The 50,759-nt window shown below is 44.5% G+C and overlaps 1 protein-coding gene across 2 annotated transcripts; it reads left to right on the forward strand.

Annotated features, from left to right (window-relative positions):
- The first annotated feature begins 26,764 nt into the window (after positions 1–26,764).
- VSTM5 (V-set and transmembrane domain containing 5) lies at positions 26,765–46,984 on the forward strand. Of its 2 annotated transcripts, none has more exons than XM_090265852.1 (5): positions 26,765–27,079; positions 43,690–44,016; positions 44,118–44,258; positions 44,398–44,816; positions 46,266–46,984. In XM_090265852.1, the coding sequence occupies exons 1-4, from the start codon at positions 26,989–26,991 to the stop codon at positions 44,439–44,441; spliced, it is 603 nt and encodes a 200-aa protein (XP_090121978.1). In that variant the 5' UTR covers positions 26,765–26,988; the 3' UTR covers positions 44,442–44,816; positions 46,266–46,984. The 2 variants fall into 2 exon arrangements, with proteins under 2 accessions (XP_090121978.1, XP_090121980.1); XM_090265854.1 differs by having other exon boundaries at positions 46,930–46,983.
- Positions 46,985–50,759: the final 3,775 nt, after the last annotated feature.

A 50,759-nucleotide genomic window follows, 5' to 3' on the forward strand; every position in this document is an offset into this window, starting at 1 on the left:
GGATCCCCGGGATTCATACAAAGCCTTGGGATGGGGTGCTGTAAGTGTAGGATTTGGAGAAAATGAGACCTGAGTTCAAATCCTAGCACTTCCATTTCTCAACTGAGATACTTGAATAAATATCTGAACCTTCCTAGGTCTTCATTTCTCCTCTGTGAAGTACAGATGGTAATTCCATCAGCCACATGGAGTTAGTAGGAGACCTGAATAAGGTGTGTATGCGGAGTATTGTTTATAGCACTTGCCACATGATACCTATGAAGACATCGTAGCTCTTCTTATTAATGAAAATACTTTTGATCCTCCAATTATGAATCTCTTTAGAAGGAAGCAGGGCATGTAGAAAACACAGAACTGGGTGCCAGAGAGTCCCAAGTTAGGTCTCTATTCACATTTTCAGATGTGTCACAATCTTACTACCTCAGTCTTAACAGACATAAAATGGAAAAAACACCCACTGCCTCCTGGGGCTGTTGTAAGAATATATTAATTACTTTCTGCAGGGACCTTTGAAGCTGAAAGCGCTGAGTCTTCCAAAACAGAAAATAAAAAGGTGCGTCATTTGTTAGAAGAAAAACACCTGGCCTTTTGTCACCAGGGATGTGAGCCCCACACAGGACAACTTTCTTTGACTCCTGCTGAGTGAGATCAGTTCAAATAACACTGCAACTGGTGACACACTGCTGCCACCAGCCCTAGCCCAGGGCAGGAATGAACATTTCAAACAACTATTCTGACAAAATGTGCTTTCCAATTTTTTAAAATCCTCACCAGATGATACGTTTATTGATTTAAGAGAGAGAGAGAAATATCGATGTGAGAGAGAAACATCGATTCACTGATTGGTTGCCTCCCATATGCGCTCCAACTGGGGATCAAACCCACAACCTTTTGGTGTATGGGACAGTGCTCCAACCAACTGAGCCACCCAGTCAGGGCTCAAATTATTGACAATAATAAGAGATTATATGTGTATTCCTAACATGCCAGTGGGCACAACCCCATAAATACTATATTAAGTCAGGGTTCTCAGGGAAACAGAACCAACCAGATAAATATATATGGAGAGAGAATTGGCTCATGTGATTGTGGAGGCATAGTTAAATCCAAAGTCTGCAAGGGTGCTGGCAGGCTGGAGACCCAGAGAGAGTTACAGTTCAAGCCCAAAGACCATTGCTGACAGAATCCCCCCTTCTCTCAAAGGATCAGTGTTTTTCTATTAAAGCCTTCACCTGATTGGATGAGGCCCACCCACATTATACTTAAAGACTACTATTTTAAATGTCATCTCATCTTTAAAAGACCTTCACACAGATGGAGGTGTAGGTAAACACAGCTCGCCTCCTTGCACAGCCACAGCAAAAAATTACAACTATATTACAAAGCAACTATCAGAATTGTCATCCAGAATTGTCAGAAAACAGAATTGTATGGAAGTCCAACAACCAAGAAATTAAAGAAGTCACATTCATTCAGATGGGTAGGAGGGGTGGAGATGCAGAGATATGGAATGGGCAGTTCTGCACCCACGTATGGTGGATAAAAATCAGGAGGGGTATTCTGGGAGTAAGGGATCCAAGCCCCACACTAGACCATCCAGCCCAGGGTTCCAGTGCTAGAAAGATAAGTCCCCATAAATTCTGGCTGTAAAACAAGTGGGAATTAGGGCAGCAGAAGAAACTGTGGGTTTCTCAGGAGCGTCCTCTTAAAGGGTCCACAAATGGACTTAGGACTTACGCAGACTTACTCACTCTAGGCTCCAGCACAGGGTAAGGGCACCAGTGGCATATGGGGAGAAATTAAAGTGTCTTGCATCAGGGTGAGTGCTGGGGGACAGCTTCCTCCAAGACAAAACTCCAGAGGCCAGGCAGTAGCCATTTCCCTTTTTTGAGCCCTCCCCCACACAGAGCCACAGAGCAACTGCACCATATTTGAGACTCCATCAACCTAGTTCACACAGGTTGCCCCACTCCGGTGCTTACCTAATGCTCTGCCCATTCCAACTTACAGGTGTGCTTTTCTAGAATAGGCCACACTAGTAAGATAGGGAATCAAAGCAGCTCTACCTAATACATAGAAACAACCACAGGGAGGCTGCCCAAATGAGGAGACAAAGAAATATGACCCAAATGAAAGAATAGAATGAAAGTCCAGAAAAAGAACTAAACAAAATGAAGATAAGCAATGTATCAGATGCAGAGTTCAAAATACTAGTTATTAGGATGCTCATCCTTGAACTAATTGGGTACTTCAACAGCATAAAAAGAGCCAGGCAGAAATAAACATTACACTAAGTGAAATAAAAAAAAAAATGTACAGACTTCCAGTTAAGATGGCAGCATAGGCAGACATGGCTCACCTCTTTGCAAAACCACATCAAAATTACAACTAAAATATAAAACAACCATCACTCAGAACCATCAAACATTGAGTTGAATGGAAGTCTGACAACTATGGAATTAAAGAAACCACATCGATCCAGACTCGTAGGAGGGGCACAGATATAGAATAGGCTGGTCCCACACTCATATGTGGTGGGTAAAAATTTGGGAGGGATATCTCAGGAGCGAGGAATCTCAGCCCCACACTATGCCCCCCAGCCAAAAGTTCCAGAGCCAGAAAGATAAGTTCCCACAACTGGCTGCAAACACCAGTGGAGATTGAGTCAGTGGAAGAATCTTCTGGAGCACCAAGCAGTTCATCTTTAAGAATCCAGAGGGACTCACCTACTCAGACTCACTCCCTCTGAGCTCCAGCACTCGGGTAGCAGTTTGAAAGGCACCAGTGGTATACAGGGAGAAACTGAAGTGTCTGGCTTCAAGGTGAGCAGGGGCCATGGTCCCTGTGTTAAACCTCCCCCAACACAACCAGCAAGCTGGTGGCATATCTGAAACTCCATCAACCTGGCTAACACTGTTTGACCTGTGCTTGGCGATCCCCAGAGACTCAGCCCCACCCAACATACAGGCCCACTCAAGCTACTTTTCCATATGAATGGCTGGTCTGGGCTCATGCTTCATAACTTCCTAAATCCTATCAAACAAGCAACAGCTGGCCTCAGTGAGCCCCAGGCCTGGCACTAGTAGCACCCACCATAGATTCACAACTTGGCTTTGCCTGTGAACCACGAGTACCAGCCATCTCAGGTTGCTTTATAGCTCAGGCAGGGTGCCCAGAGCAAAGCACAGTTGGGGGCTGACCTTGGTCTGCACCACCCAGGAAATCCCAGGGCCAGCACACCCAGCGGACAGCTACAGACCACATTCGGGCACCACCACCCTGCACCTGCACAGCTGATCCTCCACAGAGGGTGGAGGGCAGTAGTTCAGGTGTCACAGTCAGTGCTTGCCAGTGCTGACCTGGGTAAATCCCTCCTATTGACCTGCCAACAGCAATCAAGGCTCAACCACAAGAGGAGGGTGTACTCAGCCCACACATAGGATGCACATCGAGTACCCAGCTTGGGTGATAGAGGAGGCTGTTCCACTGGACCCTAGAGGACACCTACTACATTAGGCCACACTACCAAGAAACAGAGTCAAAGCAGCTCTACCTAATACATAGAAACAAAAACAGGGAGGCTGCCAAAATGAGGAGACAAATAAACATGGCCCAAATGAAAAAAACAGATCAAAACTCCAGAAATGGAGATAAGCACTCTATTAGGTGCAGAGTTCAAAACACTGGTTATAAGGATGCTCAAGGAACTTAATGAGGACCTCAACAGCATAAAAAAAGATCCAGTCAAAAATGAGGTATGCGCTAATTGAAAAAGAACACATCACAGAGATACAACAGTAGAATGGATGAAGCCAAGAATTAAATCAATGATTTAGAACTTAAGGAAGCAAAAACAACCAATCAGAACAACAAAAAGAAAAAAGAATAAAAAAAAATGAGGATAGTATAAATAGCCTCTGGGCTTCAAGATGTCCAACATTCACATCATAGGGGTGCCAGAAGAAGAGAAAGAGAAAAATTAGAAATTATTTGAAAAAATAGTGAAAGAAAACTTACATAATTTGGTGAAGAAACTGTACATGCAGAGGGTCCCAAACAAGATGAATGCAAAGAGGCCCACATCAAAGGTTAAAGATAAAGAGGGAATCTTAAAAGCAGCAAGAAAAATGCAGTTAGTTAACTACAGGGGAGTTCCCATAAGACTGTCAGTTGATTTATCAAAAGAAGAGATTGGCAAGAAATATTCAAAGCCATGAAAGCAGGGACCTACAGCCAAGATTTCTCTACCCAACAAAGCTGTCATTTAGAATTGAAGGACAGATAAAGCGCTTCCCAGACAAGGTAAAGCTAAAGGAGTTCATCATCTTCAAACCATTATTACACAAAATGTTAAGGGAACTTGTTTAAGAAAAAGAAGATTAAAACTATGAACAATAAAATGCCAATAAATTCACAATTATAAAGAATTGAATCTAAAAAACAAACTAAGCAAACAAGCAGAACAGAAACAGAACCATAGATATGGAGATCATTTGAATGGTTAACAGTTGGGAGAGAGAAGGGGGAGAATGAAGGAAAAGGTGCAGGAATTAAGAAGCACAAATTGGTAGGTACAAAATAAGCAGGGAGATGTTAAGAACAGTATAGGAAATGGAGTAGCCAAAGAACTTATATGCATGATCCATGAATATGAACTATGGTGGGGGGATTGGCAGATGGAATGGGGGATACTGGGTGGAGGGGGGCAAAGAGGGAAAAATTGGGGCAACTGTAATAGCATAATCAATATAATATATTTAAATAAATAAATAAATAAATAACCTTCGCAGAAACATCTAGAATAATGTTTGACCAAATATCTGGGTACCGGGCCTTGCCAACTTGATACATAATAGTAACCTTCACAAGTGTGTTTCTCAGATTTGTTACCAGGACTTGCCCTAGATGGGCACAATTTTTCCTGTTATCTTCCACCTCTGGGTCTCTGGGGTTCTTGCTCCAACCTCAGCCACCATTTATGTTTCATGACTTTGGAAGTGTCTCCCTTCCCTCATATCCCACCCACTCACAGATGGAGCCTGCCCTGACCTGGCCTCCTGAACTTCTCCCTCCTCAGGGAAGATGATGTGAACTTAAGACCAGATCAGCTTCTTCCTCCCATTCCCTGAAACAGTTGTTCTCAAAGTGTGATCCATAGACCAGCAGTACCACATCACAAATTCGGGGAACCCACCCCAGCCCTACTGAATCAGACACTCTGGGGTGGGGTCCAGCAAGTTGGTTTCAATAAGCCCTTCAGTTCGGGGACCACAGGCTCCTGGATCCCCAGCTTTCTTCTTCATACACACTGAAAACATTTAGTGAACGCCTTCCATATGTGAGATCTCAGGGTTGGTTTCTCAACAAACTAGAATTTTCCAAAGTGTGAATTCCATTTATTATATATCAGGCACTCTTCTAAAGTGCTGTAATGACATTCATTTGAATTCATTTAAAATGATTTTTCTCTAAGTTTGTGTCATTTATCCTTCTGAAGACAGTAAGACAAGACAAAACTAAAATACTTGGAACATCCTTTCTTTCTACAACAATCTCATAAACCAAGTGCTATTATTATCGTCTCCTTTTCCCAGATGAGGAAACAGACACAAAGTGAAGTCATGCCCTGGCCAGGTAGGTCAGTTGGTCGCAGTGTCATCCCATGCATCAAAAGGTTGTGGGGACTTCCGGCCAAGATGGAAGCGTAGGCAGACACGCTGTGTCTCCCTCAACAACTAAGAAGGAATGCAACTACCTCAAAACTAGAAACAACCAGAAGTTCCAGAAAACCAAACTACATGGACGTTCAGCAAACAAAGATATAAAGAAGAAATACTCATCCAGACAGGTAGGAGGGGCAGAGCCAGGAAAGAGAGGATGTGGTGTGGTGGTGGCAGCAGCGGCAATGGCAGCAGCCAGCAGAAAGCGCAGTCACACACTTTAAAAAGTCGGGAGGCACACCTGGGGAGCGCTCCCAGCTCCTCACCGGCCATCACAGCTCATGGCCCCAGCACCGGGGAAGATCAAGCCTCATTGCTTCTGACTGTGCAGACCAGTGGGAGTTGGGGTGGAGGTAGAAACTGCCTGTCTCTCAGCAGAGTCCACTTATTGGGAGGGCACCCATGGTCCTGGAATGTCCGCGGACCCACTCACTCTGGGAATGACGGCCAGGGCAGCAGCTGGAGAGGCACCAAACCGGTGCAGAAGTGGGAGAGGTGCCTTGAAAAGGGGCGAGTGCTGGGCAGGCAGCACTGTTCCCTCTCAGACCCCTCCCCCACATACAGCACCACAACGTGGTGAAACAGGTCGCCCTGCACTGATGAATCCCTAAGGCTCTGCCCCTTACAACAGAACAGGAGCAACATCTCTACCTGGGATGTGGAGCCTGTCAGAATGAGGAGACAGAAAAGTATGGCCCAAAAGGGAAAATGGATCAAAGTTCCAGTGGGAGAACTAAGCAACAAAGAGATAGCCAACCTAACAGATGAGGAGACAGACAAGTTAACAGATGCAGAATTCAGAATATGGTGATAAAGATGCTCACAGGCTTGACAGATATGCTTGAGTATGGCAAATGCATAAGAGAAGATGTGAAGTCTATGCTAAATGAAACAAAGGAAAATCCACACAAAACCAGTGGTGAAGGGAAGGAAACCGGAGTTCAGATCAATGATTTGGAAAATAAGGAAGAAAAAAACAGTCAACCAGTGCAGAATGAGGAAGCAAGGATTGAAAAAAAATGAGGAAAACTTCCCAAATTTTGTGAAGGAGATGGACATACAGGTCCGGGAAGCATGGAGGGTCGCGGGAGAGCTGATCCCAGAGGGGACCACACAAAGATACATCATGATTAAGATGCCAAAAGTGAAAGATAAAGACAGAGTCCTGAGGGCAGCTAGAGAGAGGCAGAGAGTTGACTACAGTGAGGTGCCTATAGGACTATCAGCTGATTTCTCAGTGGACACTTTGCAGGCAGGAAGGGACTGGCAAGCAGTATTCAATGTGATGAAAGGCAACCTGCAACCAGGATTACTCCATCCAGCAAAGTTATGATTTGGAATGGAAGGGCAGATAAAGTGCTTCCCAGACAAGGTGAAGCTAAAGGAGTTCACCATCACCAAGCCATTATTATATGAAATGTCAAAGGGACTTAATTAAGGAAAAGAAGATCAAAACTATGAACACTAGACTTCCGGCCAAGATGGAGGCTTAGACGGACACGCTAGGTCTCCCTCTACAACTAGAGAGGAATATAACTACTTCAAAACAAAGGATAACTAGAAATTCCAGAAAATAAAACTACACGGAAGTCCAACATATGAAGTTATAAACCAGCGGTACCATTTGGGCAGGTAAGAGTTAAAGAGGGCAGTGCTGTTTGCGGTCGCACCCGGAGCGGCCGGCGGCGAGGAATCCCGGCTGAGCAAGCCCCTGGCGGTGCGCGACCCCGGCGAGGAGTCCCGGCGACTCCGGCGAGGAATCCCGGCGGCCAAGCCCCTGGCGGTGCGCGACTCCGGAGCTGGGGAGAGCGGCCGCCGCATCGCCTTGAACAGTGAGGCCCAGGGGGGCGGGAGGACGGATCCCGATCTCCTAGCTGAATAACTGTGTGAATCCATCTTGGACCCCCGCCCCCAAAGAAAGCACCACAGGGCTGCGAAATAGGTCGCGGACAGGCAGGCGCCGGTCGCTAATTTGTGACGCGTACACAGGCACTGCCCCCGACAGCCGGCCCAAGAAAACAAAACGCATCTGTCAAAATGAGGCAGACAACTATAGAAATACCGGTAACACAACTCACCAGGCAGCAGATAGAGAACCTGACAGATGAACAGATAAGAAACCTGTCAGAGGCTCAGTTCTGGGCCATTGTTATCAGGTGGCTTACAGAATTCACAAAAGAGCAGGAAAAAGATATGAAAGAAGCAAAAAACTTTCATAACGAAAGGAACAAAACCACATATGAGACAGAAGGAAAGGAAATAAAATCCAGAGTTCATTTCAACAAACTGGAATATGGAGAAGGAACAAGCAGTCAACCAATGCAGCGAGAGGAAATGGGAAGCAACAATGAAAGGATCAGAAACCTCTGGGACAGCTATAAAAGGCCCAACATAAGAATCATTGGTTTGCCAGAGAATGAGGAAGATGAACTAGAACTTGAAAAATTGAGTGAAAATATAATAAAGGAGAACTTCCCAGACTTGGGGAAGGGAATAGACCTGCAGGTCCAGGAAGCAAGGAGAGTTCCCAAGAGACTGGACCCAGGGAGAACCACTCCAAGACACATTATAATCAAAATGTCAAAAATTAAAGATAAAGAGAGAATCTTAAAAGCAGCAAGAGAGAAGAAAAGAATTATGTACAAAGGAGTCCCAATTAGACTATCAGCTGACTTCTCAAGGGAAACCCTACAGACAAGAAGGGACTGGCAAGAAATATTCAAAGTAATGAAAATCCAAAACCTACAACCACGAATACTCTATCCAGCGAAACTGTCATTCAGAATAGAAGGACAGAGAAAGTGTTTCCAGGACAAAATAAAACTGAAAGAGTTCATTAGATCCAAACCACTGTTATATGAGAAGTTAAAGGGACTGGTTTAAAAAACAGAAGCTAGGGAGATGAAACAAAGGCAAACGAAACAGGCAACGAGAATGGAAAAGGAACTGTGGGTACGGGAAACATAGTGGGGGGAGGCCAACAGGGAGGGGGAGTGGGGAGAGGGAGGGAGATGATATAGGAATTGGGGATCATGGTAGGAGGGAATGGAATAGACGGAGAGAGGTTGGAAGGAACTGTAAGCACAACTAATGGACATAATCTAAAAGGGGGGGACAACTGGAGGGAGGGGGCCACCGGGTGGAGGGGAGCAGAGGGAAGGGAAAGGGGCACAAATGTAATATTTTAATCAATAAAACACATTAAATCTGAAAAAAAAAAAAAAAAGAGAGAGAAGAAAAGAATTATGTACAAAGGGGTCCCAATTAGACTATCAGCTGACTTCTCAAGGGAAACCCTACAGGCAAGAAGAGACTGGCAAGAAATATTCAAAGTAATGAAAATCCAAAACCTACAACCACGAATACTCTATCCAGCGAAATTGTCATTCAGAATAGAAGGACAGAGAAAGTGTTTCCAGGACAAAATAAAACTGAAAGAGTTCATTAGATCCAAACCACTGTTATATGAGATATTAAAGGGACTGGTTTAAAAAAAAAAACAGAAGCTAGGGAGATGAAACAAAGGCAAACTAAATAGGCAACGAGAGTGGAAGAGGAACTGTGGGTACGGGAAGCATATTGGGGGGAGGTCAACAGGGAGGGGGAATGGGGAGAGGGAGGGAGATGATATAGGAATTGGGGATCAAGGTAGGAGGGAATGGAATAGATGGAGAGAGGTTGGGAGGAACTGTATGCACAACTAATGGACATAATCTAAAAGGGGGGGACAACTGGAGGGAGGGGGGCCACCGGGTGGAGGGGAGCAGAGGGAAGGGAAATTGGCACAAATGTAATAATTTAATCAATAAAACACATTAAATCTGAAAAAAAAAAAAAAAAAAGAAGGCAGAGAAAAGGAAAAGCAAACTCACAAATCTAAAAAAAAAAAAAAAAAAAAAAAAAAAAACTATGAACACTAAAATGACAACAAACTCACAACTATCAACAACTGAATCTAAAAAATAAAAACAAAATCCAACTAAGCAAACCAGAATAGAAATAGGTATGGGGATCATTTGGAGGGTTATCAGCTGGTAGGGGGGAGGGGGAGAAATGGGGAAATGGTGCAGGAATTAAGAAGCATAATCGGTTGGTACAAAATAGACAGGGCATGTTAAGAATAATGTAGGAAAGGGTGAAACCAAAGAACTTATATGCATGATCCATGGACATGAACTAAGTGGGGTGGGATTGCTGGAGGAAGGGATGTACTGGGCAGAGGGGAGCGAAGTGGAAAAATTGGAACTACTGTAACAACATAATCAATAAAATATACTTAAAAAAAGATTATGGGTTCAATCCCCTGTTCAGGCATGTGTGGGAGGAAACTAATAGATGTTTCTCCCTCTCTTTCTCACCTTCTCTCTCTTTAAAATAAATAAACATATCCTCAGGTGAGGATTTAAAAAAAGAAGTGAAGTCATTTGTCAGAGAAACTGGCTCCAGAGTCACATCTCCAATTAGCCTACTTCCTGTGCTGGACCCCTCTCTTAACTTACAAACTGTTTGTACCTTAGCCTTTTCTTTTTCTTTATTGAGTTTAGAGGAAAGGAGAGAGGGGAAGAGGCAGAGAGAGAAAGAAACATTGATTTGTTGTTCCACTTATTGATGTATTCATTGGTTGCTTCTTGGATGTAATGTGACCAGCAATGAAACCCACAACTTTGGTGTATGGGGATGATGCTCTCACCAACTGAGCTCTTCAGCCATGGCTGCACCTTAGTCTGGAAATGTGATTAGAGCCTACAGTGGACCAATGTGTCCTCCAGTGTCCACATCTAAGTCTGGGCCTCCACTGACTCGTGTCTTGCTGAGTGCACCTGTTCCAGAGCATTCCCCCCACCCTCACCTCCGCCAAGGGCCTGTGAGCCCTCAGAGGGTGTTGCCAGCATCACTAAGACAAGTAATTGGTCAAACTACTTCAGCATCTTCCACATACACTGGCCAAAATGGTCAAGGGGACTGTGGGTTGCTAAAAAAAGTTTGTATTGTGGCTCCACTTCCCAACCTTGTAGGTCCTAGCAAAACAGCTTAATACTAAAGCTTATGCTCATGGATTTAGCAGTTTTTAGTATAAAGCAAAAGCTATGTTCACAGAACTTAAAAAATTACAAAAAAAACTTATATTACAAAGCATTGCCAAGGACTAGCACTCCTACTATGTGAATATCCTGGTTAAGAGAAAGCTGCCATATGTTCTATATGTGGATTGCTAATTCAGACAAATTCTAGAATTGTAAAGCATACATTTTGGACATTTGAAAGAGATCTGATTTAAGTCAGCATGCCTCCCCAGTGCCTGGATCCTCTGATTGTGGTCTGTCAATTATTTGTTGAGACATTAATTGATGGGAACCCATCCCCAAGACTGTCCATTCCATGTTGGACAGCCAGACAGTTCAAAAGATCTTACTTCTAATGAGCAAGAGCTATCTCCACAGCCTTGTAGTTTGACCCTGGGTTTCATCTGTCTTTCACTTCACCTTCAGATACTTGAAGGCAGTGGTCTGTCTTCCCTGAGCCTTCCTTCCCTCCAGCTCTCAGCTCTGTGATTCCTTTTACTAGTTGAGTTTCACCTCCAAATGCACTCGAATTTCATCTATGTCCCTCTTAAAGTGTGGTATCCAGAACTGAGCCCCGTTTTCCACGGCATGTTCTGATCATGTGTTGGGATACAACTATAGCTAATGCCACTTTGATATGTCCTCATAAGCACACATATGAGTCTGTGTGTGTCTGAATACACATGTATGAACACTTAGATGTTTGCAAGCCTGTTAAATAATAAAAGGCATTTTTAAATACTAAAAAAAACAAAATAGAACAATTTAAAAGTACATAGCTAATACTCCCCTCTCCTGAGCCCCTCTGTGCCTTCCATTTCTATTAGTGTCATGTTAGTTGTGAGATTAGGAATCGGAGGACCCAAGGGCCACTACAGGAGCTGCACCAGTCCTTACCTGAGTATGGGGCTGTTTCTGTCCCCTAGGTTATGGCTTGGGAGGTAGGACCTGGCCACTTCAGATATATAATCATGACATCACATAGATGAGGCAGCAACAGGACTCAGCCTCTCCTGGGAGTCTGCCCTGTGAACAGACACCCTGGGCATTTGCTCAGCTGCTCCACAGAAGCAGAGTCAGCCCTCCTCAGGTCCACTGAGGAAAAGGAAAGGGACAATGTGTTGAGCATCAATTATGCCAGGCACTAGGGTGTTTCACATAACTCTCTCTATTCATCTCCTCATTACCTTATGAGGGACATATATTGTCTGTCCTCATTGAGCATAGAGTATTTCTATAATCTCCCAAGGCCACCCAGCTAACTAAAAGCAGGTAGGAATGAGAATCCTGGCTGGCTGTCCAGAGGCTGGCATGTCCCTCTGACCGGCCACCAGGGAAGCCATCACTCTCTATAACGGTGGCTCTCAATCTTCTTAATGTTGTGACCCTTTAGTACAATTTCTCATGTTGTGGTGATCCCCAACCATAAAATTATTTTTGTTGCTACTTCATAACTGTAATTTTGCTACTGTTATGAATCATAATGTAAATATCTGATATGCAGGATGTATTTTCATTGTTACAAATTGAATATAATTAAAGCATAGTGATTAATCACAAAAACAATATGTAATTATATATATGTTTTCCGATGGTCTTAGGCGACCCCTGTGAAAGGGTTGTTTGACCCCCAAAAGGGTCATAACCCACAGGTTGAGAACCGCTGCTCTATAACAACCTACACTTAACACTGTGCTCTGCACAATGGGGCTGGAGGGGTCTGGGTGAGAATCACAAGGCAATTCCCTTCTCAGGAGCAGGAGACCCAACTCCCAGGAACCCAAGGCGCCAATAGGGTCTTAGCATTGCCCCCTAATAAGTCACTTGGGTTTATACCTTAGGAAATCGGTCCTTCACTGGCTCACAGATACTTGGGTTTTCTCTGTTTTCTGGGAAGAGCTTGGGCTGGTGCCAAGTTAATCAGCACATATTAATTAACAGTAATGAGTGTTTTTTTTCTCGCTCCACAGTTGGTGAAATGCTTTGGATTAAACAGATTATTCATGATACATAAAACTGTCATTTTTCAAGTCAGATCACTTGGGAAGAATCTCAAAAGATGGTGAATAAAAGAGAGATTTAAACCACTTTTAGGTTGTCTATAGATTTCCTGGAGGCTGTACTGTCTCTTGTCTGAATGGGGAGCTGAGATGCAGCTAAATGACTTCATTTAAGAGGGCTGACTCCCAGTATGTTCTAAGGAGAAAAATACCATTAATCATAATAATGATGTGAATTTGTATAGGGCCTTTCATCTGTGTCTCTCAAAGTATTTTAACCACCATTAATTATACATCCCAACACACCTCTGAGGTAGGTAAAAAAACTATTTAGCCATTTTATAGGTGAATAAAGGACTACCAGGAGAAGAGGAGTAAAGTATCTGGGGCAGAACAAGCAATTCCAGCCCCCTAGTTCAGGGCTAGGGCTGCCCTATGCTTGGTCAGCTCTTCTCTCTGAAGGACCAGGTTCTGGGAGTGGATCAGAGGTCATTATGATGTCCCCTCTAAGGGCCAATGGAATTTGTCACTCTTAGCTCAGTCCCTTGTAAAGAGAACTGTGGCCTATTTGTGGAAGGCATAAAAGCTAAAGTCTCATGCTTTGGGCATCATCCCTTAGGATGGATATGGCCAGTAATCAAAGGGATGTTCGGGACATACCTTAGGCTATGACTCTGCTTCCCTGGGCCCTGAACAAAATGCTCCTTTCAACAGAGTCACAGAGTTGGGCTTTAAAGTATATCTGAACAATAAATATCCTGCACAGCAGCTCTTTTGTATGACCAGGGCCCCATCTTCTCAAAGCATGTCTCCCTTTGCCTCTTGCCTCCTGTTCCCCATTGCCCACACCACAGGAGCTCATGGCAAGAATATCTATCCTAATCTTGGGAAGTCCGGGACAGCCCAAGGGAAGAGCATGGGACACCCAGCAGAGGGAGGGGAGAGGCAGCACTTAGTCAGAGGTAGCAGAGGCACGGGGTCCAGAGGTGAGAGACAGCACAAATGCGAGAAATGCCAGGAGTTCCCCATGGATGATGCCACGTGTGTGTGAAGGAGGAGTGAGTGGTTAGAGCCAAAATAAGAGATTTTACTGAAGGGCATCATTAGAGAGTGTTGAGTTGTGGAAAAGCACAATCAAGTCTGTATTTTTGGAAGCCTGAGAGGTGTCCAGGTGTGGATGGAGAGACACTGAATTCAGTTGGGATATGCACAGTACCCAAGTGCAGGTGCCCAGTGGGCACTGGGTACAGGGGTCTAGAAGAAGAGTCTGGGCTAGAGACAGAGAGAGAAACAGACTCTTATCTCCTCCACCCCAGCTAGTTCAAGCAGAAAAGCATTTGTTACAATATGACTTACAAAAGTTAAGAGAGACATGGGATTAAGTTTGGCTGCTATAAATTTAAGGCAAGGCCACAAGGGATACACAAAACCACAGCACGAGACAATTCTAGTAGAAACCCCACTCCTGCTGTTGTCTGCCACTTGCCATCTCTGGAGCCAGAACAGATGCTCTAGCACAGAATCCAAGAAGATCCAATGTCTCTACATAGCCACCACCTTATAGTCCACCGCCCTACATTCCTCACTTCTGTCATCCAAATCTCAGAAGGTCCAACTAGGTCACATGTAGAAACCTAACTGCAAAGAAGTCTGGGAATTATTAGGAGGACCAGTACTACTAGTGTGTCTGTCTGAAAAGGTAGATGATGATGAGAAGCTTCACCAGGCTCATTCCCAAAGACTCCAGCTATCTGAGATATTACAATATTCCAAATAGAACAACTTAGAGCCCTAAAGTCAAGAGACCTATGAATGAAGCATAGAATATGATGGAAAATGTTGGGAAATAGGAAAAAGGTAATAGTTTAATACAGAAAGAGATCTGAGAACTCCTTTTACTGTTAAATAGTCTTAGGGTAGCCCATTTATAGAAAAAAAGTCTATAAAGCCAGAATTTTCTTAATCCTTCCCAATTTCAAATATTCATTCCCATAGTCAACATAAATACACATACTCTCCCCAGGGATTGTGTCCTTGTCGTTTTCATACCACTCTTACCCTCCCCCACTTTTCCCACATGGGAGCCCTGCCTCAACTGTGTCTGTTGGAGTCTCTCTTCTTTGGTCTCTTCAGAGAAAAATAATCTCTAATTTTGTACCTCATTTTGTGAGTGGAGGAAGGGATATGGAGTCTAACTCATACTTAAACAGAATTTCAGCCAATGCTCTGATGATTAGCTCTACCTTTTCCTGCTTTTTCCAAAAGGACCTGGTGCTACCACATTCTGAGTCTGAGGAGGAAAATAGGTTGTTGGCTTTTCCCCAAAAGTCCTCTTCTAGCCCAGAATTAGCCTGGTTCCTTCCCATCTTCCAAAGTCTTGTTTCTATCATCTCATTTTTTTCTTAAGCGTTTTTGCCTTCTTTTAAGTCTTCCCACCATTGTTAATTTGGAGAACAGATATGAATAGATGTGTTCAATCTGGCTCCTTTAGAGAGAAGCTCAGGTCTTGTATTTCGGTCCCCATTAAATCAGCTTCAGCCACATTGATTTGAGCATACTCTTTCTTAAACCTATCCTGGAATATTTCATATTCTAGACCTGTGTCTGGGAGCAGAATGAATGGTGCTCATCATCTGGAAAGGATGATAAATGATACTTGTCTCCACCACTTTCCATGAAGGTTTAGTTACTTAAAGACGCAACGTGTTACTCAAAAGAAGGACTTGCTTCTAACTGCAGATTTTGCGAAGATTCTTTTTAGTCTAAGTATCTCTCCATATTTGATCATATCGCTTATCAATCAAATGAATGAATAGGATAAGCAGTTAAGAGTATGGCTCAGTGGTCTTTCTATGGAAAATTATCTAATGCAGAGACTCCCAAACACCCATGCACAGGAATCTCCAGCATCCACAACAAAGTGAGAAAAATAAGAACACTGAATTAATGTCCATTCAGATAAATGCATTCAATATATAAGGCTATTTTGTTATTAGTCCTTCCACCTATTGCAGTGCTGGAAAGAGTGAATTTTAGTTAGTTAGGGTTTGTTGTTTCACTGTTGTTTGTCCTTTCTCAACAAAATAAAATACTGTCAACCTCAGGTTACCTAATTTTCTTTTAAATTTTACAGTTCCATGAAATGCATAAGCCCAGGAGCTATGCATACAATAAAAGCTCCCAGCAGAGAGAATTCTGAATCATGGAGAGGGCGTGAATGGAGCCAGCTCTGGATAAAACAGTGGAGTCAGCATGGTGTGGTTTTGATGTCTTCCTACATCCACCCATTTCATGCTCTCTTTCACTCCCACTCGGCCCTTCTGGGGTCACAGCTAGCTCTAATCACATCTCTTGTTGGCCACACCATCCAGACTTGACGAGTGCTTGTCTCCTGTGACTGTTGCTACATGTTGAAAGGTATTCAGGGAAAGAGGCTGGAGGAGCATTCTCTGTGTGTCGGGTTATATTACCGGGTCTCTCTTTGGGGTATTTTTGGTGCATTGGCCCACATTTTGGGACTTCCTTTCTGTAGATGACAACTTGGCACATTCTTGCTAAAAGGCAACATGATGCAGAAGAACACTGGATTGGAAGTCATACACTGGACACCACTCACCAGTCATGTGACTGGGGCAGCCTCGCTGAACTTCTGTTTACTCTCTATCTCCAAAATAAAGATAATGATGCCTACTTCACAGTGTTGTTGTGGGAATTAAATTTTTTAAAAGTATATGTGTTTTAGCCCATTTGGTCTGCTTAACAAAATTGCCATTGATTAGCTTAAACAACAAACATTTAATTTTCACAGTTCTGGAGGCAAGGTTAAGTCCAAGATCCAGGCATCAGCAGATTTGGTACCTGGTGAAAGCCCACTGCCTGATTCATAGACACTGCCTTCTCACCATATCTTCACATGGTGGAAGGGGCGAGGGAACTCTCTGGAGTCTCATTTACAAGGGCACTAATCCCAGCATGAGGGCTCCACCCTCATGACCTGCTCACCTCCCAAAGATCCCACCTCCTAATTCTGTCACATTGGGGGCTAGGCTTTAACACATGAATTTGGAGAGGACACAGATTCAGTCTATAGCAGAATGTGAAAGCAGGCCGAATCTCTGGCATATCAAAAGTGCTCAGCAAATGTTATGTAAATATGTTGGTAAGAATATTAAGAGGTCAGAGCTGTTCTTCCCCCAGACACCATTTCTCTTTTGACATAGAATGAAATGTTGAAGCAAGAAAAGTAATGAATGGTGGAGGTGCAAATATGAGTGACAGGTTACTAGGGAGCTATGAAGGAGATTCTGACTCTTCAATGCAAGCCCTTCAAGCAGACCTTGCCTTCCCAGTCCCTGCTCAAAACCTCTTCACGGTTGAGTCACTTCAATTTTTTTTTCACTGTTTCTCCAAATTTTTATTTGAATTTAAATCACAGGGCCAACCAGATAGTCAGATAAGAAATTTACTTTTCTTCAGTAGAAAAGAATGCTCTCATGGTATTGCTAACTGGATATATCTCCACCTTTTTCTTAAAGGTGGATAAAAATCACAAGAAATAACTGACTTATGTAAAATTAAACTTTTATAACACAAAGAGAAACCACTTCCAGTATAATAGTTTTGGTAATATGAATATATTAAATGATCATAACTTCAAATGCAACTTTTCAACTTCGAATGTTTGGCTTCCATCTTAACTTACATTCTCATGTCATAACACCTGGGATTTATAACCCTGGGCATGGACCTGGCCTGAAAACCCACTGGACCTATATCCCCTTGTCCCAGAATCCTTCTCTCAGAGTCTAGCCATAGTTACCACACATCTATGCTGCCCCACCCAGGTTTTCCTGCTGGTTCCCACCTCACAGCCCATCAGAGAGCTGAGCCACACACACAGGGAAGCATAACAGGAGAAATCAGAGTCACTAGCCTGTTGTGGGGGCTTTCCTGCCACAGTGCCCAGCAAAGACCTTCTCTGGGGGTCAAGAAGAGCCCTTCCCTAGGAGGTGCAGGTGACTCTATTAGAGGGAACGGCCTGCCCAGGTATGTTCATTCTGATTCCTTAGTCTAAACCATAACTGGCTTGTGAGGAAGACATATCAGTTATAGAAACTAAAAAGCCATATTTTCTTAGCATGTCTCAGTGTAGCATGCAGATGTGTACCCCCCCTTCCTCTACAAGGCTGATTATTCAATTAATAACCAGCTATGAGACCTTGTCAGTTTTACTCACCATTGTATGCCCAGAACTGAGCACACAGCAATAATTAATAAATGATTGAAGAGTGGGTAAATAAAAGAATGAAGCTGTGTGGGTAGATAGAAGTCACCTTGATCAAAATAAAAGGTATCTCTTCCAGCATCATGGGAGGAGAGCAGACGAGGATAGACGGGAACAGGAGGAAATTCAAAGGTGTAGCCTTAGGAAGCTGAGGGCATCTCTATGAGATGTCTTTTACTTTATCTGTGAGTTGAGGGAGCAGTGGTGGTAAGGACTAATCTCCTGAAAGGAATGGGTGGCAAGGGAGAGGAGGGAGGACTGAGGGGAGAACTGCAGGTTTGACACAATTACTGGGAAAATGGGCCTGGATGCCCGCCAGAGACTCATGGAGGGGCTGCTGGGCAGCAGGGTGGCCCTGAGGATTCAGCCATGATGCCAGGGCAGCCAATGCCACCAACTAGGAAGTGATCAGAGTGGGAGAAAACCTAATTCAAGAAAATGTTGTAGAGGTCAGTATCCAGACAGAGTTAGCCATCTCAGATCAACAAGAATTGATCAGATTCCCATAATGCACTGGACCTTGTATTGAGTACAAAGGAAAAGAGGAGAGGCCCTGACTTGTAGGAGCTAGAAAATGCATCAAATATAAGGGAATAATACTTTTTTTTAATAAAGGGATTTTTAAGGATTTTATTTATTTATTTCCAAAGAGAGGAGAAGGGAGAGAGAAACAGAGGGAGAGAAACATCAGTGTGAGAAAGAAACATCAGCTGGCTGCCTCTTGAAGGTCCCCAACTAGGGACCTGGCCCACAACCCAGGCATGTGCCTTGACTAGGAATTGAAATGGCAACCTTAGGGTTCACAGGCTGGCACTCAATCCACTGAGCCACATCAGCCAGGGTGGGAACCAGAAGAAGTGGCATGCTATGACTTCACTGTGAATGCAAAGAATGGCAAAACCGAATGTGTTTTCTCTTCTTTTCTTTCTTTTCCTTCTTTCAAACCAAAAATCACATTTCGGCTCCTTGTCCCTGTGCCCAGAATATTTTTTCAGCAAGTGTGACCTAAACTAGGCAGTCTTGGAACGCCCCCTGGTGGGCCTTCAAAGCCTTAAATACTTAACTTCCAGAGGAAAATGTTCTAGGTTGTTAAGAATAAGAGAAAAAGGCATTCATTAAGCAATATTTATTGCCCAAAACATAGTAACAGGCACCAAAAAATACAAATATATGCCACCAAGTTCTCACAATCTAATAAAAAATTTAATGGTTTATGAGAATTACACTAATTTCTGAACTGAAAGCCCATATAAAAGCAAATCAGAACTAAGATCTGTTGACTGAATTATGGTTCCTCGTAGAAGAAAACATGTTAAATAAAAAATAGAAAATCCAATCCATGGAAACTATTTTTCTTCTGGTCTACTCTCATCTTCTCTAGCTTCCCAAATTTTCATCTGACCAGACACTACAAAACCGTACAAAACCCCCATCTCCAAAGTGCCAACAGGGAAGGCAGCTATGGGCAGAGGAAAGAGCACCAGAGTGAAGTCCTGAACCTGAACTAAATAAAGCCAGGTGAACTTAAGCAAGTCTTTTTATGTCTCTGAACCGCGGCTTCCTGATTAGTGAAACAAATTAAAATGTCCATCTTTCAAGATGGTTATAAGGATTAAATAAAATAATAAAATGGGAAACACTTTCAAAGTGCTGATCAATTTTTGGTTAACACAGTTATTAGTGTATAGAAGAGTATTTTCTACACAGGAAAACCGCATCTCTTTCTCACTGGTGAGCCATCACTGACCCCGCTGGGCAGAGAAACCCCTCCATCGCCGTGAGGACTAATAAAAGCAGAGCGGAGAGATGAAGAGGAAAAGACTGGCCGGGGCCATCCTCGCCTATATAGCACATTTGCGTGAGTTAGGAAATAGCACCTTTCCTCAGTGAAAAGAACTCTTTGTCAGGGTACCACTGTACCACCTGAAAAACAGTAAGTCACAGACCCTGGAAGCAAAAACAGAAGTGGCCGTGCCATCAGCCACGCTCGATGATCCTTCTTTTCTTTTTAAGCAAGTTTAACATGAGTTTCTATCACTTGCCACTGGAAGAGCCCTGACTAATAATACAAGCTGACACACAGAATGAAGGATACCAGAGAGGTAAGGACCTATGTTCTAGCTTCTAGAGGCTTCCATACATCTTAAATGGCTGTGGGAAGGGGTCTGTAAGAAAGGTATTTAAAACGTCAAAGGTAGAGATGTTCCTGGCCACAGCAGGGTCGTGAGATGGGCCATGGGAGCGGAGGCTGAAGCTGGTGGAGTGAAAGGGAGAAGGTTGAGGTGAGAGGCTGGGTCATCCCCACAGACATGGAAATTACACAAGCCGGCTGCAGGGAGGAGGTAGAAACCCACCTCAGAGAAGTGTGGGAAAATTGCTTTCTTCCTCCTCAGAACCTCTCTCCTAGTCTGTCCCACTTAAGCTTCATTGGTTGGTTTGTCCCTGACTTCTCCTGGGAGCCCAGCTTCCCCAACTCATGAAGACTTTTCACTCTTTCCCTCTCTAGTGAAAATGCCAGATAAAATCCTGCGTGTTTACCTCACAGGGAAGAAATCCTGAAGCATCTCCTGAGACCTGGAAATGCATGATCTCCACCATTCCTCTCCTGCCCCACCCCTGAGCGGTTATGCCTTGCTGGAAGAATCTAAGAAATTTTGATGTTATCACTTTGCTCTTCTCTCTCCAAAATTACCTCAAGCAACTGTAATGCCAAGGGGAAAATATGTGAGCTTTGAAGCTCAACAGATCTGGTTTGAATCCAAGCTCTGACCATGGACAAGTTATTCTATTTTTCTGAGCCTATATTTTCTTAACTCCAAAATGGGGAGAATAACTCCCACTTCCGAAGGTCATTGTTGACATTAAACAAAGTGATTTATATAAAGCTAAACATTAGTGCCAGCATGTAGTTCCCACCATTAATCCTTCCCCCCCAAACCCCACTCCTCAGAAGCCCCCTCCATTAGCCTTACTGAGCATGAGGGTGGCCACAAGCAGTGGAGGAAGGGGAGTGGGATTAGCAGTCAGGAGCCCTGCATTCCCAATGAGGCTTTTGTGTTTCAACTGGGCACAACACCCAGCCTGCCTGGCCCTCCTTCCTTCATCTGTAAATACAGAGAATGGTGCCAGCTCCACCCACCTCAGAGAATGGATATGTTTTAAGGAAGTTAAGTGGTTTGTAAATATCAGCAAAAATAGACAACACAAATAAGTTCATATTAAAGTACCAGTGGGTGGCCACAGCTTAGACTGCTACTTCCCTAGACAGTGGCCTTTTTCTCTGCAGTGGAATGTAACCAGACCAATTTAATAAAACAGAATCGGGCGAAGATCATGTAGCCAGTCCTGCACAAAGAATTGTTCATAAGTAACCTTTCTGTCTTTGTGTTACTAAATACACAGATTGAACACTTATTTGTTTTGTTCTGTTAGGTAACAGCTAGGAATGAGTGACCAGAGGGGAAATAAAGCAGAGCCCTCGCCATTACAATATGACAAAGAACTTAATACAGAAGTCTTGGAGCCTGTGCTGTAACATTCTCACTAAGATTGCCAGTGTTCTGAACATCACAATCAGGGATAGCGCAGGAGGAGGGAAGTCCTTGAGAATCTGTGCTGAGAAATGGGGCCTTTGTAGCAACTTTCACTAGTTAAGACAAAGAGCCTTTACCATCTGAGAAAAAAGCCTTTGTAGCTGTACATTATTCCCAAGATTTAGAAGGGGGAGAAGGAGGGAGGATCAAAAAGCTGACTAAGGTATATAACACCTGAACCCTAATAGTCAGTGTACGTAGATTAGCTAAGTATCCATTTATAGCCTTGGTTCAAGTATATAGAATAAACTTACTAACAAACTTAATAACAACTTTATTTCCTCTATACAACTAGCTGGGTGCCTGCTTGCAGCTTTGTGCTCATGTGTGTTTCATAAATAAACTTGTCATCTGATTTCCACTATATGTGCTGTCTCTCACTTGAATTCATCTCTTGCAACAAGACAAGAACAGAGTCTGGGGGTGGTGGGGTGCCTCCTGACTCGGATCTCTCTCCATCACAGTTCTTTTATTCAATAAATCTTTACTGAGCTCCTGACATTTGAAAGGAGCTATAGTTTTCATCTCTTGTAGAACCTTTTTCAGTCTCATTAGTAATTTAGTTGACTGTCACCTCTTACTGACTAGACTGAGCTTTTTGAGGACATATGGGATCCAAGCAAGGTTCAGTGTCTGTTGACTGAACACATGAATCCAAACAACAGACCACTTGTCAAATAACATAGCTATCATAAGCCGCTTCTCTCTGACCATCAACCGTACTCATAAGGGCTGCTTGTCTCCCTGGTCAGGCCTAGGAGAGGGAACAGGACTCCTCATGTGTCCATCATCCCAAATAAACTACTCCTTACTCTCCAATGACTCAGCAGTCTCTAGGCCCTGGCCTGGCATCAGACCCCAGCTTGGCCCAGGGAGGTGCCATCTCTGTAAGCACAGCCTGGCACTTGCCCAACCATCATGCTTGCTCTCCAGTCCCTTTGCAGCCTACAAGGCTCAAGGGCTATTGCCTGACATCAGACCCCAGCTTGGCCCAGGGAGGTGCCATCTCTGTAAGCACAGCCTGGCACTTGCCCAACCATCATGCTTGCTCTCCAGTCCCTTTGCAGCCTACAAGGCTCAAGGGCTATTAGTGTAGGCTGGGGCTGGAAATAATGAGGGATGCTCTCAGCACAACTCAGCTTTGCTTTCTGGACATCATCCTACTAAGAACAGAGACAGATCTCATGGCAAATGCATTTCGCTCCAGTCCTGGACCATTCCAAGGATGCCTGCTGGTTGGCTTAAACGGGAAAGACTTGGCTCTCACCCTGGTTTTCCTCCCCTCACTTTCTTCATCTGCCGTCTCCACCCTCCCTTCCTTTTCTTGTCCCCACTTCACTTTCTGTTTTGTTCCCTCTCCCCATGCATACCTCTTCTTCCTCTCTTTCTTGATCACTTTTCCTGCTTTGTCATTGTTCCTCTCCTTTATCTGGTACCTACCTCCTTTTAGTCACTCTGTCTCTCTCATCCTTGTCTAATTCCATCTTTCCGCTTCTCTGCCTCTTTCTATTTGCATCTCTATCTCTGCCCCCCTTTCAGTGTTCTCCTCTTCCTCCCCTCCTTCCTCCTCCTCCATTCCTAACTCCTCACTCTCAATCTGGCAGCCACTACAGAGGCAGGAGAGCACAGGTGGTTCAGGGCAGAGGAAAAGCCCAGTTTTAATGGAACCCAGGACACATAAGGGAGGTAACTAGAGGAGTCTGGGAAAGTATTTGAAATTATCTATTAGACAAGCTTGAAACCAGGCTAAGGGAGGTTTTTTCTCAAAAAATAAAATACAATAAAGGATCACTTCACACTCACAAGACTGGCTAAAAGTTTGACTTGACCAAATGTTGGAAAGGATGTAGAAGCAACTGGACCTTTCACACATTGCTGGTAGGACTGTAAAATGTTACAAATACTTTGAAAACTGTTCTTTTCTTTCTCATAAAGTTCACCATACATCTGTCCTATGACTTCGCAATTCCACTCTTTCATATATATCCAAGATAAGTAAAAAGTTATGATCATGTAAAGAAAAAACATGAATATTTCTAGCAGCTTTATTCATAATAGCCAAAATCTAGGAATTACTCAAATGCCCATCAATAAGAAAATGGATAAATCCCCATGGTCTATTCATACTACTCGGCAATAAAAAGAACAAGCTAAGCATGTGATATAATGATGAATCTCTAAAACGTTATGTTGAGTGAAAGAAGCTAAACACAAAAGAATATGATTTCATTTATATAGAATTCAAAAGTAGACAAATTGCCTCAGTTGACCTTGACCACAACTTTGTGAGACACTGAAACAGAGGGCCATCCTTCATGTTATTAAAACTAATCCACTGTGATAAAAATGAGAACAGTGGTCATGTGGGACTGTCAGGGAGGCAAGGGCAGCAGGGAGACTAACTGGAAGGAGACATGAAGTAATTTTCTCAGATGATAGAAATGTGCTATTATTTTGAATGGCAGTCACGCTGATGTATGCATTTATCAAAATATATTGAACTGGACAGTTAGAATCTGTGTATTCTATTGTGTGTAAATTATGTCTATGTTTCTAAATCACCCATAATTATTTACAATAACCAAGTGCTGGAAACAGCCTAAGTGCCCAACAGTAGATGAATGGATTAAAAAACTGTGGCACACCTACACAATGGAATACTATGTGGGAGAAAGAAGGAAGGAATTGCTGCTTTTTGTGACAGCATGGATGGAACTGGAGAATATTATGTTAAGTGAAATAAGCCAGTCAGTGAAACACAAATACCATATAATCTCACCTATAAAAGGAACCTAATGAACAAAATAAACTAATGAGCAAAACAGAACCAGAGACATGGAAATGGGACAGACTAACAGCAGCCAGAGGAAAGAGGGTAAGAGGGAAATGGTGGAAAGAGGGGGAAGGGATTAGTCAAAGAATATGTATGAGTGACCCATGGACATGAACAATGGTGTACGGATGGACTGTGGGGTAGGGGGGTGGGCTGAGCAGAGGAGGGCAAAGGGGGACAACTGTAATAGAATAAACAAGAATAAAAAATAAAAATGTATTGAACTGTATGTACATTTAGAATTTGGGCATTCTATTGTATGTAAATTATATCTATCTTTCTAAATCACTCATGATTATATAATCCACAGAAAGTACTCCTGTATGACATCTGAATATGATGACCAATTTTGCAGAACCAAACACCAGGATATATGGTCTTATAGATTCATACGTACTTATAAGAACAATGGAATAGCTATTGAAAGTTAGAACTGTCCTTGAAAATGAGAACTGTATGAAGATATATGGCTGTCATAAAGCCAGGACACTATAAACATGTATCATTTGCTTCCCTTGGAAATGAAGAATAGCTCCTAGGGTCTTTAGAAAATAAATATTGGTGAGTATTTTTTTCCCAAAGTGGCTGATAGGTGAGAAGAGTTACCAAATACCAGAGGGCTATAGTGTATGCCAAATATTACAGAGGAGAAGCCAACGTTTAGGCTCAGTGTGAATCTTGAATTACATCCTTTCAACAAAAACAAGCATCCTCAGTATTCAGTATACAGATTCCTCAAATCTGAACCCCAATCTACTTTTTTAGTCTTCCTCCCTACTCCCCCGTTCCTGCTTTAACTAAACTACTGCCATACCTGAGATCTTGGAGGTACTTAATATCTGTTGAAAGAGGAAGGAAAAAGGAAGGAAGGAGGGAAGGAGGGAAGGAAGGAAGGAAGGAAAGAAGGAAGGAAGGAAGGAAGGAAGAAGGGAGGAAGGAAGGAAGGAAGGAAGGAAGGAAGGAAGGAAGGAAGGAAGGAAGGAAGACTATGAGTACCCTGTTAGCCCATCCTTGAACCAAACACTTTGGCTGGTGACAAGTGTACTCTGATTGGTCGGCCTGTCTCACAAATTCACCCTGGGGCAGTCAGCAGGGTACCACTATGTCAGCCTCACCAAGAATACATGGAATTGGTAAGGAGTCCTCCTTAGGAACCAGAGGAAGGAGACAGAAAAGTGTGCTGGACTACCATGGTCTCCTATCTTTCCATCTTTCTGTTCCACCACCTTACTTGGCAGGACAGCTTTTGTCCTTGGCCATGTAACTTCATGGATGCAAAACAAGTGCCATAGATCTAAACATTTATGATTGTCTTCAAAGCAGGAAGAAAGAAGAGAGGCAAACCTAGCCTTATCTGTCACTTCTTCCAGGAAAGCAAAAACTTACCCAGAAACATCCCAAGATGACTTCCCTTAAGCATCACTGGCCAGCATTGGATCACACTGCTACTCCCAGCTGTAAGGGAGGCTAGAAAATATAGTTTTAACAAACTGGAATAGAATTTCATGACAAAAAAAAAATGTCATTACTCTGTGACCAACACTAATTCCTCTTCCACCGCCCCCTTCCCCCAGGGTTAAGTACTCTTGCTCTGCGTGCCCAGAGCATCCTGGCCTCCCTTATCAAAGTGATACATGCACTGTACAGCAATTGCTCATTTTTCCAACCCCTACCCAATGCTAGAATTTCTAAAGAAGTGTGCCTGTCTATCTTGTTCATAGCTGTATCCCCAGCACTTAGCATAGGCTTTATCCCACCAGTGTTCTCTAGCTATCTGCCATGTGTCAGGTCCTATGCAGATAAGGAGGCTCTCAGTCAACGCTTCTCGGGTGGATGGGAGGATGGATGAATGGATGATGGATAGGGGATAGGTGGGTGGTGGAAGTTTGGGTGGCTAGTTGGTGGCGGGTGGATAACTGGGTGGTTGGTTAGACGGATAGATGATGGATGGGTGGATGAGTATCATCACTGTCCAACGGCTCCACCCAGAGCAGTCAGCCTGTGGCTCCCTTGTTCCCCTCTTTTCAATCCTCTCCCCTCAAGCTGTCATTTCACTTTCCTAAAAGCCTTCTCCTTTCCCGTGAAGCCATTAGATGGTCCCTCTTGGTCCACAGGCAACAGCTAGTCCTTTCCCTCCTTCCTGCCACCCAGCATCCCACTGAATCTTGAATCAATACCAGTAAACTGGGTGTGAACGGAAGGAGACTGCTCCTTACTTGCCATTATTTACCTCTGTGTGCATTTCCACTGCTTCCCTCTCTCTCCCTCTGTTCCCCCACCCCACCCCCCGTCTCTCTTTCCCTTTCTGACTCCTAGAGAACTGGTTCCACCAGAGTACAACCAACTCATCGGCATCTGGCCCTGGGGACTTGCAGGAGCCAGAAGAGGAGGAGAGGGGAGGCGGGCGGGAAGGCAGGAGCGGCGACTGCGCACAGCCGGGCCGCGCCGCGGAAAGCCCGAGCCCGGCGCGGAAAGCCCCGAGTCGGGGCTTGCTCATGAGGCCTCTACGGAGCCGGAGGAGGAAGCACCGCGGCGTCTCCCTGGGACTCCTCGCCCTCAGCCTGGCCGCAGCCTGCTGTCTGCAGAGTAAGCACGGGGTGCGCGCGGCAGAGCGCGGGAGGGCCCGGGGCATCGCGGCTGCCGGCCGCCGGCCCTCGCCCACCTCGGCCGGCCGTCCGGGCTGGCAGGGCACACGCAGCTTGCGGGTAGCTGGGCGCGGCCTGGAGCGGGGCGCCGACCGTGGCCAGAGGGATCCGGCAAAGAGGAGTCACCCCGGGCCCGGCCGCCTGGGTCACTTCTCGGGGAGCGCCCCGCTCCGCCCTGCCCTGCCCGGCCGGGCGTTATCAGAGCCGGAAGCGGCCCGGGAGATAGCCGGCTCCTGGTCCGGGGAACGCCTAGTCTGCAACGTTTTTCATTTCTTTTTCCTGGAATAACCACGCTGCACCTGAGGTGTCCGAGACCTCAAGGGCGCACGGGTCCGGCCCCTACTGCTGGGACCCTCCCACCCTCCGGGTCACCAGCATGTTCCCTAAGTCTCCCTGACCGCTCAGAGGAACCCACAGCAGACTCTTGAAGAGGGATTCTGGGCGCTGTGACTGGGTGTTGGGACCTGAATGAAGGGTGGTCCTCGCCACTGCACGGAGCAGAGGGTGGGCACTAGAATCCGCCTGCTTGATGAGTCTGAATGCAACGCACAGCCCCGCAAACTCCCCTAGATACAAACAACAGATGTTAACCCAGTCTTACTTTCTAGTTTAATCATTATCATTTACGATTTCCATTTTACAGATTAGTCAGCTGGAGTTTAAAGAGTGACCAGCGCAGGGTAACTGGAGGTGGGAGGACCTGTAGTCAGAGCCAGCACTTGTTAAGTCTCCTATGCGTTCACCGTCCCTCAGACTTTACATGACTTCTATCGTTTAATCCTCTGGGCAACCCTAAGAAATAAGTACAAGTCTTTTCCCTGTTTCACATGTGAGGAAACTCAGGCACAGGGTGGTTGTTGTTACTTGTACAAAGTCACCAGCTAGCCTGTGGAAAAGCTAGGATTCAAACCTGGGCAATCTAGCACTTTTGACCTTTATGCCTCTCTGGCGAGTGCCCAGTTTTGGAGGCTGCAAATCTCAGAAACTCAGAAAGACTGGCACGGGGCATGTGCATCTAGCTGGCTGTGGGGCAAGAAATAGCTTCTATGAGTCCATCAGGTGGGCAGGTGTGTTTGGTGTTGCAGCGACCTTTTCCATTGTTTTCTAACCTTCCAGCATGTTTTCCACCACCATTCTTGGGCAACCTCTGTACAGATATCCCTGATTTTCAAGGGCATGCCATTCACTGTAGTGTGTAACTTATTTATTCACTCATTCAGGGCACTGTCTGCCTGTAGGAGGCAGGCCACAGTGGGTGCTAGAGATAGCATGGTTCCCAGTCTTGTCCTCAGACAAGCATTCAGGAGTGCCAGCTTGGGGTGGCAAGCCCTGAGAGGCAGGAGGTGCCAAACTTCTGGAAGCCCTAGAAGCTCAAAACCAAACCAGGGGAACCAGGGCAAGTCCCCCAAAGTCAGCCACACCTCCCCAGACCTGACAGATGGACAGGAGCAGCCAGGGGGATGAAACAGAGAGAATACAAATTGTCCTAGACAAAGAGAAAGCATGTGCAAAATCTGGAGGACAGGTAAAGGTTTTGCAATTCTTTACTTGGTATCTGAGTCCTGCATAGCTATAAGCTCCAGGAAAGCAGACACTGTTCCAGCTCTGGGTCCCTAGCACTTACCCAATGCTAGCCAGGCTTCACCCCTTAAAAGACAGTGAATACCTGTACACCTGCCTGAATAAGGCCTGTGCTTCAGGGCCAGCCTGGATGATGTGAAGTGGGCTCCCTCTCACCAGCTCCCTTCATCTTCTGCCTTTTCAGCCTCTGTCAAAAGCTGCCACCCAGAAAGTCTGATGTTCATCACTTACACTGAAGTTCTGTTAAAGCGCACCCCACAAGCACAAACACACAGCCTGCATTTGAAGTCTTGTTTTTCTCTATAGAGGGGACTTTTAGGGACCTGAGTGTTTGTGTCTCCCTGAAATTCATATGTTGAAGCCCTAACCCCCAGGAAGTGACGGTATTTGGAGGTGGGGCCTTTGGCAGGTAATTTGATTTCGTTGAGGTTGTGTGGGTGGGACTTCCATGATAGGATTAGTGCCCTCATAAAAAGAGCAAGATGCCAGAGTTTGCCCTGTTCATCGTGGGGCCTGGTCGAGTCTCGGTGTGCCAAGCAAAAGAAGAGGAAGTCGGCACTGCCTTAGCAGGCCCATCCTGGGATTTAGCTGGTTGGTACCCCCTGACACGGCACTCCATAGTCCAGGGCACTCAGCCCCTGGGCTGCCTGCATGTGCGTTTTCCCCCTGAACATGAGCTTGGGGTAGGAACTTATTTATCCTGCAGAAAATGGAGTACGAGGGAGGCACAACTGGCAAGTTCAAAGTTGGAAAATGATTTTTGCCCATAACTGGTGTGCTAAGCTGGGAAAGCACTGGTCAGCACTGCGGGCAAAGGGGAGTTGGTACACTGAACCGTAAAGAGAGCACAGGACATTCCTTGCTCCCATGGGGCCCAGGAAGCACGTTGGTCTCCCCTTGCTGAGGTGCACCCCAGGGGGGCTGCTCAGGTGTGTACTGTACTGACCCAGAGGAGCTCAGCTGCTCTGGGGTTTCCTGGGGAACCCTCGGCCAGCAGAACAGGAAGGTCCTAGGGAGTGGTCCCAGTCCCAATCTGGTGGTGAGCCCTGTATATGAGGACTCTTCCCTTCCTGAAGCCTGCAGGACAAGGACGATGGGCTGGCTTAGCGCTTCTCAGCCAGCACTGCACATTAGGTCCACCTGGGGGGCTTGTAAGACCCACAGATGCCCCTGTCCCACCCAAGACAGTTAAATCACTGTCTCCAAGGGCAGGACCCAGTGCTCTTTTGTTTTGCATTTAATCTCTTCAGGTGATTCTCATGTGTGACTACAAGCAGAGAGCTCCTGGACTGGGCCATTTCTGTGTCCCTCTCTTATGCTTATCCTATGGGAACAGCTTGTCAGAAAGCAGGAGAAATTCGGTGTGAGGCTGGGGAAGACTTCCTGAAAGAAGTGATTTTAAATTAAGACCTAGAGGATGAAAAGGAATTGGCTCTTGAGTCTCCTTTGAAAAAAGAGTTTGTACTCTAACTGAAGTACCCAGTTATGCATATGCCTGAATTATCTTTTGATCACTCTACACCCCTCTTCCAAGTGTGTTCAGACATCCTGTAAAGTCCTCCCAGAGAACTGCTGGGAGATCACCCGATCTCATTTCTTCCTTTGTCCTCCTGTTCCGTAAACATTTCTGCAGGGGTGTCTGAGTAGGCTCCAATCTTCTGGTTTCCCAGGCTGGCCCCTGGCCCAGGCCTGACTGTAAGTCCTGCAGCCCAGCTCTGCAGAAGGCAAACCCAGCAGCGCCCCACACCCAATGCTGTGCAGGGTCAGGCAGCTGCCTCTGCTGTGTGTGGCTTCCTTGGCATCTGATTAGAAATATAGCAGTGACTTGACCATAGCCTGTGGCCATTCAGAAGAGTTCAGCTTTCCAGGAAGGGTGGCTTTTGCTTAAGGTAAAAAAGATTCGAGAAGGAATTCCCCAGGGAAGAATTTCAGGCCATCCAGTCTCTTGCATAAGGGTATCACAGATTTAAAAATAATCATTCCAGTTCTCTACCTACTAAGGGGTTTGAGCTAGAAGAACCAGGCTGTTCCATCCAATCCTCCAGCTCCAGTCTCAGACCTACTGTTTCAGACCCTGGTACAATTCCAGCTGCTGCGAACACACCCCTGAGGATGGGAGTTCACTACCTCAGTAAGCAGCTCAGTGCATCTTCAAAGAGTTCTCCTTAATAATAGCTAATATTTACAGAGTGATTACCAAGTGTTAGAAACTGATAAGCTCCTTACACATATTGTCTCACTTCAACTTCATTCTGCCAATGACCCTAAAGTGAAATCCACAGGCTGGGAAAGAATTATCGTACTTGTTTTTATTCATCTTTTTAAACATATGCATATCTCACATTTAGTTCAGTATTTAATATTAGAAGAGTTTGGGGTCTTAATTTAGAAATATGCTGTGGGAACTCAATTCTTATTTATATCAATTATCCTATAATAAAATTGGTTTCTTTATACATTATTTCAGTGAAAGTCACAGTTTCCAAGAGTCTTTCACTGACATTAAGTAAGGACTTACCATACTTATTTCATAGATACAGTAACTGAGACTGAAAGAAACTCTTTATCCCAGGTCACACAGTGGTTTCTTGGAGAACTAAATCCTGAACGCAAGTCTGTCTGACTCCAGAGTTCCTGAATGCACCCCTTGTACACACACTGCCTCAATTCTGTTCACCAGAACCATTATCCTTTCATTCTCTACCCCTGGTCCTCATTCTGGCAATGACAGGGTATCCCAAGTCTTTCCTTCCCCAAGATGAGAAGTTCTGCAGCAGAGGCTGGTCCCCAGCCTGGCAGAAGTGGTTGCCGGTGTTGGAGAAGAAGAGGAGGGACTGGCCTGCAGGGATGCTGGGAGCATCCTCAGTGCCCCCTTTGCCTGTAGGTCTTGAAGAATTATTACGGCTGAGGTTCAAAAAGTGTAGTCCTGGGACCAGCAGCAGCATTTCTGAGAGACTTGTTAGAAATGCAAACTCTGGGGCCTAATCCCACACCTACTGAATTAGAAACTGAGGCTGAGGCCCAGCGATTGTGTTTTAACGAGGGCTCGAGGTGATTCTGATAGAGCTAAATGGTGAGAAGTACTGTGTCATGGCATTGGAGAGATGGAGGGGGCAGATGGAATTACTTAGCTCACCTGTTCCTTGGTTCAAACTACCCACTCTGCAGGGGCTCTGAGAAAAACCGGGCTGAGCTGGCTGGGCATCAAATTAACTAATAATGAACTCCCGTGGGGAGCACGTGACACTGAGTTGGTGCCTCGCAAATGTTAGTCCCCTTTGCTTCAGTTACCAAATGCTCATTGAATAAAATGAGTCTGCCTGCATTCAAATCTCATGGCCTGGAATTGTTCCTGTCAAGCTCTCTCTCATAGATATATATTATATGTAATATTTAATATATATATTAATATATATATATATATTTTTTGGTTTGTGTTTTTATCGACTCATTGACGGCCAAGCCATGATGATCCCTAATTACAAATGAGAGCATGAGAGGTAACAGGATTTGTGCAATCACCCCATTGTACATACAGAATAGAACCTGGGTATTCTGGGTTCACACAGTGTACATGGGGTAGCCCTCCCTGGGCTTCCCCAGCCAGCATCTTGCCCTCCTCTGCCACCCTCTGCTCCCACAGGCAGGTGTGCCTTCTCGGCATCTGGGGCCCAGGGTGGAGCTGCCCTTTCACGAAGCCTGCTGAGTGTCCACTCTACCATCAGAGAAGGAGCTGGGAAGAAAACCAGGTGAGTGTGGTGACCCAGAAGCCACAAGGGTGTTTCAAGCAGGTGAGGTTGGTTAGCAGTGTCCCAGGAGGAAAGGTCATCTACTCGGAAGGAGAAGGAATTTGTAGGTCCTAAGAGATGGGAGAAATCTTATCTTAGTAATTGTGGGGGAAAAAAAAGTAAATTTACATTTAAAAACATAGTAAGATTGACAATGTGGAGGGCCCTCTTGAATCTGGTGATCTTGAATGTACACTGGAAACAGTGGGCTTTGTTGCTCTGGAGAGGGTCTGCCGAGGGACAGTCTTCTGCAACGTTGACTGCTCAGGTTTGGGCAGAGAAGAAATAGAGTGGTTGATCCTGGGCTAGGATCTTGCCAGGTAAATCTGATGAAAAGACAGAGGCCAATCGAGAGTAAAGAATGCGAAGAACTGCTTAAGACATGAAGGCACTGGAACCAAGGCTGGATGTGGAGGGCAGGGAGGATTGAGAAAAGCAGAGGGAATTGGTGGAAGGATGGAGGACGCCAGTGGGAAAGAATAGTAAACAGGAGGGAGAGGAGGTTGTGGCCACAGCAGGCTGTTTTACTGGAGGCCGAGGTAGATAGAGGATGAATGTTCTTTTAGAAGAGGGTGATGGATGGATTCTCCATGGAGATGCTGGAACTAGGGGACAGAGCGCTCACATTGGGAGATAGGGGAATAACCTCTAGAGAACAGGATGTGTATTTTGCAAAAGGGTGGGGGAGTGATAGTCTAAACAGTGTTATGCAATGGTAATATAGTGCAAGACACTCATACAGGCTGCGAGTAATTTTAAATTTTCTAATGTCCACATTAATTTCACCTTTTTATTTTTTTACTTTTAATAAATCTCATTTGTTTAATACATCCAAAATATTACCATTTCAACATGTAATCAATGTATAGATTAGTAGTGAACTATTTTACGTTCTAACATACTGAGTACTAGGCCTTCAAAATCCAATATTATTTGACACTTAGAGCCCATCTCAGTTTGGACTAGTCAATTTTGAGTGCTCAATAGCTAAGTGTGCCGAGCAACTACTGTATTAGAAAATCCAGGTCTAGATTCTCACTTCTTATCTATCTCCCAAGTCTTTACCATCATGGGGCAATGTGGTCTTTTGGGAAACATAAAATAACTGAAAAACTTTACCTCTATACTCAAAGTACCTTATCTTACTGGAGTCAACTGTGGAGCAGTGAGAAGAGACCTGAGTTCCAGTCTCAGCTCTGATTTTCTACTTGGCAACATAAGACTTGGGCACTTCTGTTATGTCTCTGAGTCTCAGCTTCCTCACTTGCCTCTGCAGCTCTTCCACTTGGCTGTCCCTGAGTTGTATTCTTTATAATAAACTGGTAATAGTTTTCTCAGTGATTAAATAAGCAAGTACCCGTGAAGCAAAAAGCATAATTTCTTAATCCAAGTTTCCGGCCTGTTTCACAGGTTGAGATAATGTTTGTTAAGTACTTTGTTGATTATGTAGACATGAATTACTAACATTTTCAAACATGAAGAATCTGGGGCTCAGACCCAGTGTTGGCATGCATTTATTATTAGGATCACACTGGTTTTATTTGTTAAATCATTTTCAAACTTCCCAAAATATTCAAACTATTCATTTTCTAGAGAAAATATAAGGTTTTCCTCTACCCCAGGGACTTAGTCTCCTCCCCAAAGACGATCACAGCTCCTGGGCATTAGTGTATCCTTGTAGAGATGTTCTATGTATTTATATGGATAAGTGTGTGCATATGTGTGTGCATACATTCATTACTTTAAGCAAGTGGAAACTCTGCATACTGTTCTGCCCTGTGCTTTTTCATATTTTTGAGATTATCTAATACTAATGCATATAGAACTACCTAATTTTTAATGTCTCTGTAGTATGAGCATTCACAATTCAAAGTATGAATATTGATAATTTATTTAACTGGTTATGATATAATAAGAAATGGATGGTCTCTGCTCTTGGTTCTCGAGACAGAGCTCCTAAAACTCCAGTAATTTCCTGAGTAAGAGGAATATCTTTTGTTATAATATTTGGTCTGAGTGTCCACTTTCTGACACAAAGCTTTTACAACCCTTGGAATCACCAGAGTGATAAGAGTGTGTTTTTGTTTATTAATGAGGAGATTCTTGGAAGATGAGGGCTGGTTGGCAGAGGAACTGACCATGTGTTGAGAGGGTTGGAACTTTCAGCCTTACCTCCCTGACCTCCAGGACCCTGAAGGGAGAGGGGCTGGGAATTGAGTTAATCATGAATGGCCAATGATTTCATTCTATCATGCCTATGTAATGGAACACACCCCCCTCCAAAAAAATATAGAAACCCACAAACTGAAGGAGTTCAGAAAGCTTCTGGGTTGGTAAACATATCAAGGTCCTGGGAGGGAGATGCACCCACAGAGGGCAGGGAAGCTCCAGGCCCCTTCCCACATACCTTGCCTTATGCCTGTCTTCCACCTACCTGTTCCTGAGTTGTGTCCTTTATAGGAAATTTTGTAATAGTAAGGAAAATGCTTTCCTGAGTTCTGTGAGCTGTTCTAGCAAATTAGCAAACTGAGAGAGGGGTCGTGGGAACCCCTAATGGGTAGCCAGTTGGTCAGTAGCCCGAGAGGCTAGGACTTGTGATTGGCATCTGAAGTGAGGGGCAGTCTTGAGACAGAGCCCTTAATCTGCGGAGTCTGTGCTGACTCCAGGTAGCTAGTGTCCTAAGTATTGTGAATAGAGTAAGAAACTTTTTCTTTACCAGTGAACACATAGGTTGTCTCCAGTCTTTTGCTGCTGCAATTGACTATACCGTGCTTCAACAACAACACTTACACTTATATCTTTGCATTTATGTGCCCTTATTCCTAGTAGGATAAGTTCCTAAATGTGGACTTAGGGGTCAAGAGGTATGTGCTATTTAAATAATGCTTTATTTTCATCACATTGCCTTCCAACCAGGTTACACCCACTTACAGTCCGCACGATAATGTTTGAGTATAACTTCTGCACACTCCTGACCGCACAGTATTATCAAACCTCTTCATCTTTACCAGTCTGTTATCTGCCAAGACATTCAACCTCCCCAGCCTGGTGTCACTGGGCTGTGATCATTGCGTAGGACAGCTCGTGCCTAACAGGTGTTACCAACAGAAATGGTGGCTGTTGCTATTTTGGAGTGATTTTTCTGGTTGGGGTATAACTACAGGAACCCGATGAGGGGAGCAGCCTACCAGCCTCTATCCAAACCTGCATCTGTCCAAGTTGTTTAGGTTTGACTGACATTTGCATGACTTCCCAAGGTCATTAAATACCAAAATAGGTCAGGGGGAGCTCCCTCAGAGACAAGCTGAGCTTTGGTTTCTGAGTAATCAGGCATTGGGATGGAGGTTAGTACCTGAGCTACCAGGAGGGATAGGTACCCTACAAATTATGTGCAGGAGTCAATCGTCAGATATATTCTTGGCATCTAAACCCAAGAGCCATTGTTTGGGGTTGCTTTGCTGGCCTCCTACGCACAGCTGTGTCTCAGAATTCCAAGCTCGCTTGTTTTAGGAATGGCAGAAGTGAGCAGGGACATGGATATTTTAGTTATGTAAAACTGCCCATTCCCCTCTTAGCTATTTAACTCTCAGCAGACTTGGGGCTACGGAAGGGGTCTTGCCAGCACCTCCTTCAGCCAGACCCATTGCTCCTTCAGCTCAACATAGATCCTCCCTTCCTGATCTCTCCAAATAGGCAACAGTTTGACAGGCAGGACATACATGTCTTCATTCATTCATTCATTCATTCACTCATTTATACAGTTATCAAACATTTGGTCCTATCCAAAATGTTCCCGGGTTCAAAGGGCTCATAATGTTTTATTTCTACTTTTGGTTTATAGCATTTATAATAAATACATTATGTTTTATTGCTTCGATAATTGTGTTGTGGCTAAATTGCCAATAATAACCCTTCTCACCTTGGTAGCCTAGCTGGTCATGGCACATGGGCTTAGATAGATGGGTCAGGGTTCAAATCTTGCAGAAGAGCAGGACTTATGTTTATATTAACTATAGACCAAATGTCTCCATGGACCTTTTGGTACAGGATCAAATATGAAAGACATTTTGGTGTCACCCAAATGTCTCTGTGGACATTTTGAACAGGACCAAATGTCCCACAAGGATTCATTCGAGTATATTGTGAGCGTCTACAAAGTGCCAGGCCCTGTGCTGGGCGCTGGGGTTTCTGAGGTAGATTGGACACGAATTCTCCCAGCAAAGATCCCACGGTCTACTGTCACACATGTACTTCCTGCTGTCCCTTGTCTGCTCCCCAGTTCAGTCCCAGGTCGGGCCACACCCAGCTGTTCTCAACTGTTTGGGCTTCAGCTGGGACTTCTCCTAAAAGCACATAGGACAAGCTCATGTGCATGTGGTGGGCCCAGGGTGGGCCCAGGGTCGTGCAGATGCTGTGTATAAATGGTACCAAATTCTGCTGCCAGATTGCCCTTCCAGAGCCAAGTTAGATCCTGCAATTCTTCTATTTGAACACCATCCTGTGTCCTCCGTGCCTGAGGAAGAACTTCTTCAGGTAATCCCAAACCTGTCACAGATTCCTTATGCTGCATCCAGCCTGCACTTTTTAGTCACCAGGTCCCAAACCTGAGGATGCACCATGGTTCTTTGGTGGGTTCACTGTTCTCTCAGCTGGGATCGTGCTTGCTTCCTCCCTTGTCCATGGTTTTATTTTTTTATTTTATTTTATTTATTTATTTATTTATTTATTGTTTTTAGAGAGAGGGAAAGGGGGGAAAAAAGGGAGAGAAACATCAATGTGCCTTTCGCAGGACCTGGCCAAGAACCCAGGCATGTGCCCTGGTGGGGAATCAAACCAGCAACCTTTTGGTTCACAAGCTGACACTCAATCCACTGAGCCACTCCAGCCAGGGCTTGCCCATGGTTTTAAAATCTTACTCTTCTGGCCTCAGCTTAAATAAGTGTCTCCCCTCTTGCCCAACTCCTGCAAGCCTGAATGTGGCCCTGTGTAAAATGGGGATAATAATATTCACCAGGCCAGCACCCACGAGCCAATGTCCTGCTGGGGGAGAAATGTGGCCCAGGGGCTGGTGGGAGGTCAACACTAACATAGGGACACAGTGGGAGTGCTGCCCCACGGGAGATGTGTTCAGAGCCAGAGGGTTAAGGAAGGAATGGCTTCCATCCACCCTCAGCTTACCTGGAGCTGGCTGTCCTGCACCCACCCCTCCTGAGACCTGTGGACACCTTAAAAATAAGCTCTTGTGTACCTTGGAGTTTACTCTTTGCTCTTCAACATTTCCGAGTCTCGGGTAGGGCGGCCAACTGTCCTGGCTTGCCCATGACTCCTGATTTCAGTACCGACACTCCCACATTCTGGGAAACCGCTCAGTCCCAGGCACACCAGGAAGGCTGGTCACCTGAGGCCAGTGACACAGCACTGATGTGAGAGGGGCAAGGGGAGGGGGCTGCCGCCCTGGGCCTCCCACGCGTGTCCCTTACCCACACAGCCTTCCTCCCCGCGCTTTTCCGGTCTTGTTCTAAAGTGGAGGACCCAGAGGCTCCCAGGCCGCATGGCCAGGAGACACCAGGGTCGAACCCCTGTGGATCCTGCCCACATTGGGTGTCTCCGCCACGCCTCACTGACACTGGGGAGAACCCTTTTGTAACGTGATTCGGCGCTCCCCCACCTGCTCCACCAGTTTTCCAAACTGGGTCGCCTGAACCCTAGCTTTCTGACTCCTAGTTTAGCTGCTTCCAGGCTTGATAAAGATGATGATAATGACAATGACACTCATTTCCTGGTTCTCAGCTGCATCTGATGATCACATAGGCTGGATAGATGGCTTTCCAGAGAAGTGGGTGAAAATGTCCTGATTGCGGGGTCTCCTCCACCACTCCTTAAACTCAGGGAACACATCGGCAATATATCTGTCTCACCATTAGTCGATACTCTTGTCCACTGGAATTCTGTTCTGAACTGTATTGGCCTTTGTTTTGACTTTAGGAAATATATCCTTCTTAAATAATACATTTTTAAAAGCAGCAACGCATTACTTCTATAATTTACTCGTAAGAAAAGGAATGAGGAACCATCATTGATAGCTTCTTGGAGACTGAGACTTAAAGCAAAAAAATGTTATGATGAAACCAATTTTACCCTAGGCTAATTGATGTAAATAGGAGTTAGGTTCCTAGAGCATACTTCTGACAAAAACTTAACAAAACTTCTAAATAAAGACCCAACACATCAGTTTCATGGTGGCCAGACCCTATCTCAGCAGCTCAGGGTGCAGGGTGGGGCCACCATCACAGGACCACTCACACCCACACTCACTCAGACTGGGACGATGTAGACTTACTGATTCACCGAGTTTGCACATCTTAGGGATGTGGGAGGGAAATGAAAGACCCAGAGAAAACCCACGCAGACATGGAGAGAATGTGCAGACTCCATAAAGACAGTGGCCCTGGACAGGAGCCAATTGTTTTTTTTCTCATAAACATTATAACTAAACAACCCTGAATGAAATGATGTTATTCAAGGATCTGCTGTATTATACAGGACTAGACAAAAGAAGATTTGTAGTTATGAGTATACAAAACCATTTATTCTGTATTGTTATTTATTTATTAACCATTGTATTATTTATTATTATTAACCTCCTTTTGCCCACTCCTGTATTCCAGCCTGTTGCTTAGAATCTGGTTTCCCCGATTACTTCTCACTAAACTCCAAAAATCAGGCTTTCAGGATGCTTATTGATTCAGGTTCCAGTGATTCTGCCCTGCTAAAATCTTTAGTTCTGGCACTTCTTCCTTAAAGGAGGCATCTCCATCTATCTGGGAAATGGGCAGAGTACGGTTTTTCTCTGCTTTTCACATAGAATTCAAGCGAAGATGAGAAGCAAAGCAAATTTTTTAAACTAAATGTTTCTTTAAACTTTGCCCACCAGATTGCTTGTTCCAGTCAGAAGAACTTAAAAAGATTTTTTAAAATACATTTTTAATTAATTCAATGAGTAATTATAAAAAAATTCAAAATTACATAAATGTATAACTTGTAAAATAAACTTCCGTTGCCGTCCAGTTTCTAAGGAGCAATTCCTTTTAACAGTTTAGTATATATTACTCCAACAGTTTTCTACATATTAGTACATATTACACAAATATAAAAAAATCACATGCTATTTTATAAATTTATTTTTAATTTTTTTTTAGATGCCCTTTAAAAAAATGTTATTTTTTTTATTTTTAGAGAGGGGAAGGGAGGGAGAGAAACATCTATGTGCAAGAGAAACATCTATATGGGAGAGAAATATCGATTGGCTGCCTCTTGCATGCCCCTAACTGGGACCTGGCCTGCAACCCAAGCGTGTGCCCTGACTGGGAATCAAACCAGTGACCTTTCAGTTCGCAGGATGGCACTCAACCCACTGAGCCACACCAGCCAAGGCTATAAATTTATTTTTTTAACTTGCTAACGTATCACAGACATCATTCCTTGTTCTTATAAAGCTCATCCTTGTTAATGGCTACTTGGCATCGATTTCATAAGTAGAATCTAATTTATTGAACTGACTTCCTTGAATAGAACTTTTGAGCCAGGTCTGAATATTGATCTAGTCACTGAGTTTCTCTGGGCTTGTTCTGGAATGAATTTAGTCCGAGGTGCAGAAATGACTACTCATTAATTCAACTATTTAAACAGCTGATGAGCAGTTTGTCTTTAAACTCTTGGAACTGTTAATTTTCCATCTTTGCTATAGATCATTTATTTCTAATTATATGTGGTAGATTGGCAGGAGGAGAAACTCTTTGTTCCTAAAACCTAGTTACATACCTGATTAGTTTATCTGATTAGGAGGATGTTTTTCTGGTCAAGAGAAAATACTGAAACCAATGCAAACTAGTTGGTCAGTTTACAGCTGTATCCATGTTAACCTAAAAATAAAAGGCCTAAGTAAGAGGCAACAAGCATTTACTTGAGATCAAAAAAGAGTAGCTACTTGGGAAGCACTGATTCAGGAAGAAATCCAAATAGTGTTCTGATTAGGAGACAAGGGCAAGGCGTGTGAGGAGGGGAAGAGGAACAACCACATCAGTAGAAGGAAGGCATTTCTGTTGGTGCAGATAAACCAGCACAGTGATGTTACATTTAAAGAATGATTTTCATTTTCTGTCCGGTAGTCATGTATCTACTTTCTTGTTATCTTTGCAAACAGTTCTTTGCAATGTTGCTTTAGGCCCAGTCCAAACGATATTTTGCCCTGTTTTAACATCCCAAAGATTTCTTAATTTTATATTTTATTGTTTATGCTATTACAGTTGTCCTAATTTTTTCGTCTTTGCCCCTCTCCACCAAGCCCCCGACATCCCAAAGATTTGAGGCCTCCATTCCTCCAGCATTTTAAAATGGATTTGTTTATGCTATTTTTTTTACATCAGCATCTGAGAAACTTGGGCTTGTTATTTTTGTTTGTTTTTCAGTTTTGCTGCTTCTTGGGCCAAAGTAATTGAAAGGCTCAAATGAAGGTCCCTTAGGCTCTTAAAGGGCAGGTAGTCTCCCTTGATCAACGTGGTTAGCATAGGATGTATATGAAACACATAAGTGATAATGCAGATTTGTCACTAAATCTAAATAGGTTTCTCCAGCTCTTACAGTAATGACTATTCCAACTGCTCATATTCGAGGTCAGAGAAATCAGAACACATAGATAGATATAAATGATAGTCACCAAGTAGAGTGAGAAAACACAGGTTCTGCATTAGACAGAACTGCATTCAAATCCCACCTTTGACATTTCCTAGCTATGTGGGCATGTTGCTGACTCATGTGAAAAATAAAAGAGATAGGGATTATAAAGTACATAATAAGAATGTAATATAGTAACTGGCACAGAGAGCCTTGACTATAGTTCTTTCTCATATGCTTGTTAGCTTTTAGATATGCCTAATTTTTTAAACTATCCAAGTAGCAACAGTTCTATCAGGAATGGCTCATTCTCCTCCTTGCTTCCATAAATATTTGGTCATTCACTTATTCATTCACTCAGCAGTCATTTATTGACCAATAATTATGTCACGGGTTGTGCTGGGTACAGGGGGCACAGAGTTGAAGAAAACACCTAATTCCTGCCCTCCGTGGGCTGTCCTGGAATTGGACCTCTGTTTTCTTCCTGAGAAAAAGAAAGAGAAAGTTAATGCGGCAAAATGTTAATAATTGGTGAATCTAGGAGACAGTATATAGATATTAATTGTACTTGTCTTCAAACTTTCTGTGAGTTTAACATTTTAAAAAAATGCAGTCAGGGAGAAAATACATTTCTTGTTACCTGGCAGCTATAACTCTTGGAAGCCAGTATTCCCAACTTTTCAGCATGGAATTGATCAGATTATCTCCAGTCACCTAGGCAGGTCTTACGCAAGCAGCACAAGAGCGACATGCTGGGGATGGGATGGGACACTGAGAAAGGCCTGGGAAAGTAACAGGTGTGGTTACTTGGAGCAACACAGCAGGAGCCCTGGGCAACAGGGCACCTGACAAATGAGAGGGCTCAACAGGAAGCGGAGGTGGAACCGAGCAATGGGTTCCAAGCTTGAATCCTGCCCTAGTCACTACCTGGTCTCCTGTACATGCCCGGACTAGGGATCAAACCTGCAGCTTTCTGTGTATGGGATGATGCTCCAACCAACTGATCCACACTGGCCAGGGCCTAAGGCTTCTTATATGTAAATTCTTGATAGAATTACAATAGGTTGTGTGAGGCTAACAAAATGATGTGTTTAGTAAAGCAGTTAGCATAGGGGCTGTGCCTGGTACCTACGTACCGTAATACGGTATAACAACCTATATATAACTTCAGCCAATGGCACTACTATTAATCTACACATTTCATGCAGAAATCTCTGTTTCACACCTCTTTGCCTCACCTACCCCCAAATCTAGTTTGTCAGCATGTCCTCCCTACTTCCAAATACATGCCCTAGATCAGACCACGCTTCACGCTCTCCATGGTTACATCTCTGTCTCTTTCTTACCCAGTCCCCTGCGGCGGCCACCCAACTGCTCTTCCTGCTTCCATTCTGGTCACCTCACCCCAGAACGCTCTCCACAGCAAACATTCTTAAGCTTAATGGAGAATGTCACGCTCCCACTTAATTCTCCCATGGCCTCCCATAACTCTTGAGTAAAAACCTTCCCCTCTGACCTTCACCTCATGAGCTGGGTCCTGCCCAGCTCTCCAACCGTGTCTCCTAACCTCCGCCCATGGCTCACTGTTCTCTAGCATACCAGCTGTCTTTCTGTCCCACAAGTACAGCAATGCTTGCTCTCACCTCACCGTCTTTGTAGTTGTTCTCTCTGCCTGAGCCGTGCTTCCCCCAGGTCTTTACCTGGCTGCTTCCTCTTCCTCCCTGTCCTTTAGGTCTCATTTCAAAAGTCACTTGCTGAGCAAGAACGTCCATGACTGTTCTGTGTAATGGTGTTTACCAGCTCCATCCCCACTGGTCACCAGTGCCCTGTTTTATTATCTTAAAAGCATTGTCACTATCTAAGATGATCTCATGGGTTCCTGTAGCCCTTGTATGTCTCCCTTACATAGTGATAGCTCCAGGGAACACTCAACAGTAACTGTGTGTCTTGTTCACTGTTTATCAGCTCAGTCTGCCATATAAAATACCTCAGGCCAGAGGGTTTACACAGCAGAAATTTATTTTCTCACAGTTATGGAGGCTGGAAAGTCTAAGATCAAGGTGCTGGCAGGGTTTGGTTTCTGGTGAGAGCCCTCTTCTTGGCTTATAAACAGCTGCCTTCTTGCTGTGTTTTCATGTGGTCTTCCTTCCACATGTGCCCCTGGAGAGAGAGAGACTGCCCTCTCTTGTGCCTCCTCTTATAAAGACCTTAATCCTATTGGATCAGGGCCATACCCTCATGACCTCGTTTAACCTTAATTCCTTCTAGGCCCCAACTCCAAGTACAACCATACTGGGGGTTAGTGTTTTAATGTAGAAATTTGGAAGGCAGGGTACAGACATTCAGCCCATAACATTCACCACCGTAACTTTAACACCAGAACCTAGAAGAGAGCCCGGCATGTAATAGGCACTCCATAGCTATTGACTAAATAAATCAATGAGTTACAGAAGTTCATGCCACTGCAAATTCCTGTAAGTTGCCCCACATCTAGCACTCCATCCTGCAGGTCAGGGCGTGTCACTGTACATCCCCCAGCCCGCCATCAATGCCACAGTGAAAGAAGACATCCTGCTGTCAGTGGAATACTCCTGCCATGGCATCCCCACCATTGAATGGAAGTATACATCCAACTGGGGAGTGCAGAAGATCGTGGAGTGGAAGCCAGGGACTCAGGCCAACATCTCCCAAAGCCACAAGGACAGAGTCTGCACCTTTGACAATGGGTCCATCCAGCTCTTCAGTGTGGGTGTGAGGGACTCCGGCTACTATGTCATCACGGTGACCGAGCGCCTGGGGAGCAGCCAGTTCGGCACCATTGTGCTGCATGTGTCAGGTAAGACAGACCACGGTGCCCCTCTGGCTGTGGGTGTATGGGAGGCCGACTCCATGACTTTAAGAGACTTCTCTTCCCCTTCCCCATCCCCCACCCCACAGAGATCCTCTATGAAGACCTCCACTTCGTCGCTGTCTTCCTTGCTTTACTTGCTGCTGTGGCTGCAGTGTTAATTAGCCTCATGTGGGTGTGTAATAAGTGTGCATATAAATTCCAGAGGAAGAGAAGACACAAGCTCAAAGGTAATTCTCTGGGCCTTGTGATAATCAGTTTATGTTTTGATGGCCGGAGGTGGCCCATGTTATCTTGCTCTCACCAAAAAAATAACCTTATAACCTTATGGCTGACTTGCAATTCACTGACTTTTCTTTTGCTTTGCAGAGAGCACAGCTGAGGAGATTGAGCTACAAGATGTTGAGTGTTAGCCAAGGCTGGGCCCCAATTACATTCCTACCTCAAGAGGAAAAACTTTCTTTTCCAATGAAAGGAGCAGACATAGCCATCCACCCAAAGGGCCTCCTGTTGTGCCTCCACAGCCCTGCCCATTTGTGATGAGCCTGCCAGACGTGAACAAAGTCGACTGCATGGAGTTGAGGACTCTGGATTGGACAAAAGCCAGTTCTCGTACTTGCATGAAGTTCAAGGAGAAGAGTGCTTTGCATGGCTGCAGCGTCGGAGCCGTGCTAACCCATAGCCAATGGCTGGTGCAGGCGCTGGCTGCTTGCTCCCCATCCTCTGTCAGCCTGGGGAATGGCCGTTGGAGGTGTCCCCATGTCAGAGGCCAGAGTACTCCCGATCAGGTGTGCAGCCAGCATTGGAACACGCTGTCCGTGCTGCTGTCTGCTCTGCCCTCCAGCCCTCTGCTGTGGGAGCTGTTATGAGAAAACGTGAGGCATTTAGACAATCTGCTGCCCAAGACAGAGGCAGGAAGAGGCGGAGGGGTGCTGCTGTGCTTTAGTGAGTTGCCCAGGGAAGGGCAGGAGCCTCCCACAGCCTAGAACTCGAAGGAGAACAGCTCAGTTTGTTCTTGACAGACCAGTATTGGTAACAAGGGAAAGGGAGAAAATTACCTCTCTCTTCTTCTTGTAGTCCAGTTTTAATTGAATTTTCCCTCCTGTGGCCCCAACTTAGGCCAGTGTGAGGAGAACACGTCTTCACTGTGAGCAGCATCTGGCCTTCAGAGGGTCTCCTGACAAGCTGTGTGAGGGCTTGGCCTGCATAACAGGTGGTTCAACTGGGGGTCAGTCAGCTCAGGCTTCTAATGCGTCCCCCGAAATCCCTAACCCTTCATGTCTGAAGTCAGGCCCTCGATCTCTCCCAGCTGGGCAAAGGAGCCTTTGCAGCTCACCTACCTCATAGTCAAGTTGTCAGATGAAGCCCACAGGATGTGTAGAGCTCTCCAAGCAATTTAAGACAGGCATGAGGATTGTTCTGTGATCTGAAAGCAATCAGCTCTATACTGATTATAGGAAATTGATAAAATGCCCTGGGGTATCGGGCTCCATGTGAAATTGGGGGCTGGATCATGGCTGGCCTTTGCTCTTATTCTCTCAGGTGTTGGTTAGCATGTTTACCTGAAAGTTTCTCCATCCCAACTTCCATTTGGCAAGCTCTCAAGCAGGCCTGCATTTATATTCCATTATCTTTTCTCTTTCTAATATTCTTAGCTACAGATGGGAGGTACCACCCCAATTATTGGTGGAGGCTGAGGTTATTAGCCATGTCCTTAGCCCTCAGTTGCAAATTTACCCATAAGAAGGAAGAGAGCTAGAACATTCCCTTCTCTTCCCCCACCCTTTCATGTCCCCAACATCCACATCTTTTCTGCTTCCCATGTGGCAGAAGAAGGAGTTGCCTGGAGAAGACGGTGTGTGGTCTTCCCTTGAGCAATGGAAGCAGGGTGGCAAGAAGAGGTCTTTCAGAGTATACAGACAGTAACTACTCGTAATGTAGAGGAGGGCTTCGAAGGCACTACCTGCCTCAAAAGGCAAGAAAGTAATTGGTCCACACAACTGATTTGCAGCTCTAGCTCCTGACACTGGAGTTCTCACCACAGGCCACCTGTGCACACACGCGTGCAAACATGCACACCCGTGCTCTTTGCCCCGGCAACAGAGCAGCCAGGCCTGTGCCAGGACACGTTCCTTGTACCGCCAGGTCTCTAGTGCCCTGGAAAGCTGGGTGAGGAGAACCAGAGAGAACAGGGGGTCTAGGATAACCTGCTTACCTCTTTCTCCTCTCACACACAGAGCCCATCAGCGGGAAACCAGTTTGGATCTGGTAGCTGCTGGAGTCTGTGCCTCCTCTTCTACTACCTGCTTTTCCGAACTCTGCCTCTCAGCTTGTCACAAGTCAGGGGTGGAAATCTTCATAATAAAAGGAGCAATGGAAAATACCCAGTGAGAGGCCTCCATGGGCAAGCCCAGGTGTAAATTAAATTGCCCCTCAAATATGTCATGAAAGGTTATACCCTCAGCTTTCCCTTTCTTTATTTTGCAGTTTTGAAGCTCCTCTCACCCCGAACATTTTTGTGGAATGGTTCTGATTCTAGAGCCTGAGGTTTTTGTCTGTTTTTCAAAAAGAAAAATTGAACATCATAGAGGTTAGCCACTGTAAGTGTTAAGCTATAAGTTATTATATTTCAAACTGTGAAAATTGTTTTAAAGAATGAAATAACACCTGAAAATAAAGCCTGGTCCTTTGTGGGTGAGCCCACCCCTGCAGAGAAGTCCAAGGCACCAGGCCAGGGTTCCATCAGCTGCGGACACAAGCGAAACTCAAAGCCACAGTCGTGAGTCTGGCACGTTTAAAAAGAACAATAGAATGAATCACATTGGTCCCAACAATAAACATTCTTTAGCAACTCAGAAAAACAACACTTTGTTATTGCTGTCCGTCTCCCCTCTATTGCAGCCAGAAGATGAGTTTGAAGTTTTTGCTTCCAGAGTATGAACTGTAACTCCACAGTCTCCTTCCTGCTTCTGGAGAGGACTGAAGTGGATGCGACAACTGTACCGCCCTGTCCAACGGTGCCTAAGACACTCAACAGAACACGTGCGCTTTGTCAACAGAACATCCCCAGAGACTGTGATCTAAGAAACCAAAAAGTGATCATTAAAGAACAAAATTTGAGTAAATTTGAAGATCCAGCAGGCTTTATTAAGCAATTCATGAATCAGACAGCACCTTCTCTAGCAACTAGAAGAGTGCTCAGAGGAGTTGTACACAATGGGAGGTTTTTATAAGCAAAAAGAGAGCAGGGCAAGCAAGTTAAGGGTGGATTCTTTCAGGCAAGGTTACCTTTCCCAGGGGAAGGCAGGGGTTATATCAGGAGATTGTCCCACTAGTGATGACCAGGAAATTCCAGACTGATTAGTTTTTAGAAGTCCATTCCTAGGAGAGGCAGAAACTGCAGTTAGGTTAGGTATTGAGTCTGGGTGGGCTGAGTCAAGTGACTCCATTTGGGGTCTGTTCTTTCTTTTTAATAATATACAGTTGGTTCTTGAACAGCACAGGTTTAAAATCTGTGTGTAAGTGGCCTCATGCAGTTCAAACTCATGATGTTCAAGAGTCAACTGTATTTTCCATCCACAGTTGGGAATCTACATATGTGGAGGGCTGACTTGAATTATACTTGAATTTTATACTTGAATAGTTATACTTGAATTTTCAACAGTTCGTCACTCTTACGCCCCACGCTGTTCAAGGGTCAACTTGATTATTATTATTTCTCACTTCATGGTGTTCTGGATATGCAAGGGGAACAGAAACAGAAAAGTCTCTGTCCTTTGAAGCCCACGTGAGATGGTTAATACCTGACCGTACGCCACGCTCACTGATTTGAAATCACACCACACAAACGTAAGGAGCTAAGGCAGTGCGAGGTAAGAAAGGTTATCAGGATATCTTGTTCAGTGCAGGAATGCAGAGACAAGTCCCAAGCCCGGAGTAAGGAGGCAACTCAGAAGGGGTGGGTAACTAACACTGGTGGGAAAGTGGCAGAACAGAATGCTAGGAGATGTAACCAAGACCAAGGAAACAAATGTGATGGGGTGAAGCCTGAGGACTGTGACTCAAATGTAGTCACCCTGAGAACACTGGTCATTAGCTTTGGTATATCCAGCAGTTTTCTTCTGTCCCATTTCCAGGAAAACATCAGACACATCTCTGGCTTATTGAAAATAGAGCAAATCTCTGTGGTTATTGTTAGCATGTCTATCCACAGCTCAACTTCTACTAAAGAATGGTACAGGTTGCCAGTGTGTGTACCTCTCCACACCTGTCCAGCTGTCTGCTTTTCTAATCCTTGAGAACAAGGGAGCTGAGCTCACTATTTCCATTAGGCCTGGCCCTGAGTGGGTCTGCCCAGGGCCAGCTGTAGTGTGTGGGTTCTTGACTTTGTATAGGAAAGATTCACAACAGGAGTCCAGGTGACTATGAGGATACATTTTATTAAAACTTGGGACAGTAAAACAAAGAAGGGCTTAGCATAGGAGAAGCAACAGGAGAGCCTAGGCCGGGCTACTTTAGTTCACTGGGAAGTCAGAGAGAAGGGGGCTTTGGGGACAAATTCAGAGGATCAGCTTGGGACATTGCTTTAGTTTGGGAGATGCATGCCTATGAAGAAAGAAGTGGAGGAAAAAGGGAAAGGAAATGGCGATGCATGCTGGGTCCTTTGTCCTGAGGCTTTTATCTCTCTCTTGCAGGCAGATATCTTAGGGGAGGTGACATGGGAGGATTTCAGTAGAATATTCATCAGTCCTTCAGATGAGCCTTCCAGGGTCATGGTCTCCACTGATTGGTCAGTGACAGGGCAGGGAGTCTTTAGTCACTGCAATTGGTTCTGGCACTGCCCACCTGGTTTTGCTAATTTTCTGGGCTTGGATCTGAAGTACAACTGAGGTCTAGGTGTTATCTCCGGGGAGAAAAGTTCAGGGGAGGAAAGGTTACCTGGTGAGAAGTCCTTGTTTTCCCAGTTTTGGCCCCTGCCAGGCACTCGAGCCTTCTGCCCTGGAGACTACCTGCCCCTGGCTATAAATTTCTTGACCAGTGTGTCCAGCTACCTGCCTCAGTTTCCCTGTTCCACTTGCCAAGGAATTTTCCTAGATGCTTACTATCCTGTCTCATTTCCACTGCCTTTTAAAAATTAGGTGCCTGTTTTGAGTTTGGTTTAATTACAAAGGTGATTAAACCTTCTTTAAAATTAAAATGACACTGAAGTCTATGTATAAAGTAAAAAGTTAAAGTTCTCCATCCTTCAATCTTCCCCAAAGGGAACATAGTTAAATTTGGTGTGTATCCTTCTAGACTTGCTTATGCATATATGAACATATCTATCAATATATACATACACCATGACATATATATTTAATCTGCTTTCTTGCTAGGCAAAAGGAAATTCTATTATACATATTACCTACAACTTCCTTGTTTTCACTTAATGTTTCTTGGGTGTTATTTTATGTCTCTACCTATTCTTAAACATCATTCTTATTGCCTGCACAATGCAATCCATAGCATGGATACAAAATAATAGTTTGTTCACTGAAAAATTACTTTTTATTTCAAACAGTATATACAAAAATAAATGAGGTCTGTCCAGAAGGTATCCAGCCATGTAATATGAAAAATAGAGACATTTATTGAAGAAGAAATAAGATACAAGAAACATTGTACATAGAACAATGACGCTTCAGTCCCCTTCAAAGTAGGCACCTTGGGACCTCACACAGTTCTCTCAGTCGCCATCAGCTGCTCCATCGTGTTTTCCTGAATCTCATCAATGGTCTGAAATCTCTTCCCTTCAAAGGTGATTTTAGTTTTGGGAAAAGCCAGAAGTCGCAGGGCACCAAATGTAAGCCAAAGTGGGACTGAGTCACCTGGGCAATTTAATGTTTCACCAAAAAGCTCTGCACAAGATGTGATGCATGAGTGGGCATGTAGTCATGGAAGCTGCCAATCACTAGTTGCCCACAGCTTCAACCTTCTGAATCATCCAAGTAGTTTCCATGGAGGAATGTTAGAGCTTAACACAAAAGTTGATGCGGATTTGTTGCCCTACTCACTCGGTCACTTTGAATGTGATGGCCACACAGTACATATGTTCACTGAACAGTGTCTATTGCCTGCACCAACTAGTACAGTGAAGTTGTCATTGTTCACACATGCACATTCCAGTCCACTCTCCCTCCTGGCTGCCAGGTTATATCGATGTCATGTAAACTATTCTTGTTGTATTAGTAATGGCTGGACTTTTTCCAGTCAGACCTCCTATCTCAGGCAATTTATTACATCAGATTTCTTCGTCTGTCAACTATGAATCCCCTCCTCTTTGAGGGGATTCAAAGTCAATGTTTTATAATCCTGGTTGGTTATATGTAAAGTATATCAGAGACTGAATGTCCTGAGGAGGGAGAAAGAACATTGCTAATGTAAAATAAGTCTTAAGTTTTAGCCATAGATTTGATTTTATAAAGTGTACACACTGGTTGGTTAAAGTCCTTTGATGCAGCCAATCAGTGGTTTTCAGACCACCGTGGTCTTAAAAATGCTAGAAGCATTATTCCCTCAGGTACCTCATGGTTTGAAAGGACTTTTTCTTACTAAACAAAGTGAACTTATTAAATAATTCAGTTTTGTTTTTACTCATCAATAATACATATGTGCCAATTAGAATTTCTGGTCAATATGACATCATCAGGGGTATCACTTTGATTTGATGGGGTTCTGGCACAGAAATCTGA

The sequence above is a fragment of the Furipterus horrens genome, unplaced genomic scaffold (assembly GCF_987537825.1).
Source record: "Furipterus horrens unplaced genomic scaffold, mFurHor1.1.pri manual_scaffold_2, whole genome shotgun sequence".
NCBI lineage: Eukaryota > Metazoa > Chordata > Mammalia > Chiroptera > Furipteridae > Furipterus > Furipterus horrens.

Bases quoted from the DNA above. Each gene is read 5' to 3' on its own strand.
- VSTM5 (XM_090265852.1), top strand. From the start codon at position 26,989: ATGAGGCCTCTACGGAGCCGGAGGAGGAAGCACCGCGGCGTCTCCCTG. The intron at 27,080-43,689 runs GTAAGCACGGGG...TCCATCCTGCAG, and splicing joins CGCAGCCTGCTGTCTGCAGA to GTCAGGGCGTGTCACTGTAC. The intron at 44,259-44,397 runs GTAATTCTCTGG...TTTGCTTTGCAG, and splicing joins GAGAAGACACAAGCTCAAAG to AGAGCACAGCTGAGGAGATT.